Source organism: Hypanus sabinus, unplaced genomic scaffold, assembly GCF_030144855.1.
Source record: "Hypanus sabinus isolate sHypSab1 unplaced genomic scaffold, sHypSab1.hap1 scaffold_771, whole genome shotgun sequence".
Taxonomy (NCBI): Eukaryota; Metazoa; Chordata; class Chondrichthyes; order Myliobatiformes; family Dasyatidae; genus Hypanus; species Hypanus sabinus.
The window spans coordinates 31,629-103,157 of record NW_026781622.1 but is presented as its reverse complement, the minus strand read 5'-3'; the positions used below and the strand labels follow the sequence as shown (position 1 = coordinate 103,157).

The 71,529-nt window shown below is 47.1% G+C and overlaps 2 protein-coding genes and 2 long non-coding RNA genes across 4 annotated transcripts in view; 1 reads left to right on the top strand and 3 right to left on the bottom strand.

The window, feature by feature from the left end:
• The window catches only part of LOC132390107 (zinc-binding protein A33-like), a 15,782-nt gene extending 9,233 nt beyond the window's left edge, over nucleotides 1–6,549 (bottom strand). The window contains exons 1-5 of the mRNA XM_059962700.1: nucleotides 6,139–6,549; nucleotides 5,374–5,469; nucleotides 4,729–4,962; nucleotides 3,029–3,051; nucleotides 2,824–2,942 (exon numbers count right to left, since the gene is read on the bottom strand). Coding sequence (XP_059818683.1) covers nucleotides 2,824–2,942; nucleotides 3,029–3,051; nucleotides 4,729–4,962; nucleotides 5,374–5,469; nucleotides 6,139–6,549 — 883 coding nt within the window. The remainder of the gene's footprint in view (nucleotides 1–2,823; nucleotides 2,943–3,028; nucleotides 3,052–4,728; nucleotides 4,963–5,373; nucleotides 5,470–6,138) is intronic.
• A 19,960-nt stretch (nucleotides 6,550–26,509) lies between these two features.
• Nucleotides 26,510–29,073, bottom strand: LOC132390110 (uncharacterized). Its single transcript, XR_009510782.1, has 2 exons — nucleotides 28,888–29,073; nucleotides 26,510–26,642 (listed from the first exon to the last, which is right to left on the bottom strand). It is a non-coding gene; the product is annotated as an uncharacterized LOC132390110 (long non-coding RNA).
• Nucleotides 29,074–31,976: 2,903 nt separating this feature from the next.
• LOC132390106 (zinc-binding protein A33-like) lies at nucleotides 31,977–52,985 on the bottom strand. Its single transcript, XM_059962699.1, has 7 exons — nucleotides 52,575–52,985; nucleotides 51,789–51,884; nucleotides 51,140–51,373; nucleotides 49,845–49,867; nucleotides 49,639–49,757; nucleotides 36,687–36,931; nucleotides 31,977–31,988 (listed from the first exon to the last, which is right to left on the bottom strand). Exons 1-7 carry the CDS (start codon nucleotides 52,983–52,985, stop codon nucleotides 31,977–31,979), a joined length of 1,140 nt encoding a protein of 379 aa, XP_059818682.1.
• Nucleotides 52,986–55,315: 2,330 nt separating this feature from the next.
• LOC132390111 (uncharacterized) lies at nucleotides 55,316–56,656 on the top strand. The gene is made up of 2 exons (XR_009510783.1): nucleotides 55,316–55,756; nucleotides 56,477–56,656. It is a non-coding gene; the product is annotated as an uncharacterized LOC132390111 (long non-coding RNA).
• The last annotated feature ends 14,873 nt before the right edge of the window (nucleotides 56,657–71,529 follow it).

The following is a 71,529-nucleotide window of genomic DNA, read 5'->3' as shown; positions in this document are numbered from 1 at the left end:
CAATTTCTTCCCAACCACAGAGGTGAGGCTAACTGGTCACTAATTTCCTTTCTGCTGCCTTCCTCCTTACTTAAAGAGTTAAGTGACATTTGCCATATTCCAGTCCACTGGCACCATGCCAGGGTCCAGTGATTTTTGGAAGATCATTTGAAATGCCTCCATAAGTTCTACTGCGACCTCTTTCAGAACACTAGGGTGCAGTTCATCTGGTCCGGGTCGGGCTTTCAGCCTATTGAGCACCTTCTCCCGTGTAACAGCAACTGCACTCACTTCTCCTCCCTCGCACTCTTCAACACCGGGCACAGTGCTAGTGTCTTCCACGGTGAAGATTGGTGCAAAATATTTGGTTTATCTGCCATCTCTTTATCCCGCGTTATTATATATCCGGCCTCATTTTCTAGCGGTCCTATATCCACTCTCACCTCTGTTTCATTTTTCTACAATACTTGAAAAACAATTTGATATTGTTTGATAACTTGTTTTACAAAGACAGGTGTGTAAAACTGGCCTGAAGGATCTTTGGAGACCAGAGTCACCACAACCACAAACTGTACCAGTTGCTACCATCCGGTATACAGTACCGCAGCATAAAAGCCAGGAGCAACAGGCTCCGGGACAGCTTCTTCAACAAGGCCAGCAGGCTGCTTAACTCATGTGGACACAGCTGTATTTCTATGTTATATTGACCAGCATGTCATACATATAATTAATCATAAATTACTATAAATTGCTCATTGCACATTTAGATGGAGACATAACGTAAAGATTTTTAATCCTCATGTATATGAAGGATGTAAGTAATAAAGTCAATTAAATTCAAACCAATTTCTTGTTTATTTTTCCCCTCCCAATCATTCTTTTAGTTCCTCTCAGTAGATATTTAAAAGCTGCCCAATCCTCTGTCTTCCTACTATTTTTTGTTTAGTTGTATGCCCTCTCTTTTGCCTTTTCATTAACTTGTCTTCCCTTGTCAGCCACGGTTTTACAATTTTACCATTTGAGTATTTATTTAATTTTGGAATACATCTATCCCTCACCTCTCTCATTTTCCCAGAAACTGACACCATTTCTGCTCTGCTCTCATCCCTACCAGCATCTCCTTCCAATTTGCTTTGGCCAACACCCCTCTCAGACCACTGTAATTTCTTTTCCTCCTCTGAAATACTACAATGTCAGGCTTTACTGTCTCCTTATCAGATTTCAAGTTGAACTCAGTCATGTTGTGAGCTCTGCCTCCTAAGGTTTCTTTTAACTACTCACCTCTGGTTCAATACATAACACCCAATCCAGTAGAGCTGTTCCCCGAGTAGGCTCAACGACAAACTGATCTAGAAAGCCATCACATTGCATTCAACAAACTCACTCTCTTGAGATCCTTTACCAACCTGATTTTCCCAATTGACCTGCATGTTGAAATCTCCCATGATTATCATAACATTGTACTTTTCATCAGCCTTTTCTATTTCCAATTGTAATCTGTGGGCCTCAACCCACTGACTGTTGGGAGGCCTGTATATGACTGGTGTCAGTGTCATTTTTACTTTTGCAGTTACTTACCTCAACCCACAAGGATTCAACATCTTACAACCCTATGTCACATTCAGCTGCTGATTTACCAGCAGAGCCACATTGCCCCGTCACCCGACCTTTCTGTACCACCGGTACATTGTGTAACCTTGGACATTGAGATCACAACTACAACCATCCTTCAGCCACGATTCCGTGATGGCCACAACATCATACCTGACAATCGGAAATAGTGCAACAAGATTATCTACCTTATTTTTCATACTCCATGCATTGGGATATAACACTTTCTGTACTGTAGCTGCTACCCTTTTTAATTCTGCATCTCTAAAGCACTCATACTCACCTTGCTGGCTGCAATTTTGTCCTCATATCTGTCATGTCTGACAGCCTCACTGCATGCTATCTTTTGCATTTTACCCTTCATTCCAGTTCCCAACCCCCTCTAAATTAGTTTAAACCCTCCCCAACAGCTCCATCAAACCTCTCTGAGAATATTGTCTTCCTCAAGTCCAGGTGCAACCCATCCCTTTCGAGCAGGTCATTCCTCCTCCATAAGAGATCTCATTGATCCAAGAACCTGAAACCCTGACCCTTGCATCAGCTTCTCAGCCATCTTTAATCTGCCAAATTATCCTGTTTCTACCCTCACCAGCACGTGGCACAGGCAGCAATCCAGAAATTACAATCCCGGAGCTTTCTACCAAGCTCACCAAATTCTATTTTCAGGACCTCTTTGCTTCTACTTCCTATGTAATCGGTCGCAAAATACACAAGATATCTGGCTGTTTTACCTCCCTCTCTAAAATGCTACAGGTACGATCTGAGTAGTCCCTGACCCTGGCACCTGGGAGGCAACGTACCATTCAGGAGTCCCGTTCATGTCTGCTTCATGAAGATTGAGTTCCCGATCACTACCACTCCCCTATTCTGCCTCTGACAACAGTGAGAGATGTCGATCAAAAAGGGGTAAGACCTGCGTCAATCAGACACTGCACTCACAGGGCACAGAGTAATGGAACCAATGTAATTGGAACCAATATGAACCAAGATATCTGGCTGTTTTCTCTTCCTCTCGGAAATGCTGCGGACACGATCCGAGTCGTCCCACCATGGCACCCAGGAGGCAACATACCATTCGGGTGTCCCATTCACGTCCACAGATTCTCCTGTCTGCTCCCCTGATGATTGGAATAAACTTTCCCCTATCAGCCTATTATTACAGCCAATCGTTGCCTCAAATTATCTTAATTGTGTCTCATAAACAAAGAGAAAATGAAACTTTGTAAGTTTTACCTCGATTAATAGCATCAAGCGTTTCTCTCAACACTGTGTTCAACAAATAGAGGTGATCGAATTTTTCAACCGGTAGGGCCTCATCTGTCACTGACAATTCCTGGAGATCGTAACTGATTCTGTAAATATTAAACTGCTGGTGATAAACTGTAATTCTGAACTATTTTCAAATCCATTCAGGGTTTCAGTAAAAATCCTGTCCTACCTTCTGTTCCGACGAGCTTCCTCCTGAAATAAATAAAACACAAATCTGATTGCACTTGGACTTACTGTCCATATCCTGAATTTCATCCAAATCATTACAAGGTGTTAAAAATTTCCACTCCAACAGTCACTCACACACACGGACAATACAGAACCACGGGGAAAATTACAGGGAATATTTCTCAAAATTAGACCAACACTTACAGGAAGGACAGGACAGGCTGTGCATTACCATCTGGATAAGGCGTCAGAATGATAAAATGGAACAATGTAAGATAAGTGTTGAATTTCATTGCGTGAAGGTGGAAAAAGTACCTCATTATGGCGAACACGAGAGGACACAGGTGCTTGGAAGTAGTACGGAGGCGATGTCGGGTAAGTGTTTTGGAATGGGTGGAATGAGCTGTCGGCAACGAAGGTGGAGGCGGATGCGATACTGTCTTTCAAGAGACTCCCACAAATGTACATGGAGCTTAGAAAAAATAGAGAGCTATAGCTAACTCGAGGTAATTTGTAAAGTGAGTAGATGTTCGGCACAGCATTGTGGGCCAAAGAGACTGTATTGTGCTGTAGGTTTTCTTTGTTTCTATATTTCTATTTATGGGGAGACCTTCAGTCAAAGATAAAATGCCAGGTGGTTTTTAATAAATCCCACAAGAAATTTAGTGATGAGGATGTGAAACTCAGTGCCACAGGAGTGGTTAAAGTGGAACAGCAGAAATTGCATGTAATGGAGAGGCAGGATAAACACGTATTGCTGGTTGTGGTGAGCAGGTGGCAGGATGATTGTGCAGAAGGGAAATTGATTAGAGGAGATGGACCAAATGGCCTGCTTGTGACGGAGAATGAGACACAATCCCATGTAAATCATATCTGAAAATGTAGAGACAGTGAAAGTTTCCGTAATCTGATGGAAACCAGATATGGAGGATAAGTCTGATGTGTGGGTCACATTCTTTGTCCTCACTGATTGACAGAGAGAACCTCACATCCACCGCACCAGTCACACTCAGAGCCTATGACCGGAACTGGGTGTTAATGGGAGTTTTAGAGGTTATTTAACGTGGTAATTAAGGACACAATCAGCAGCTCTGTGTTATGATCACAGTATATCATTCCAGAGAAGATTGCATTCTGTCCTGGGATGTACAGAAGTTGTGGAAGTCCAGTTTTGGGACAACAACAACCCTGAATAGTTGCATCAATTGTCTGGTGAGAAACAGTTTACTGCCATTTGTAAATGCTGTGTGTAGGAGCAACACGTCTTTTTTCTATCTGCATTGTATTCTGTGTTACGTGTTTATTACAATAACCAGTCACGTGAGTAGGGACGTGGTAAAAGCGAAGGGAATAAGTTACGTATTCGTACTTTGCTCTGGGCTGTTTTGATCCTGGGACTGACAAATGCCATATTTTTTGTTGACCGATTAATTGCAGTTTAATGTACGATTAATTATGCGGAAAATTCATTGCTTAAATATTATACGTTGCTGATGAAGGATCGAATATCTATCTCCGACATTTTAGAATGTCATTAACGGAGTGATTGGAGGTTCGTCATGCAAGGAGAACACTCTGTGTGAGGACACCAGCAGCGGCAATTGATTTGGTAGAATTGGCCGCTGTGCTGTGTTTATTTCAAATTTTCCACTGTTCATTTAGTTCAAATTGACAGATATAAACTGAAACATATTCCCTCACCTTCAGAAATATCACACCGTCTTTACGATCCATCTGTTCCTTTAACTTAGTGATTTCCTCCTGAATAAACCTTATATTCTCTTGAATCTTAAGAAAATTTTGCTCCATTGTGTTAAGAATCCTCTTCTCTTCTTCCCTGAGATCCCTGAGTAAGCTCTGCTCTTTCTCAGTGATAATCTGGTGCAGGTCAGCAAACTGGGATGTGATGTGGGACTGAAGGCTGTGTGACTGTTCCTGTCGAATAAAAGGTGAAGATTAGTTTACTACATTGCTGTGTAGTATTTCCTTTTGATATGACGGTGACTGTTCGGTCTACTGGGGTCCATACTACCTCTGAGACATTCCTGTCAACCCCATTCCCTCACGTTTCCCTGAAACCTATACTCCCTCATTGACCCATTAACTCCCACTTGATTCACATACCCTCAACTTCAAAGGGTTAATTGTATTCAACTGTTCGTCCGGCATGTCCTTGGAATGTGTCTGAAACTGTCATGGCCACAGGGAGAGCATGCAAACTCCACACAGACAGCAGCAGAGGTCAGGATTGAACCCAGGTCAGTGGAGCTGCGATACTCGTCTATTCTGCACTAAATGGAGCAAAACTCGACAGTAATAACAGAAATTCCACTCAGGAAGACTCACCCGAACTCCGGAAATCTTCTCTTTCTGTTGCTGCTCCTTTTCCTGGAAGTCTGATTTCTTTTTTGTGAGAGAGTCTAAGGAAGATTTTAGCTGATCCTGGAAGTCAGAGAGTGAAGGAAATAGAAACAAAGATGCATCAAAAGAAACAGGTGATCAAACCCGATTATCACACAAAATGCCGGAGGAACTCAGTTAGTCAGACAGCATCTATTCAGGGGAAATAACCAGTCGGTGTTTCAGGATGAGACCCTTCATTAGGACTGGGAAGGAATGGGACAGAAGCCAGAAAGAAAAGGTTGGGGATGAGAACCAGCTGACAGGTGACGGGTGAGACAACGTGAGGGGGAACTTGATGAAGTGAGAAGCTGAGAGGGGACGGGTAGAAGAGATAAAGGGCTGGAGAAGAAGGAATCTGAGCGAGAGGACAATCGACCATGGAGGAAAAGGGGGGATTTGGGGGCTGTTTGGGGCCATGAATAGTGGTGATGCAGGGGTTGCTAGGAGTCAGGTGTCGAACTTGCCCCGTTTGCAGGTATCGGTGTCAGGAGATAAGTCAGTGGGGAGAAGCGAGTGGGTAACGGAATTACGTAGAGAGCGGAGAGTTGTTGTGGAGGAGGGTGGGACTGCGCTTTTGAAGGGAAAGATGTGCATCGTGGTAGAATCCCATTGGAGACGGCGAACGGTGGGGGATGATGTGTTGTTTATGGAGGCTCGTGTCATGGACAATAAACGATGGGGAGAGTATTAAATTCGAATTACTTTTACCTTGTAGATTTTAACAGCTTCTTTAATCGTCACGAAGCGGTGTTCTCTGTGTTTCTGCGCAACTGCACAGATCACACAGATCAGTGTCTTGTCCGTTTCACAAAACAGCTTCAGTTCTTCCTCATGTTCCTCGCAGTGAAGTTTACTTTCCTTCCCTTTCCGATTCAGGTTTAGATTTCGAGCTTTTTCAGCCAGATTTGCTAAGGCCCGATTCACCCTGAGGGTGCGGTCAGCAATCACCTCTCTACATTCCGGGCAGGAGTTTCTCTGCTCCCTTTCCCAACACTGTGTGATACAAGAGCGACAGAAGTTGTGTCCACACTCCAGAATAACCGGAACGGTGAAGAAATCCAGGCAGATGGAACAAAATACCTCCTCGGTCCAACTCTCGGCCTTTCTTTTCGAAGCCATGTTAACTCCCGGCACTTCCTGATTCAGAATGCTTTCACTTTCGGGGATCTGCTGAACCCCTGCGATTGTAGTACATCGATTGTCCACTACGAGAGCTGCAGATTCTGATGCTGGATGTGTTCAGTGGAAATTTTGGTTAATGTGGGATCAAAAAGACATTAAAAGTGCAACAGATAAGAAAAAGTGGACATGGTCTGTCTAAGCCTGGCTACGAGCGGAGGAGAGATGGCCATATGGCTTGCAAACCCATCTATTAACAACCTAGAGCGACAAAAACGTCAGCTGAATCTCAAAAGGCCCCATCCCTGCGGTCGGAAGGACCTTCCCCTGGAAGACGATTGAAGTCCTGCGCTGAAAGGAGAAGCCGTCTGCCCCCCTGGGGTGGTTCACTACTACAATAACCTTGAGGATTCCTCAACCAACCCGGCCACTCCCTGTCCTGTGTAGAGAATCCCTGTATATCCAATGGTGTCCCTATAGACTGGAATGTGTCAGTCGGCAGCATTCCTGTACGAAAGCAGTTCCGAAACTTTTTTTGTGCCAAAGACCAATACCAGTAACCGTGAACCCCAGGTTGGGAACCCCTGCTCTCCGGACATCTCGGTGTGATGGCAGGCCAAAAAGTTTAGAGTGTCTTTCCCCGAGCTGATGATCTTCCAGCAGCACTCGCTGTCCGATTTTCTTTGGATCCTGGGAACAGCCCGAAGATCAGTGAGCCTTCTGTCACGCAGCTGCTGTGGCACAGGCCCTTGCATCTCTCTCCACAGATTTTCGCCAGCCCACTGTCCACAAAGAGGTGAGTGACCGTTTCGTCTCCACTGCAGTAATCTCGGGGCAGCGCGCTGTGGGAGTGACTCCGGGCATGCAGCAAGGATCAGACTGGGAGGGGCCTTCTCGTCTCCACGGCAGTAATCTCGGGGCAGCACGCTGTGGGAGTGACTCCGGGCATGCAGCAAGGATCAGACTGGGAGGGGCCCTCTCGTCTCCACTGCAGTAATCTCGGGGCAGCGCGCTGTGGGAGTGATCTCCGGGCATGCAGCAAGGATCAGACTGGGAGGGACCCTCTCGTCTCCAGACAGGTGAGGTCTTGGTGCCTGTTGGTGAGATCTGGTGATGAGGCATTCTGCCAGATGGTCTGGGCTGTCTGCTCAGGGAACCTCTCCACTGTGTCCATCCAGTCCTTCTCCTGCAGTAACTGCAGGACATTCCGTGCTGACAACTGTCTGGTGTTCTTGTGGTCAAAGCTGCTGGTCTGAAAGAACTGCCACCAATTTCGTTAACACAAGGTTCACATGGAGAAGCCTCCTGATTGAGACAGACACAGTCTCACAGGGTATTTACAGGGTAGGGGCAGGAATGATGTTTCTCCTGGCTGGGTAGTTGAACCAGGGATCACAGACTCAAAATCCGAGATCACCTCAGCAGGACTGAGATGAGGAGAAATGTCCCCAACACAGTGCAGTGAATATTTGGAGTTTTCTCCACAAGTTTTCTAAATTAAACAGACATATCTAGGGGCTCGGCAAACTTCGGAACGTTGCAGGAAAGTGGCGCTGAGGCCAAAGATCAGACATGTTCTGAGTGAGGGGCAGAACAGCGCAACGGGCCGAATGGGAGCGCCTGATCCTGTTTCTTATTTTCTAAATCACGAGTTGACCTTTGCGCCTTGTTCTCCCTTGGCCTTCAGCCTGTCGGATTGCACAGGGGAGCGGTGAGAGCTCCGGAGATCCATCAGCAGCCGCTGCGGTTATCTCATGCCGTTGTTATTTTAACGCTGTTTCTCTGTTTTTGCACAGTGTGTTACCTTCAGCACTCTGGCTGATCTTTCACTGCCTGCTTCTGTTATGGTTACTATTCTATACTTTTTCCAGGTATGTCTGCAGGAAAATGCTTCTCAGAATCAGAATCAGACTTTAATCGCCAAGTCCCTGTGCACACACAAGGAATTTACTTCCGGCAGATGTTGTCTCTCTGCTCATAATAATAATGATGATAAATATAAATGAAAATATAGATTATACAAACAGGTAGTGCAATCCAAGTAATAGTTAGTCGACAGTTAACCGGCAGTTAACTGTTCAGCAAAGTGACCGCAGTAGGGAGAAAACTTCTCCTGTGTCTATTAGTCTTAGTCTGGAGGGATCTGAAGCGCCTACCAGACGGAAGCAGTTCAAACAGTCCGTGCGCAGGATGGAAGGAGTCCTTTATGATGTTCCCCGCCCTCTTCTTCAACCTTTAAGAGTACAGGTCCACAATAGAGGGCAGGGAGGCTCCAATGATGCGCTCGGCAGTCCTCACTGTGCGCTGCAGTCTGGTTCTATCCTGCTTGGTGGCGGCTCCAAACCACACAGTGATGGAGGTGCACAGGACAGACTCAATGACTGCAGTGTAGAACTGCAGCTGCATTTCCTGAGGCAGACCATATTTCCTCAAGAGCCGTAGGAAGTACATCCGCTGCTGTCCCAGGATGGAGCTGATGTACTGCTCCCACTTCAGATCCTGAGAGATGGTGGTTCCCAGGAACCTGAAGTTCTCCACGGTGGACACAGGGCTGCCGAGGACTGTGAGGGGGACATAACGGGGGGATATCTCCTGAAATCCACTATCATCTCCTTTGGCTTGAGCGTGTTCAGCTCCAGACTGTTCCGACCGCACCAGAGCGCCAGTTGGTCCACCTGCTGTCGATATGCAGACTCATTACTGTTCTGGATTAGTCCGATGACGGTGGTGTCGTCTGCAAACTTCAAAAGCTTCTCATAGGGGTTGGAAGAGGTGCAGTCATTGGTGTAGAGGGAGAGAAGACACACCCCTGGGGGGCGCCGGTGTTGGTGATTCGAGTATCCGAGGTGACCTGTCCCATCCTTACCTGCTGACTTCTGTTGGTCAGGAAGCTGTAAATCCAATCGCAGAGGTCAGGTGGCACAGTGAGGTGAGACAATTTGGAGCAGAGGGTATGAGGGACAATGGTGTTAAACGCCGAACTGAAATCAACAAACAGCATCCGAGCATAGGTCCCAGGACGATCCAGATGTTGCAGGATATAGTGCAATCCAGGTTGACTGCATCGTCTACTGACCTATTTGCCCGGTAGGCAAACTGCAGGGGATCCAGCAGGCTGCTGGTGAGGGTCTTCAGGTGGTTCAACACCAAGCGTTCAAAGGATTTCATGACCACAGATGTCAATGCGACAGGTCTGTAGTCGTTCAGTCCTGTGATGGTGGGATTCTTGGGGACCGGGATGATGGCAGAGCGCTTGAAGCAAGTCAGAACCTCACTCAGCTCCAGAGATCTGTTAAAGAGCTGAGTGAAGATGGGAGCCAGCTGATCAGCACAGGCTCGTAGACAGGAGGGGGAGACCCCATCTGGGCCTGGAGATTTTCGGGTCTTATGTCGCTGGAACAGTCGACATACTTCTCCTTCACTGATTCTAAGCTGTGATCTAGGGGGGCTGGGCAGAAATGGTGGGGAGGTGATTGCAGTAATTGGGGGATGAGTGCCATCGAGTGATGGTCGAGGGAAGGCAGGAAGAGAGTCCGAAGAGGGGGGAGGGACAGGTGTAAAATGGACCCTCTCAAATCTACAGTAAAAGGTATTAAGGTCGTCAGCCAAAGCTTTGTTAACCTCAGTAGGGGGGGAGGGGCAGTGCGTCTCCTGTAGCCAGTGACCTCCTGCAGGCCTCTCCACACCGACAATGAGTCGTTAGCTGAGAAATTATTCCTCAACTTTTCGGAGTAGAGCCGCATGGCCACTCTGATTTCTCTGGTCAGTGCATTTCTGGCCAGCCTGTACAGGGCCCTATACCCACTCCTGTGGGCGTCCTCCTTAGCTTAGCGAAGATATCTGAGTTTGGGGCTAAACCATGGCTTATTGTTGGCGAAGGTCCGGAAAGTTTTTGTGGGTACACATGCATCCGCACAAAAACTGATGGAGGGTGTCACAGTGTCTGTCAGTTCATGTATATCGTTTGAATCTGATGACTTCCCTGTACTTTAATCTGTACATTTTTACTTTGTATTTTACCTGTATTTTAATCTGTACTTTGATTCTGAGAACAAACTGTGACTGACATCTCCAGCTCCTAGCAGCAGCCCGTCCTCACACACACACAGCCAATCAGCGACCAGCTCTGGGAGAAGGATGCGCTCATTGGTTGAGGAGTGTCAGTGGGCGGGAGGCTGAGCACCCGGCCGGGCCGGAGTTTGGGACCGGAACCGAGTGAGGCCGGAGATCGGGAGCTGCGCCTCGGGTTTCGGCTGCACCACCGGCGGGTCGTGAATCCTTTCGAAGGCAGAGCTGGAGAGACCGGCGGAGATTCCGTGAGATGTTTCAGCTACACGGAGGCGCCCGGCCTTTCCCCGCCGAGGATCGGGGCCTGTTGTCTGGAGTTGTCTCCCAGACCCGTCCCTTCCTGCCGGGAGACGGGAGCTGCCCCGCAGCGGCTGCCGGTGGATCCCCGGAGCTCTCACCGCTCCCCTGTGCAATCCGAACGGCTGAAAACCAAGGGAGAACAAGGCGCAAAGGTAAACTCGTGCTTTTGAAAATAAGAAATAGGAGCGTGCAAGGCCATTCGACCCGTTGCTCCTATTCTACCCTTTCCTCAGAATACCCGATCTTTGACATCAGCGCCACTTTCCAACAACTTTCCCATCATCTCTGAGCCCCTAAATTTGACTTTAAATTTAAAAAAAAAACTTGTGGAGGAAAATTCCAAGTATGCACTACAGTCTGGGTGAGGAAATTTCGCCGGATCTCAGCCCTGCTGAGGTGACCTCTGATTTCGAGTCTGTAAACCCTTGTTCAACATCTCCACCGCCAACACCCCCCCCCCTCCCGCCGGGGAAAACATGATTCCTGCCCCTACCCTGTGAGTCTGTGTCTGTTTCAGTCAGACCACCTCTTATTTCTCTAGTTTTGAGACAGGCCCAAATAATGTAATCTCTCTGAGGACACTACCACAACCCAAAATCAACTTGGGAAACTTCTTCATTCCCTTTATCCGACAGACTGCCTCTGAGACGGGGACCAGACCTGAGCACAGTGTTCCATGCAGGCTCTCAACAGGACCCCATATACCTTCAGAGGAGATGTTTATTCGTGTATTAGATCATAAGGCCATATTCCCTATCACATCTGCTCAGCCATTTCATCATGGCCGATCCATTTCTCCTCTCTGCAGCAATCGCCTGTCTTCCCCCGTATCCTCGTCATGCCCTGACCAATCAAGAATCAATCCACCGCTGTCTTAACAATACATAATGAATTGGCCTCACAAGCTGCCTTAGGCAAAGATTTCCACAGATTCAATTCTCCCTGCTACAGGAATTCTCCTCATCTCTTTTTCAAAAGGACAGCCTTCTATTCTGAGGCTGTGTCCTTAGACATGCCCACCAGAGGAAACACCTTCTCCACATTCACTCCATCAAGCTCTCTCAGTATTCAATAGGTTTCAATTAGGTCACCCCTCATTCTTCTGAATTCCAGTGAATTCAGACCCAGAGCCATCGAACGATCTTCATATAACAAGCCATTTAATCCTGGAATCATTTTCATGAACCACATTTGAAATATTTCCAGTTTCAGCACACCCTTTCCAAGATAAGGGGCACAAAACTGCTCTCAATACTCCCAAGTGAGGTCTCACCAGTGCTTTATAAAGACTCAACTTACATCTTTGCATTTATAGTCTTGTCCTCTTCAAATGAATGGTGACATCGCAAATGCCTTCCTCACCACAGACTCCTGAAAGTTAACCTTCGGGGAATTAACCTTCGGGAAGTTAACCTGCACAAGGACTCCCAAATCCCTCTGCATCTCAGTTTTTGAAATTTCTCCCCATTTAGAAAATAGTCCATAAGACCATAAGAACCGTGAGACAGAAGAGTAGAATGAGGCCATCTGGCCCATCGAGTCTACTCCACCATCAATCATGGCTGATCCCTTGTTTTATATCTCCTCCTCAACCCCAGATCCCGGCCTTCTCCCCGTAATCTTTGATGGCATGTCCAAACAAGAAGCTGTCAATCTCTGCATTAAATACACCCAACGACCTGGCCTCCACAGCTTCATGTGGCCACAAATTCACCACCCTTTGGCTAAAGAAATTTATTTGCAACTCTGTTTTGAAAGGACTCCTCTCTATCCTGAGGCCCTGCCCTATTGTCCTGGACTCTCCCACCATGGGAAACATCCTTTCTATATCTACACTGCCTAGGCCTTTCACCAGGACCCCATATACTTTCAGAGGAGATCTTTATTCTTCTATTCAGACCTTCCTTCCCATTCAATGCTCTTCATTTAATATCGAACTCAAACAGTGAACAGACACAACACAGCCTCAGCCATGAATTTAAAGGGCAGGTGTTGCAACAGTTTGAGCTTCATACCGGGGGCCACGGAGCAAGCAGGGTGTCACAAAGGGAGGAATGTGGGAGTGTTGTATGTCTGAGCCCCGCTGTGTGTGTTTGTGTATCAGAATCAGGTTTAATATCACCGGCATATGTGGTGAAATCTGTTCCTTTGTGTCTGCAGTACATTGCAAAACAACAGATTACAATTAGAATGTGTAATATTACATTTAAAATGTAGTGCAAAACGAGTGGGAAAATACTGACGGGGTGTTCATGGGTTCTTTGTCCATTCGGAAATCTGACAGTGGGGAAGAAGCTGTTCCTGAACCAGTGAGTGTGTCTCCAGGGTACTGTACATTCTCCTTGATGGTAGCAATGAGACAAAGGCATGTCCTGGCTGATGGGGGTCCTTAATGATGGATGCCCTGTTTTTGTGGCATCATCATCTGAATGTGTCCTGGATGCTGTGGAGTCCAGTGCCCATGAAGGAGCTGGCTAAGTTTACAACTTTCTGCAGCATTTTCCGATCCTGTGCAGTGGCCTCTCCACACCAGGCAGAAATGCAACCAGTTAGAATGCTCTCCACAGCACATCTGTAGAAATTTGCAAGTGTCTTTAGTGACAGACCGATTCCCCTCAGTCTCCGAATGAAATATAGCCGATGTTGTGCCTTCATTGTAACTGCATCAATATGTTGGGCCCAGGATAGTTCCTCAGAGATGTTGACAGGCAGGAAATGGAAACTGCTCACCCTTTTCACTTCTGATCCCTCAATGAGGTCTGGTGTGCGTTCCCTCGACTTCCCCTTCCTGAATCCACAATCAATTCCTTTGTCTTCATCATGCTGAGTGCAAGGTTGTTGCTGTGACACCACTCAACTTGCTGATCTATCTCACTCCCGTACTCCTCCTCATCAGCGTCTGAAATTCCACCAACAATAGTTGTGTCATCAGCAAGTTTATAGATGAGCCTAGACACCCAGACGTGGGTGTAGAAAGAGTAGAGCAGTGGGCTGAGCCCGTATCATTGAGGTGTGCCCGTGTTGATTGTCACCAAGGAGGAGATGTTATTTCTGATCCACACAGACTGGTCTCCTGGTGAGGATCCAGTTGCAGAAGGAGGTACAGAGGCCCAGGTTTTGGAGCTTTTTGATTACAATTGATGGTCTGATTGTGTTGGACGCTCAGCTGATATCAGCCGCCTGACTTGTGTATTGCTTTTATAATCAAAGTATAGGCATGTCAACATGTATAATCCGGGGATTTGATTATATTGTAAATTCAGTAAACTCAAGAACAATTGTACGATAAATGAAAGATCGCCGCCAACAGGACAAACAAAACAACCATGTGCAAAAGACAACAAAATTCAAATACAAAAGAAATAAAACAAATAAATAACCCAGAAAGAAACATCCAGAACTTGAGATGAAGAGCTGTTGATTGTGTCCATTGGTTGTGGGAATAGCAAAGTCTAAGGATCTGGTCTCAATTTAGAAAATTTTTTGGTTTAGCGAATTTTTCATTCTCAAGTCCCATTCTCCTTAATTATTATTTTTTTAATCCCTTCCATGACTGACAAAGTCTTTAAGGATTGGGATGAACTAGGTATTAAATGTTTTTGGGACTTGTTTATCACAGGATCTCTTGCATCATCTGACCAATTGTCAAATAAATTTGCACTCCCAAAATCTCATTTTTACAGATACCTTCAAATTAGAGATTTTCTACATTTCCAATTAGCTACTTTTCCTATAGGTCCTGATAAAAATCTACTGGACTATCTTTTAAATTTAAAACATTTTCTTAATGGTTCTATTACCGGTATCTATAACTTGTTGATTGATTCTAGTCAGGACTTTTTAGATAAAATAAAAGCTTGGGAGGATGACCTAAATTGTCAGATTTCTGATGATAGATGGAATAAAATCCTTAAACGGGTTAATAAATCATCTTTCTGTGCTCGTCATTCTCTTCCACAATTTAAAGTGGTTCATAGAGCTTACGTTTCTAAACAGAAGCTCTCCAGTTTTTACCCGAATGTTTCTCCACTTCGTAATAAATGCAACTCTGCTGATGCCTCTTTAATTCATATGTTTTGGTTTTGCCCTACAATTGAAAAGTTTTGGCGGGAAGTATTTCATACCTTATCTCAACATTTTAGGGTCCAATTTGACCCAAATCCCCTTACTGCCTTGTTTGCTATTATTGCAAATGAAGATATAACTTTAAATACTCCTAACCTGCAGGTTTTAGTTTTTACCTCTCTTTTAACAAGAAGAGCAATCTTGCTTAAATGGAAGGAGTCTACCCAGCCTACACATCTTCAATGGCTACGTGATATTATGTCTTATTTAAATTTAGAAAAGATCCGCTGCTCAGTCTTAAATTCGAAATGATCTTTTTATGATACTTGGGGGCCTTTCCTAAAGTACATTTCCAATTTATAAAGTTTAACAGTGCACAGAATTTTATGTATATTTTTATCTTCTCTTCTTGTGAATACATTTTTTCTAATTATCGATATATATATATATACACACAAAATTTATTTTATGATGTATGACCTATCTTTAAATATTTGAATTCAGAGTGGTATACCTTTATGTGTTATGCTATAACATTTTGATCAATTTTATTACAATATATGAATGTACACAAGTTATGTTGAAATGTATCTATGTGTTGCACTCTGTAAATCTTATTTTTTCTTCTGAATAAAAATATTGTAAAAAGAAAGAAGGACCTGCTGGTTGAGTGTAATAACTGTTCCTGAACCTGGGGTTGAGGCTCCTGAGGCTCATGCACCTTCTTCCTGATGGCAGCATTGAGAAGAGAGCATGGCCTGGGTGGTGGGGGTCCTTGATGATGGATGCTGATTTCCTGCGACAGCACTCCACAGAGATGTGCTCAGTTATGAGGAGAGTTTTACCCGTGATGTGCTGGGCCATATCCACTATGATGTGCTGGGCCATTCTACTGAGGACAGACAGTTTCTGCTTTCTTGTAATTACACTTGTGTCCTGGGCTCGGGACAGATCCTCTGAAATGTTCACACTGTGGAATTTAAAGTTGCTGAACGTCCCCACCTTTGAGCCCCGATGAGGATTGCCTCATGGGTTCCTGTTTCCTCCCCCAAAGTCCAGAACCAGTTCATTGCTCTTGCTCTCATTGAATAAGAGGCTGCTCTTGGACCATAAGACCATGAGGGACAGAAGCAGAATTAGGCCATTTGGCCCATCAAAACTGCTCTGCCGCTTCATCATGGTAAATCCATTTTTCCTCCCAGCCCCATTTTCCTGCCATCACTGCGTATCCTTTCATGCCCTGACCGATCGAAAGTCCATCAACCTCTGCCTTAGCAAAAGGAAAAGCAGCATCCGTCATCAGGGCAAGATGAGGTGAGGCACCTCCCACTCCATACCCATCCATTTCTGTCCCTCCCCCCTCCCCACTCTCTTGCCTACAAAGCTCACTTTCACTGCTTACCACTTCTCTCTCTCTCTCCCTCCCCTTCCTCAACTTTCTCAACTCTCTCCTCTCTCACACACTGTCCTCCCCTCTTCCACACTCTCTCCCCACACTTCCCACTCTCTCCCAACTCTCTGCTTCACTCTTTCCTCCCCAGTATACCCCATTCTCCTACTCTTGAACCCTCTCTTCCCACGTTCCCTTTCTTTCACTCTCTTCCCTCCCTCTCCCCCTTCCCTGTTCCCCTTTCTCCACCCCTCTCCAGTCTCCCCCACTCTCCCACTCCCACCCTATCTCCCCCTCTACACCCCCCTCACAGAATGATTCTGTGCTCTGTTTACACTTGTTTAGTAGATTGTTCATATTGATTGTATCGGCATTGGCTTCGTTCAGTGACCCAGCTCCGCCTTTCTCCCAGACTGCATATCCTTCATCCATGCCTTTATAGTACACTGAGAGAGAAAGAGACAGAGAGAGGAAGAGAGAGAGACAGAGAGAGGAGAGGGAGAGAGACAAAGAGAGGGAGAGAAAGAGAGAGAGGGAGAGGGAGAGGGAGGGAGAGTGAGAGACAGAGAGAGAGAGAGGCAGAAAGAGGGAGAGGGAGAGATGGAGAAAGGGAAAGAGACAGACAGGCACAGAGAGAGAGTGGGTGAGAGAGAGAGACAGAGAGAGGGAGAGATGGAGAGAGACAGGCAGGGAGAGGAACAGAGGGAGAGAGACAGTCAGAGGGTGGGGAGAGAGGGAGAGACAGAGAGAGAGGCAGAATGAGGGAGAGAGACAGAGACAGAAAGAGAGTGAGAGAGAGACAGACAGAGAGAGGGATGAGAGAGAGGCAGAGAGAGAGAGGGAGAGAGACAGAGAGAGAGAGGGTGGGGAGAGTGAGCGAGAGAGGGAAAGAGAGACAGGGAGAGACAGACAGAGAGAAAGAGAGGGAGTGAGAGATTGAGATAGAGGGAGAGGGAGACAGACAGAGAAGGGAAGAGAGGGTGTGGAGAGTGAGAGACAGACAGACAGAGAGAGAGAAAGAGAGAGAGTGTGAGAGAGGGTGAGAGGAAGACAGAGAGGGGGAGAGGAGAGAGAGAGAGAGAGTGAGAGGGAGAGAGTGAGACAGAGAAAGAGAGAGGAGGGGGACGGATAGGGAGAGGGAGATGTAGAGGGTGAGAGTGAAATTCCTCTCCTGTCTGGTTCCATTTAGTCCTGTTTCTCCATCCTCCCGGTATCTCCTGCTTCTCAACTTCCCCCGCTCATTATCTGTTCTATCTCTCCTCCTTCTACACACTTACTTCTCCCCATATCTCATCATCCTTTAGTCTCCCTCCTCCCCACCCCCTCCATTTCACCAACACAATAGAGCTGGTTACTGACAACAGGAAGTCAGCCGGGGCGATGCAGACATTCCTGTTTACATCAACGGCAGAGGATAAGGGGGTTGAGAGCTCCAATCTCCTGAGAGTGAACACCACTGACAGCCTGTCCTTGTCCAGCCACAAGGACACTATCGCCAAGAAAGCTCAGCGGCCACTCTGCTTCTTCCAGAGGTTGCAGAAAATAAGCGCCTCCTGGACGACAATAATCTATTTTTAAAGAACACATCCTGTGTGGAAACTAGTCGTGTTGTCACGGCAACAGCACTGGCCACCACCGGAAACACTGCAGAGAGCTGTGAACAAGTTCAGTACATCATGGAAACTGTGGACACTGTTTACACATCTCTCTACCTCAATAAAACAGTCCACGTTATCAAAGACCCCACACACGTCGAACATTCTGACTTCCTGAGAGATGGGCCACTAACTTCACAATCTCCCTAATGCAGTGTTGTGATTAAATGGTCTGTATGATTCGTTAAGTTAATTAATTGTCCCCTCACATTTCGCGACCCCGAATTCCCAGTCTCGAGAAGATGAATTGATTTCTATGGACGGGCTGCGAATCAAAAGTTAGCACTGTACCTTGATTAATTGAAAGCAAGTGTCCCAATTTACGCTCACCTCTGCTCCCCTCTTCTCTCTCCCCCCCCCCGCCTGTCACTGTCTCTTTCTCTCTGTCTCTCTCGTCTCTCTCTTCCCCCTCTCTTTCACGTCCCTTTACCCCTCTCCTTCCCCCCTCTTACCTCCTCACTTACCCTCTCTCCCCCCTTCTCCGCACTCCTCCGCCGCCTGTTCTGTAGCACACTAAACGGAAACAAACAGGCCTCTCCTGGAAACCAGAAGCCTTTATCTTCTGAGAGAACATTGAATCTTTCCAACCGACGAGAAATTATAGAACATCTGTAATGCACTGAGTGTGTAAAACCGTCATCACAGTGCGGGGTGAGGGAGGGATGCTGGTCTGGACGGGTGGGTGGTGGAGATAGCAAGCTACAGGAAAGGGGGTATTGGGGAGAAAACGAGAGGCAAGCGAAAGGTTAGGCATAAACGGAGTAAGAGACAATAAGGGAAAGATGCAGGTTAGTGACTGTGTCGGGAAGAATGTTTGAAGGAAAGACTGGGAGGGTGCAAAAGAATACGGAAGAGGAAAAGAGGAGATAGAGAAGTTGAGGAATTGTACATGTATAGAGAGAGTGAGAGAGACGGAGAGAGAGGGAGAAAGAGGAACAGAGAGTGAGAGAGAGAGAGACAGAGGGAGATCAAGAGACAGATACAAAGGCAGAGGGAGCGGAAGAGAGAGGGGGAGGGAGGGAGACAGAGGGAGAAAGACAGAGAGAGGGAGCAAGAGACAGAGACAGGCAGAGGGAGAGAGAGAGAGGGAGCAAGGGAGAGCGGGAGATAGAGAGAGAGACAAAGAGAGAGGGAGCAAGAGACAGACAGGCAGAGGGAGAGGGCTAGAGAGAGGGAGAGAGAGAGAGAGAGGGAGGGCAAGAGAGACAGAGGGAGAGGAAAAGAGAGAGGGACAGAGAGAGATAGACAGAGAGAGAGGGTGGCGAGAGAGTGAGAGAAAGAGGGAGACAGAGAGAGGGAGGGAGAGAAGGAAAGCAAGAGACAGGCAGAGGGAGAGGAAAAGAGAGAGGCAGGCAGAGCGAGAGGGTGGGGAGGGAGAGACAGGAACAGTGAGAGAGAGACAGAGACTGAGAGAAAGAGACAGAGAGAGGCAGAGAGAGAGGGTGGGGAGAGAGGGAGATAGACAGAGCGGGGGAGAGAGACAGAGTGAGAGAGAGGGGGGAGAGAGGCAGAGAGAGAGGAAGTGAGAAAGAGAGAGGGAGGGAGAGAGAAGGGAGAGCAAGAGAGAGAGGGAGAGAGACAGGGAGGAAGAGAGAGGGGGAGAGAGACAGAGAGAGTGGGTGGGGAGAGAGGGAGAGAGAGAGGAACAGAGAGAGACAAGAGGCAGACAGAGGGTGCGGAGAGAGTGCGAGACAGAGAGAGGGAGAAAGACAGCGGGAGAGAGAGAGAGACAGGGAGGAAGAGAGACAGAAAGAGAGAGAGGGATAGAGAGTGAGAGAGAGACAGAGGGAGAGATGGAGAGGGAGAGAGACAGAGAGAAAGGGAGAAAGAGGGAGTGTGGGAAGAGAGTGAGTGAGGGGGAGAGAGAGTGGGGAGAGTGTGAGAGAGACAGGGAGAGAGAAAGAGAGAGTGAGAGAGATAGAGAAAGGGGGAGCGAGGCAGAGAGGAACAGACAGAGAGACAGAGAGGGTTGGAGAGGGAGAGATAGAGAGAGAGAGATAGAGAGAGAGAGAGAAGGAGAGACAGAGACAAGCAGAGAGCGAGTGTGGGGAGAGTTAGACAGAGGGAGATAGACAGAGGGTTAGAGAGACCGAGTGAGAGAGAGAGAGAGAGACAGAAAGAGAGAGGCAGGGAGGGAGAGACAGAGGCAGAGAGCGAGAGTGTGGGGAGAGAGTTAGACAGAGAGGGAGATAGACAGAGGGGTAGAGAGACCGAGTGAGAGAGAGAGATAGAAAGAGAGAGGCAGAGAGAGAGGGAGAGAAAGACAGAGAGGGAGGAAGAGAGAGAGAGGGGAGAGAGGGAGAGCAAGAGAGAGAGAGAGAGAACAGAGAGGGAGAGAGAGAGGGGGAGAGAGAGAGAGTGGGTGGGGAGAGAGGGAGGAATAGAGAGAGACAAGAGACAGAGAGGGAGGGTGTGGGGAGAGAGTGAGACAGAGAAAGGGGCGGAGAGGGAGAGAGAGACAGAGAGAGAGGGCGTGCAGAGTGAGAGAGGGAGAGAGAGAGAGAGAGAGAGAGAGAGAGAGAGGAAGATAGACAGAAAGAAAGAGTGATACCGAGTGAGAGAGACGGAGAGAGAGGGGGAGAGAGAGAGAGAGAGAGAGAGAGAGACAGAGGGAGAGATGGAGAGGGGGAGAGACAAAGAGAGAGGGAGTGTGGGAAGGGAGTGAGAGAGTGAGAGGGAGAGAGAGTGGGTGGGGAGATTGTGTGTGAGAGAGAGAGAGGGAGATAGACTGAGGGGGAGAGAGACAGAGAGAGAGTGAGAGTGAGAGAGACACAGAGGGAGAGAAGGAGAGGCAGGCGGAGAGAGAGAGAGAGTGTGGGGAGAGAGTGAGAGACAGAGAGGGAGATAGACCGAGAGTGAGAGAGAGATAGAAAGAGAGAGGCAGAGAGTATCAGTGAGAGAGAAAGACAGAGAGGGAGGGAGGGAGAGGGGGGAGAGAGAGAGGGAGAGCAAGAGAGAGAGGGAGAGAGATAGTGGAACAGAGAGAGAGAGAGAAACAGACAGAGAGAGAGGGTGGGAGAGAGTGAGGGAGAAAGACAGCGGGAGAGAGAGAAAGAGAGGGAGAGATGGAGAGGGAGAGAGAGGGAGGGTGGGAAGTGAGAGAGTGAGAGGGAGAGAGAGGGTGGGGAGAGTGTGAGAGAGACAGAGAGAGGGAGCTAGACAGAAGGGGGAGAGAGGCAGAGAGAAACAGAAAGTGAGAGAGAGAGGCAGAGAGGGAGGGAGGCAGAGAGGGAGAGAGAGAGGGTGGGAGAGGGAGTGGAAGAGAGAGAGGAATTGAGAGTGAGAGAGGAACAGTGAGAGAGACAGAGAGGGAGAGCAAGAGAGAGAGTGCGGGAGAGAGGCAGACAGAGAGGAACAGAGAGTGAGAGAGAGACAGAAGAGAGGAGAGTGAGAGAGAGGGAGAGAGACAGAGAAACAGAGAGTGAGAGAGAAACAGAGTGAGAGAGACTGAGGGACAGCAAGAGCGGGGGAGAGAGAGAACAGAGTGAGAGAGGGAGAGCAAGAGAGAGGGAGAGAGAGAGGAACAGAGAGAGGGAGAGACAGAGAGGGAGAGATGGAAAGAGAAAGAGAGGGAGAGTGAGAGACAGACAGACAGAGGGAGAGGAAAAGAGAGAGAGAGGGAGAGCGACAGACAGAGAGAGAGGGTGGGCAGAGACTGAGAGAAATGGAGGGAGAGACAGAGTGACAGAAAGAGAGAGGGAGAGAGAGGAACAGAGTGAGAGAGACAGTGACTGAGAAAAAAAGTGGGAAACAGAGAGAGTGAGACCGAGAGAGGGGGCGGAGAGACAGAGGGTAAGGAGTGAGAGAGAGAGAGGGAGTGAGAGAGAGAGCAGGAGAGAGACAGAGAGAGAGTAAGAGAGTGAGAAAGAGAGAGGTGCAGAGAGTGAGAGGGTGAGACAGAGAGAGAGGGACAGAGGGAGAGAGACAGAAAGAGAGAGAGGGAGAGAGGAACAGAGAGTGAGACAGAGGGAGAGATGGAGAGAGAGGGAGAGCGAGAGACAGAGAGAGAGAGGAGAGTCAGAGAGACAGGCAGAGAGAGAGGGTGGGGAGAGAGTGAGAGAGAGAGGAAGACAGAGAGATGGTGGGGAGAGAGGGAGAGACAGAGAGAGAGAGAGAGAGAGACAGAAAGAGAAAGAGAGGGAGAGAACAGAAAGTGAGAGGGGGAGAGATGGAGAGACAGAGAGGGAGAGAGACAGAAAGGTAGAGAGAATGAGATGGGGAGTGAGTGAGTGAGAGACAGAGACAGAGAGGGGAGAGAGAGGGTGTGGAGAGAGTGAGAGAGAGCGACAGCGAGTAGAGAGAGTGTGAGAGAGAGGGAGGGCGACAGAAAGAGAGAGAGAGAAAGAGTGAGAGAGAGAGAGATGGAGACGTATAGGGAGATGGAAAGGGTGAGAGTGAAATTCCTCTCCTGTCTGGTTCCATTCAGTCCTGTTTCTCCAACTTCCCAGTAACTGCTGCCTCTCAACTTCCCCCGAGCTCTTTACCTGTTCTATCTTTGACAGTAAATCAGCTGAGGGTTTGACAGTGAATCAGAGTCACCGGAAGTTGATTAAATCCGTGTCCTGCGGAAGCGACAGCAGATAAAGCCTTTCGGCTGGATGAGGAGGGCGCGGGAGGAATATGTTTCATATGAGTGATGTAGGATTCAGGAAGGTAGGGAGTAAGCAGAGGGTGAGGGGTCAGTGTGAGAGTGGTGTAAGGCGGAGGGAGTGGGGAGTAATGGAGGAGAATAAGGGGAGGGATAGTAGAGTTTGGGATGAGAGAGGAGAGAGAGAGGAAGGTGAGAGTGAGAAAAGTAAGAGAGAAGGACGAGTTTCGGGGAAAGCGCGGAAATAGATCCTTCAGTCCGTCTGGACAGTTCCACCCGTGTTCACAGAGCCAGTGCTGTTTTCACACGGTTGGAATTTACTCCAGTAAACCTTCTCCACCCGCGTGTCGTGTCGGAGCTGGAGAGCTTTGTGACCTGGTATCAACACTCCCCACCCCCTCCATTTCACCCACACAATAGAGCTGGTTACTGACAACAGGAAGTCAGCCGGGGCGATGCAGACATTCCTGTTTACATCAACGGCAGAGGATAAGGGGGTTGAGAGCTCCAATCTCCTGAGAGTGAACACCACTGACAGCCTGTCCTTGTCCAGCCACAAGGACACTATCGCCAAGAAAGCTCAGCGGCCTCTCTGCTTCTTCCAGAGGCTGAAGAAAATCGGCGCCTCCTGGACGACCATCATCTGTTTTTACAGAACACATCCTGTGCGGAAACTAGTCGTGTTGTCACGGCAACAGCACTGGCCACCACCGGAAACATTGCAGAGAGCTGTGAACAAGTTCAGTACCTCATGGATGTATGATTCGTTAAGTTAATTAATTGGCCCTCACATTTCGCGACCCCGCACTCCCAGTCACGAGGTGAAGAATTAATCTTTATGGGCGGCTTGCGAATCAAAGGTTATCACTGTACTTTGATTCATTGAAAGCAACTGTCCTCTCCTCACCTCTCCTCTTCTCTCTCCCCCCTCTCTCATTCTTTGTGCCTATCCTCTCTCTCTTTCTCTCGCTCTCTCTCCCTCTCTCTCTTCCTTTTCTCTCTACCCCTCTCCTTTCCCCTCTTTTTCCCCCTCTCTTACGTCCTCACTTACCCTCTCTCTCCCCCCTTCTCCACACTCCTCCACCGCCTGTTCTGTAGCACACTAAACGGAAACATACAGGCCTCTCCTGGAAACCACAAGCCTTTATCTTCTGAGAGAACATTGAATCTTTCCAACCGATGAGAAATTATACAACATGTGTAATCCACTGAGTTTGTAAAACCGTCATCACAGTGCGGGGTGGGGGAGTGGTGCTGGTCTGGACGGGTGGGTGGCGGAGACAGCCAGCTACAGGAAAGGGGGAATTGGGGAGAAAGATCGGCAAGCGAAAGGTTAGGCAAAAACGGAGTAAGAGACAATAAGGGAAAGATGCAGGTTAGTGACTGTGTAGGGAAGAATGTTTGGAGGAAAGAGTGGGAGGGTGTAAAAGAGTACGGATGAGGATAAGAGGAGACAGAGAAATTGAGGAATTGTATATGTATATATATATACATAGAGAGAGAGAGAGAGAGAGAGAGAGAGAGAGAGAGAGAGAGAGAGAGAGAGGGGGGAGAGGGAGAGAGGGAGGGAGGGAGGGAGAAAGGGAGAGAAAGAGGACAGGACTGTGGAGCAGAGTAGAGTATCGGGACACAGGTAAACATCATCTTTGAACTGTCCCACGCTCACCTTGAAATCACCTGGTAATTGAGATATTCACCTGGTGAACAAACAATGTTGGTTCTCTTCTCTCAGATCTCTACTCAGCGTCAGTCTGCCTCTGGTCTCCCCTCAGCCCCCATCGCTACAGAGCAAACAACTGAAGCCTCTCCAACCTTTCATTCCCTCTGATCCATGAGACAACCCCTCCATTTCTAGAACATTAACTCTCACCCGATCCTCCCTCCGCCGTAACAGGGTCAGAGTTCCTCCTGTTGTCAACCAACGACCAGCGGTTCTGTGCTGGCGATAGAGTCACCCGGATGGTGAGATGTGTCCAGGTGCCAGGGACAGGGATGACTCCGATCAGGCCCCTGGCATTCTAAAGGGGGAGGGCGAGCAACCAGACTTGTTGGTAAATATTGGCACCAATGACAGTTAAAAATGTCAGCAGGCCCTAAAAAAGATATTTTGTGAGTTAGGTAAGGGGTTTGGGAACCGATGTGCTACCGCCGAGGATGAGGTAGTTGGTTTGTAGACAGAGACAGTATGTTGTGAGACTGCTGGCAATGAAAGGCTGCTGATAGGGCAACCTGGCATTCGACAGGATGAGTTGCGATGGAAAAGACACACAGAATCTAAAAGGCTGAACACAGGACTGACGGTATGACATTTGAATGCGCGCATTGTGCAAACTGACGTGGAGGAAGAGCTGCGGACTGGCATACATGAGGTTGTGGGCATCACTGACAGCGTGGCCCTGTTGGTAAACATAACAAAATCAAACCATCAGAAAGAGCTGGCATAGGGTCGGAAGGTGCTGAGTCGCTGTGGGGAGAGCTGAGGAACTGCAAGTGCAAAGAAATCCTGGTGGAAGGTATGTGCAGACCCCCAAACAGTAGTAAGGACGTAGTCTACAAACTACAACGGGAAACAGAAAATGCAAGTCAGCAGGTCAACGTTACAATAGTCATGTGGGATTTCAGTACACAAATAGATTGGGAAAGCCCGGTTGCTGCTGGATGCCCCGGGGGAGAATTTCTAGAATGCCTGCGAGGTGGCTTCAGAGAGCAGCTCGTGGTTAAACCCACTATCGCCAAATCATTTCGGTTCCTCGCGGCCCAGTAGAACATGCATTGCGGCCTGGTGGCTGGGGACCACTGCACTAAGGGATCTGCTATTCTGGTTAGGGTGTGATGCAATGAACCGGGATTGAATTTGCAATTTGAGAAGGGGAAGCACAACGGAGATGCAGTGTTGCAGTGGAATGAAGGAAACTGCAGAGGCCTGAGAGAGGAGCTGGCCAAAAGTGATTGGAAAAGACCTTTGGCACCGATAACGTCAAAGCAAGAATGGGTGGAATTTCGGGAAGCAATTCAGAAAGCGCAGGATATACACATCCCAAAGAGACAGAAGTGTTCAAAAGGCAGAAAGTCCATAAGACCATGAGGTGCTGGAGCAGGTTAGGACATTCGGCCCATCCACTCTGTTTCAATATATCAGCATATCATCCTGGTTGATCCAATTTCGCAACAGACCCAATCTCCTGTCTTCTCCCCGTATCCTTTAACACCCTGAACAATCAGTAATATATGACCATCTGTAGTAAATGTACAGAGAGACTCGGCCTCCACCACTGCCTGTGGCAAAGAATCCCATAGATTCTCCACTCTGGCTAAAGAAACTCCTCCTCATTTCCGTTCTAACAGGATGCCCTCATGTCTCATCCGGTCTTAGACCCACCAATCACAGGAAAAACCCTGCCCACATCCACTCTATCAAGGCTCCTCCTTCAACGAGTTCACCCCTTATTTTTCTGAATTCTGGCCCAGAGACATCAATGGTGATATGACAACCTGTTCAATACTGGAACCATTTTCGTGCCCCACCTCTGAACCCCCTCGAGATTCAGCACATGCTTTCTAAGACAAGCAGCTCAAACCTGCTCAAAATACTACAAGTGAGGCCTCACCAGAGCTTTTTAATGTTTCAACATTTCGTCCCTACTTTTACCTTTTAGTCCTCATGAAATGAATGCTCTGTATACCATCTGCCGTTTCCAATCCTAATCTGTCTAGCTCCTTCTGTGGCCTCTCTACGTCCTCAGAACTACCTTTCCCTCCATCTCTGTTCATGTCCTCTGCAGATTTTGCAGCAAAACCATCAAATACATCATCCAAGTCATTGCCATATAGCAGAGAAGAATGGGTCCCATCACAGACCCCTGTGGAATGCCATTGGACATCTGCAGCCAGACAGAAAACGCTCCATTTATTCACACATTCTGCCTCCTGTCAATCAGCCACTGCTTTATCTGTGCTGGGCTCTTTCTGTAATACCATGGGCTCGTAGCGTGTTAAACAGCCTCATGTCTGCCACCTTTTTAAAGGCCTGAAATTCAAAACACACAACATCAACCGATTGTCTTTTGTCGATCCCGCTTGTTATTTCTTCAATGAATTTCAACAGATTTGTCAGGAAACTATGCTGACTACGGCCCTTTTTATCATTTGCCCAAAGAGCACTGAGACATCATCCTTAACAATCGAATCCAACATTTCCCAAACACTGAGGTCAGACCAACTGGCCTTCAGTTTCCTTCCCTCTGCCTCTCTCGCTTCCTGAAGAGTGGAGTGACACTGTTGTACTCCCCTTTCTCCGGAATCCCTCTTCCACAACACACTTGCCCTTACTCGTCACTTATTCCCTATTCTTCCTCATCTCTCTTCATCTCCCCACTCGGACTTCTACCTCTTTCAATCCACACTCTCCCTTCTCTCTCTCTCTCTCTTTCCCCCTACAATCCCTTTTCTCTTTTACTACCCCGTCTCTTCATATCCACTCCCCGTCTCTCTCCCGGTCCCCACACTCCCTTCTATTGCCCTCTCTCCCTCTCTCTCACAGGCCCCACTCCCCCTTCTTTCCTCTCCCCACTCCCCCGTCTTTCTCCCCAATCTCACTTCGTTCTCTGCATTACAGGGGCAAATCTAGCTGCAACAAGACCACCCAGACCGCCCCACCCAGCCAGATTATGCCCACACCAACCCACCCTCTGCACCTTCCTTACCTGAAACTGCCTGAGGGCAGAACTCAGAGATTTCCTGAGACAGGAAATGCCCCACCTCAGCCACCAAGGCGCCTCACCACAGGGGTGACAGACCTTCTCCCCCCCCCCCCCATAGGATGAAGGCCAGGGCCCCCGGAGCATTTGCTCTCTTGCCCCCTCCCGCCCGGGGGACCTGAGGCTACATATACCTGTCATAGTACACTGGGGAATGGGAAACACGCAGAGGTGGATGGCATTTAGAGAACCATGGTCTGATCAGTGACAGTCAGCATGGCTTTCTGAAGGGCAGATCGTGTCTAACAAGCCTGATGGAGATTTTTTAAGAGGTGACCAGGCATATAGATGAGGGTAGTGCAGTGGATGTGATCTACATGGATTTTAGTAATGCATTTGACATGGTTCCACACGGTAGGCTTATTCATAAAATCAGAAGGTCTGGGACCCAGGAATGTTTGACCAGGTGGATTCAGTATTGGCTTGCTGGCAGAAAGAGAGTTGTGGTGGAGGGTGTACACTCGGATTGGAGGGTTGTGACTAGTGGTGTCCCACAAGTTTCAATTCTGGGATCCCTAATTTTTGTGATTTTTATTAACGACCGGGATGTGGGAGTAGAAGGATGGGTTGGCAAGTTTGCAGAAGACACAAAGGTTGGTGATGTTGCAGATAGAGAAGAGGATTGTCAAAGATTGCAGAAAAACATTGATAGGATGCAGAAGTGGGCTGAGAAGAGGCAGATAGAGTTCAACCTGGAGAAGTGTGAGGTGGTACACTTTGGAAGTACAAACTCCAAGGCAGAGTACAAAGTAAATGGCAGGATACTTGGAAGTGTGGAGGAGCAGAGGGATCTGGGGCTACATGTAGACAAAGTAGTTGAGAAAGCTTATGGGGTGTTAACGTTTATAAGTCGAGGGATAGAGTTTAAGAGTCGCGATGTAATGATGCAGCTCTGTAAAACTCTGGTTGGGCCACACTTGGAGTACTCTGTCCAGTTCTGGTCACCTCACTATAAGAATGTTGTGGAAGGGTACAGAGGAGATTTACCAGAATGCTGTGTGGTTTAGAGAGTATGGATTATGATCAGAGATTAAGGGAGCTAAGGCTTTACTCTCTGGAGAGAAGGCTGATGAGAGGAGAAATGATAGAGGTATAGTTCATATTAAGGGGAATAGATAGAGTGGAGAGCCAGCGCCTCTTCCCCAGGGCGCCACTCTCAATACAAGAGGACATGACTTTAAGGTAAGGGGAGGGAAGTTCAAGGGGGAAGATTTTATACTCAGAGAGTGGTTGGTGCGTGGAATGCACTGCCCGAGACAGTGGTGGAGGCAGATACACTGGTGAAGTTTAAGTGCCAACTAGACAGGTATATGGAGGAATTTAAGCTTAGGGAGGCAGAGTTTAAGGGTCGGCACAACATTGTGGGCCGAAGGGCCTGTACTGTGTTGTATTGTTCTGTGTTCTCTCTATTTCTCGCTGGAATCTCTCTTTTAGTTTAATTGTTTATTGAAGGCACGACACAGTACAGAAAACGTAATGCATTACATTTTCCTCCATTTTGCATTCATACCTTACCCCTAAACAACACCACAACGTCATCAGTGGGGCCTTCTGGGAGTTGTAGTCATTGTCCTCGCTCGCTCCCTGACAAAGCATGTTTCGTCAGCCACCACAGACGTCACCGAAACAGACCCACCGAGGCGCGAAGGGGAATCACACCCGTCCTTGTGGGCGCCGAGGCCGGCGACAACGACAGAAGCGACTCGCTGATCTCCGCCATGGCGATGGAGCGGAAGAGGGGGGGCTGGTCATGGGCCGATTTCCTCCAGCCTATCGCAGCTCAGACCTAACACTGACGCCTGCTGTCATTGGCTGCAGTGCCTGTCGCTCAAATGGGAACTCGGAAGGTGATTAGTTTATGTGAACGTCAGTCATCCTTCCTGTCTTTATGAGTTTGGATTTGGATTTATAACGGGACAGGAAGCAAATTGGGAGAAATGTGAGTTTTTATGTGATGGTGCATCAGTCTCCGAGTTACATTATTAACAATAAAAGGGCAAAGGCCGTGGTGAGGAAGGAGGTGATTTACTGGAGGTTATATGGAGATAATATTGGAAGGGATATCAAACTTGGAATTGTTTGGGATATGGTTTAGAAAATGGGGGGATTTGTGGGGATCATAATATTCCAGTGTTGATTATTGAGGGCAAAATGATTGTTACTGAAACAGGGAAGGTTGTGTTACTGGCTGGGTCATTTGATGAGATTCATAATCAGGATAATTTAAGTGAAGAAGTTAAACAATGTAGGGATATGTTTTTTCAGTGAATACCCTGATGTGTTGGAAGTCTGCTGCAGCAATGATAGTATCACAGATGGAGAGATTTCTTTGTATGAATTGAAGAAGTCTATTAATAATGCAGGTCAGGTGTCTCCAGGAAAGAGTGATATTTGAAATTGTAATTGTATATAATTTGCATTTGTAAAATATTAAATATTTGAATTGTGCATCCACTTTCCTCATGGAAAATGGAAATAGTAGTGCCTGAAAACCTGGTAGATCCCCATTTGATCCTTCTAGTTAAGGGCCTATATCGTGAAAGTCTCATTTATGTAAACTTATGGAATGTATGGTAATCAAGCGCTTGAGTTATATTTTGGAAAGAGTGGTGATAAAGTGTTTTATTAGAGTGGATTTTGGAAGTGTGAAATGACATTAGATTCAGTTTTAGGTTTGGAAGATGATATTCGGAAAGCACAATTAAATAAAGATGTTGTAATAGCAGTATTGAGACTGAAAAGGGAAATGATATGGAAGAAAGGACTTTTGATTAAATTAGGAGTAAGGGGGTCATTGTATTTTTTTCTGAGTTTTTTTTTGTATGGACTGTCCAAGTAACGGTCGGCATGTTTGTGTCTATGAGATAGAGAATGGAATCCCACAAGGCAGTATTTGTAGCCCTTCATTATTTAATATTATGATTAATGATATTTTCTGTGAGATGGGAAAATGGGATTCCCTGGGTAAATCACAATATACAGATGACTTAGCTTTATGGATTTGAGGTATTAACTGCAATTTACAATTAATAGATCAAACAGTGGGCAGATTGATGAGGATTGTAAGCTTTCAGTCGTTAAAACACATTACGTGGTTTACAAACAGCATTAATAGACTTGCACTTGATTTTAACTTATGGGATTAATGTCTCGAGGAAGTGTCAGTGGTAAGATTTCTCAGTATGTGGATGAATAATAAGCTGATGGGGAAGCACCTGTCAGTAAAATAATTGATAAATATAAAGGAGCTTTAAATCTCCTCAGACATCTATGTGGGTATTCTTGGGTGCAACATGAAAATCTTTGTTGACCAATTATAATTGTTTAATTTGATCTGTTCATGATTATGTCTGTGTGGCTTGTGGATCACCTTCATCTTCAAATTAAAAGTGTTTGTATGTGATACAATTACAGACTTTTAATTGTGTTCTGGTGCGGTAATGTTGTCTCCTGCTTTGGCTTTACTGATTGCAATGGGACAATTGCCCTCAAAGTAACAGAGGTTCAAGTTGATGTCAACATACTGGATTAATTTGCGGGTCAAGGAAATGATCATCCTGTTAAAGTTGTGCTAGAGGACGGTTGGGAACATCACTAGAAGAGTGTTTTTTGTTTTGGGTGGCTGGGTTCTTACCATGCTGCGAATATGGGTGTATTTGATGACACAGTATGTCCCACTGTAGCGTTCTCTGTAACCCCACATTGTTTTTTCCATTGACTTCAGGTGATTTTACTTTTTACACGATCGGATTCGGTTCTGCCTGAGAGTCTGTTGGTCATCAGTATATTAATGAAAGTTATTATCATACAGTAACCATTTTTACAGATGAATCAAAAGATAATTTAATTGGGGATGTTGGTGTGGCTGTTTTTGTGTGCCTGAATAGCAGGTAATGATAAAGAAATGACTTATAGCCATTTATCAGCATAGAAAGCAGAATTCTTTGCCAACAGTTTAGGCTTACAGTGGATGGAGGAAATTGGTCCTTATAATTTGCTCAGAATACATTTCAGTTTTGATGAGTCTTAAACAGGTCATTCTGGCAGTAGGTCAGATTGACTGTTGGAAACTTGACAAACGGTATTTCATATATAAAGTTTGATTTATATGTCTGCACATTATGGGGCCTGCATATCACACTGTTGAGGGAAATGATGATGTTGACTGTTTAGCACCAAAAGCTGTTAAATGTTAAGCTGTGGATATAGACCTTCCACTTAGCAAATTAGAAGCTAAAGGGTTGGTAGTGTTAAGAATTAGGGGCTTATGGCAAGACGTAGGATAATGGACGTAAAGACAGACACCTTTCCAGAATACATAAACCTGTTGGGTTTATAGAAGAAGGGCTTAAAACAAGGGAAGGAATGATATTCACATGACAGAAATATCCACACTATGCTTAATTATGCCTTGTAACTAATTGGAAAACTTCATTCTGTGTCGTGTACATTTTGTCATTATGAAACCGTCGAAACACATACTATTTCAATGTGAAGCGTACAAGGCTGAAGAAAAATCAAATGCAGTCTTCAGTACAATCTTTGCGAGGGTAGATAGTTTTCAAATAAAAGCTATTAAATTATGGGACTGACTTTAAATCAATTCACAGTTTGAGCTGGAAAAGGCACGTAATAATTGTGTTAAACGTAAGGAAATAACATAAAGGGTAGCAAAGGTGAGTGGGCTGTTGGATTACTGAGATGCTCTTTTTATTTATTTATTAAATTTTTAGAAAATTACAAAGAATAAATGTAATGAAAAATTAGTAAGAAAAAGAAAAATAATATTAGTCCTCCTCCCCATCCCCACCTTAACCCTTATCTAAAGAAAGAAATAAAGAAGAAAAAGATTGCCTCGATATTGGAGGATACCCACATGCTCCATGGAGTTCAAAATAATTTTAATATTTATTCTTACTTTCCCCAATTACATTATAATTTTATCTTCAAAGGACCTATATATTTAATCCTATCTTTTGTAGGTATGGGAGCCAAATTTTGAAAAATATATCATATTCATTTCTTAGATTATATGTAATTTTTTCAAGTGGAATACAACTATATATTTCATTATTCCAATAATCCATAGTTAAATATAACTCAGATTTCCAAGTAATTGCGATAACTTTTTTAGCTACTGCCAATCAATATTTATAATTTTTTTCTGATACATATTCAATTTAATTTTCGGTATTGTCCCTTCAATATCTCCTAATAAAAATAATATTGGACTATTTGGGAGTTGAACTCCAGTACTTTGTTCCAATAAAAGTCAGATATATCGAAAATGGTTGAATTTTAAAACAAGACCAAGTAGAATGTAAAAAAGTACCAATTTCTTGATTACATCGAAAGCATTGGTCAGACATATTTGAATTTAATCTATTTATTTTCTGTGGTGTTATATATAATTGATGTAAAAATTATATTGTATTAATCTAATTTGAACATTTATTGAATTTATCATACTATCAGAACATAATCTTGACCAACTTTTTCCAACAATTTTAACATTCAAATCAGTTTCCCATTTTTGTCTTGATTTATGAATTCCAGATTCAGTCTGTTTTTGAATCAAATTGTACATACAAGATGTAATTTTTTAAATTTTTCCTTTTTGAATTAATATTTCTATTTCACTAAGTTTTGGCATCAACATTGTTTGACCCAGCTTTTCTCGTAATTGTCCTTTAATTGAAAATAAGAGAAAAGAGTGTTGTTTGATATTTTATATTTATTTTTTCATTGCTCAAACGACATCAATACAATTACATATATATTTAATCCCCTTTTGGAACCAATTATGTAAAAGTTTATTATCCATTGTAAAAGGAATAAGCCTATTTTGAATTAAAGTTTATTTTTGCTAATAAAGATTTCTTTATCTTATCGTCCATATTTACCTTATTCCATAAATCATTCAAGTGTCTTAATATAGGAGATTCTTTTTTTTTCCCGTATCAATTTGGATTCCCATTTATATGTAAAATCTTCTGGTATGTTTTCTCCTATCTTATCTAATTTTATTCTAATCCATGCCGGGTTTTTTTTTCATCAAAAAAAGATGCAATAAATCTAAGTTGAATTGCTTTATCATAATTGTTAAAATTTGGAAGTTGTAACCCTCCTAAATCAAATTTACATCTCAATTTTTCCAATGATATTCTTGACATCTTTCCTTTCCAAAGAAATGTCCTTACATATTTATTTAGTTCTTGAAAAAACTTCTGCGGTAATTGTATTGGTAAAGTTTGGAATATATATTGCAATCTATGGAATATATTCATTTTTACAGCATTAACTCTACCTATTAATGTTATTGGTAACATCATCCATTTATCAAGATCCTCTTTTATTTTTTTTTAATCATGGCAAATAATTTTGTTTATATAAATTTTTTACATCATTGTCAACTCTGATACCTAAATATTTTATCCCATTTATTGACCATCGAAATTGAGTTACTAATCGACATTGATTATAATTTCCTTTTGTAAGGGGTAAAATTTCACTTTTATTCCAATTTAATTTATACCCTGATACTTTCCCGTATTCTTCCAATTTAAAAGATAATCTTTGCAAAGATTGTAATAGGTTTGTAAAATAAATCAAAACATCATCAGCAAATAAATTAATTTTATATTCTTCTTGATTAACTCTAAAACCGCCAATATCTGAATCTGTTCTAATTAATTCAGCTAATGGTTCTTTTGCCAATACAAATAAAGCAGGTGATAACGGGCAGCCTTGTCCAGTTGACCTCGTTAAGCAAAATGGTGTTGAAATCTGAGCATTTGTAACTACTTCAGCTTGAGGATTAGTATTTAAGGTTTTAATCCATTGTATAAAAGATTTTCCTCGCTCATATTTTTCCAATACCTTAAACAAAAAAATCCCATTCCAATCTATCAAATGCTTTTTCTGCATCCAAAGCAAATGCCACACTCATTTCCTCTCTTTTTTGTGCCAGATGAATTATACTAAGTAACCAGGTTAGATTATCCATTGATTGTAATAAAATCTGTTTGATCCATATGCATTAATTTTGGTAAATATTTAGATATTCTATTAGATAAAATTTTTGCTATTATCTTATAATCTGTATTCAACAAAGAAATAGGCCTATATGATGTTGGTTTTAGAGGATCTCTTTTTTTGGCAATACAGTTATGATCGCTGTTAAAAAAGATTGTGGGAGTTTATGCATTCTTTCCACTTGGTATATTAATTCCATAGAGGGAGGAATTAATATATCTTTAATTTTTTTTATAAAATTCAGGAGGAAAACCATCTTCTTCTGGGGATTTGTTACTCTCAAGTGATCCTACAGCTTCTTCAACCTCTTTTAATGTAAAGGGCATATCTAATCCTTTCTGTTCTTCCAAATTAAATTTCGGAAGGGTTATTTGTGATAAAAATTTATCCATCTCAGCAACCTTATTTTGTGATTCTGATTGATATAGTTCAGTATATAAAAAAAAAATAAAGTTTCATGAATTTCCAAAGGTTTATCAGCAACCTTATTTACACTTGTTCTAATTGCATTTATTGTTTTAAAAGCCTGTTCTGTTTTCAACTGCCAAGCAAGAATTTTATGTGATCTTTCACCTAATTCGTAATATTTCTGTTTAGTTCTCATAATTACTTTTTCTGTACGATATGTACGATATTATATTGTAGTTTTTTATTAACAAGTTGTCTTTGTTTTTGTTCTGTCATATATCTTTGAGATTCTTTTTCTAACTTTATATCTTTTCCCAATTTTCCTTCTTAATTTTAGATGTATAACTTATAATCTGACCCCTTAAATATGCTTTCATCGCTTCCTATAATACAATTTTACCCTCAACTGAATGTAAATTCGTATCCAAAAAAAATTGAATCTGTTTTTTCATAAAATCACAAAAATCTTGATGTTTTAATAAAATTGTATTAAATCTCCATCTAAGCTTTATGTCTATTTGAATAAAATGAATAATCTCTTTCTCTTGGATTAATTTTCCTCCATATATCAATCAGGTTTAAATCTTTCATTAATGATGAAGTTAGTTTTATTTCTTTTAATTTTGTAACAACTGTAGTTGACCTTTCCAAAACTGGATCTAAACAAAAATTAAAATCTCTGCCTATTAATATTTTATCATTTGCGTCAGCCAAGTTCAAAAAATCTTCTTGTATGAATTTTGCATCATTTTCATTTGGTGCATAAATGTTCATAAAATTCCATAATTCTGAAAAAATTTGACAATGTATAATCTCGTATCTCCCCACAGAATCAATTATTACATTTTGTATTTTAATTGGTAAAGATTTATTAACCGAAATTGCAACTCCTCTCGATTTTGAATTAAATGAAGTTGCTATAACATTTCCAACCCAATCTCTATTTAATTTCTTATGCCTGTGAACTTACTGAACACATCCTTGCCAGAAAAAAAACTTATCCCAATCCACTCTTCCTAGATCCTTTTTCATTTCCACAAAATTGGCCGTTCTCCAATTTTACCAGAACATTAAGCTGCCAGTTCTGCCCCTCACTAATAGCAGTCATGTCGTTATCCCACGTGTCAACCCAAGCCCTAAACTCATCTGTTTTACCGACAATACTCCGTGCATTGAAATAGATGTACCTGAGAATATGTATATCATCCGCTTTTTTTTTTCATTTCCGTTTATACATGCAGTCCTCTCATGTTCCTTATCCTCCTGCACCTCACTATCTGCTCTAACACTCTGGTTCCCCTCCCTCTGCAAATCTAGATTAAATTCCCCGGAGCAGCACTGGCAAATCTACCCGCAAGAATGTTATTCCCTCCCCCCCGCCCAGTTCAGGGGCAAACCGTCCCGTCGGAACAGGCCCCACCTTCCCGGGAACAAAGCCCAATTGTCCAGAAACATGAAGCCCTCCCTCCTGCACCATCCCCTTAGCCACGTATTTAGCTGCACTCTCCGCACATTTATATTTACAGGGACTTTACTCCTGACGCCGGTCCCGGGACCCGACCCGTTTACAGACCCGGAGCGGAACCGGAGCAGATTCTCAGCCACTGGTTTCCACCCCAGGTCGCGAAGAAAGGATAAAGTTTCCCCGTGAATTTATTCCCAGTGAAGGTGTGGAGATGGGACTTGGTCTCCGCGTTGTAAAATGAAACTGTCCCGGACTCGTAACTGAGATAAACTCCCACCCTCCCGGGGATGGGACCGGCAGCGAGACGGGACCCGGGGGAGGGGCGACCGGACACGTCACAATCCCGCTGTAACACGTCATAACTCCGCCTGATGACCCAGAACCCGGTCTCCGGACTCAGACTGACCCCTCCCTTCCTCTCCACAGACTCTGCGGCGACTCCCAGATACCAGACCCGAATCCCCGTCACCTCCACCTCCCAGTAATGTCTCCCCGATGTGAATCCCTCCGATCCCAGCACACAAGCCCGGACTGTGAATCTCTTCCCGGTGTCAGGGAGATTCCTCCGGGTCCCGGTCCGTCTCACACTCTTCCGATCCTCAGACACCTCGAGCTCCGGATTCGCCGTTTCCACATCCAGGGTGACAGAGACTGGGGGGAGAAGCAGAGAATTAGAGAGTCCCCGGGGATCGGGGGGAGACTCGGACAGCGGGGCCCCGGGGATCGGGGGGAGACTCGGACAGCGGGGCCCCGGGGATCGGGGGGAGACTCGGGCAGCGCGGCCCCGGGGATCGGGGGGAGACTCGGGCAGCGCGGCCCCGGGGATCGGGGGGGAGACTCGGACAGCGCGACCCCGGGGATCGGGGGGAGACTCGGACAGCGCGGCCCCGGGGATCTGGGGGAGACTCGGACAGCGGGGTCCCGGGGATCGGGGGGAGACTCGGACAGCGGGGCCACGGGGATCGGGGGGAGACTCGGACAGCGCGTCCCCGGGGATCGGGGGGAGACTCGGACAGCGCGGCCCCGGGGATCGGGGGGAGACTCGGACAGCGCGGCCCCGGGGACCGGGGGGAGACTCGGGCAGCGCGGCCCCGTGATGGGGGGGAGACTCGGACAGCGCGGCCCCGGGGACCGGGGGGAGACTCGGGCAGCGCGGCCCCGTGATGGGGGGGAGACTCGGACAGCGCGGCCCCGGGGATCGGGGGAGAGACTCGGACAGCGCGGCCCCGGGGATCGGGGGGAGACTCGGGCAGCGGGGCCCCGGGGATCGGGGGGGAGACTCGGACGGCGCGGCCTCGGGGATCGGGGGGAGACTCGGACGGCGCGGCCCCGGGGATCGGGGGGAGACTCGGACAGCGCGGCCCCGGGGATCGGGGGGAGACTCGGACAGCGCGGCCCCGGGGATCGGGGGGAGACTCGGACGGCGCGGCCCCGGGGATCGGGGGGAGACTCGGACAGCGCGGCCCCGGGGACCGGGGGGAGACTCGGGCAGCGCGTCCCCGGGGATCGGGGGGAGACTCGGACAGCGCGTCCCCGGGGATCGGGGGGAGACTCGGACAGCGCGGCCCCGGGGATCGGGGGGGAGACTCGGACGGCGCGGCCCCGGGGATCGGGGGGAGACTCGGACGGCGCGGCCCCGGGGATCGGGGGGAGACTCGGACAGCGCGGCCCCGGGGATCGGGGGGAGACTCGGTCAGCGCGGCCCCGGGGATCGGGGGGAGACTCGGACAGCGCGGCCCCGGGGATCGGGGGGAGACTCGGACAGCGCGGCCCCGGGGATCGGGGGGAGACTCGGACAGCGCGGCCCAGGGGATCGGGGGGGGGGGGAGACTCGGACAGCGCGGCCCCGGGGATCGGGGGGAGACTCGGACAGCGCGGCCCCGGGGATCGGGGGGGGGGGGAGACTCGGACAGCGCGGCCCCGGGGATCGGGGGAGACTCGGACAGCGCGGCCCCGGGGATCGGGGGGAGACTCGGACAGCGGGGACCCGGGGATCGGGGGGAGACTCGGACAGCGCGGCCCCGGGGATCGGGGGGAGACTCGGACGGCGCGGCCCCGGGGATCGGGGGGAGACTCGGACAGCGCGGTCCCGGGGATCGGGGGGACACTCGGACAGCGGGGCCCCGGGGATCGGGGGGAGACTCGGACAGCGCGGCCCCGGGGATCGGGGGGAGACTCGGACAGCGGGGACCCGGGGATCGGGGGGAGACTCGGACGGCGCGGCCCCGGGGATCGGGGGGAGACTCGGACAGCGCGGCCCCGGGGATCGGGGGGAGACTCGGACAGCGCGGTCCCGGGGATCGGGGGGAGACTCGGACAGTGGGACCCGGGGATCGGGGGGAGACTCGGGCACCGCGGCCCCGGGGATCGGGGGGAGACTCGGACAGCGCGGCCCCGGGGACCGGGGGGAGACTCGGGCAGCGCGTCCCCGGGGATCGGGGGGAGACTCGGACAGCGCGGTCCCGGGGATCGGGGGGAGACTCGGACAGCGCGGCCCCGGGGATCGGGGGGAGACTCGGACAGCGCGGCCCAGGGGATCGGGGGGAGACTCGGGCAGCGGGGTCCCGGGGATCGGGGGGAGACTCGGGCAGCGGGGCCCCGGGGATCGGGGGGAGACTCGGACAGCGCGGCCCCGGGGATCGGGGGGGAGACTCGGACAGCGCGGCCCCGGGGATCGGGGGGAGACTCGGACAGCGCGGTCCCGGGGATCGGGGGGAGACTCGGACAGCGCGGCCCCGGGGATCGGGGGGAGACTCGGGCTGCGCGGCCCCGGGGATCGGGGGGAGACTCGGACAGCGCGGCCCAGGGGATCGGGGGGGGGGGAGACTCGGACAGCGCGGCCCCGGGGATCGGGGGGGGGGGGAGACTCGGACAGCGCGGCCCCGGGGATCGGGGGAGACTCGGACAGCGCGGTCCCGGGGATCGGGGGGGAGACTCGGACAGCGCGATCCCGGGGATCGGGGGGAGACTCGGGCTGCGCGGCCCCGGGGATCGGGGGGAGACTCGGACAGCGGGGCCCCGGGGATCGGGGGGAGACTCGGACAGCGCGGCCCAGGGGATCGGGGGGGGGGGGAGTCTCGGACAGCGCGGACCCGGGGACCGGGGGGAGACTCGGGCAGCGGGGTCCCGGGGATCGGGGGGAGAGTCGGACAGCGCGGCCCCAGGGATCGGGGGGGAGACTCGGACAGCGCGGCCCCGGGGATCGGGGGGAGACTCGGACAGCGCGGTCCCGGGGATCGGGGGGAGACTCGGACAGCGCGATCCCGGGGATCGGGGGGAGACTCGGACGGCGCGGCCCAGGGGATCGGGGGGGGGGGGGGGGGGAGACTCGGACAGCGCGGTCCCGGGGATCGGGGGGAGACTCGGACAGCGCGGTCCCGGGGATCGGGGGGAGACTCGGACAGCGCGGCCCAGGGGATCGGGGGAAGACTTGGACAGCGGGGCCCCGAGGATAATAAATCAGCCATTCTTCTAAACTCCGGTGAGTACAGGCCCAGAACCATCAAACACTTCTCATATGTTAACTCTTTCAGTCCTGGAATTATTCTTGTGAATCATCTGCACCCCCTCCAATGCCAGCACATGATTTCCGATAGAAGGGACCCAAAACTGCTCACAGTACTCCAAGTGTGGTCTGACCAACGCCTTATAAAACCTCAGAATTACATCCTTGCTCTTGTATTCTAATCCTCTCGAAATGAAAGCAAACATTGAGTTTGCCAATCTTCCCACTGACACAAACAGCAAGTTAACCTTCAGGGAATCCTGCACAAGGTCACCCATGTCCGTTTGCACCTCTGATTTTTGAATTTCGTCCTGTTTACAGAATTGTCTATGCCTTTATTCCTTCGACCAAAGTCGTACCTGCCTAAGTTTGTACCTGTCAAACTCTACCTGTACTACAAGATCCCTATTCCGTATACTGGTGCATTCAAATAAGACCATAAGACACAGCAGCAGAAGCCGGCCATTCGGCCCTTCGAATCTGCTCCGCCATTTTATCATAAGCTGATCCATTCTCCCATTTAGTGCTCCCCCACCTTCTCACCATGACCTTTGATGCCCTGGCTACTCACATACCTATCAATCTCTGCCTTAAATACACCCAATGACCTGGACTCCACTGCCGCAACAAATTCACAGATTCACCACCCTCTAGCTAAAAAAATTTCTTTGCATCTCCGTTCTGAGTGGGCGCCCTTCAATCCTTAAGTCATGCTCTCTCGTACTAGACTCCCCCACCATGGGAAACAACTTTGCCACATCCACTCTGTCCATGCCTTTTAAAATTCGACATGTTTCCGTGAGGTTCCTCCTCATTCTTCTAAACTGCACGGAGTTCAGTCCAAGAGTGATCAAATGTTCCTCAGATGTTAACCCTCTCATTCCCAGAATCATTCTGGTGAATCTGCTCTGAACCCTCTCCAATGTCAGAACATTCTTTCTTAAATAAGGAGCCCAAAACTGCACACAGTATTCCAAGTGAGGTCTTACCACTGCCTTACAGAGCCTCAACATCACATCCCTGCTCTTATATTTTATTCCTCTAGAAATGAATGTCAACCTTCTTCACCACCGACTCAACCTGGAGACTAACCTTAAGGGTATCCTGCACGAGCACCCTCAAGTCCCGTTGCATCTCAGAACTTTGAATTCTCTCTCCACTTAAATAATAATCTGCCAACACTTTTCAACATTGTATTTCATTTGCCACTTCTTTGACCATTCTCCAAATCTATCCAAGTCTCTCTGCAGACTCTCTGTTTCCTCAGGTGGGGGAGTTTCCACCTACCTTTGTATCATCAGCAAACTTAGCCACAAAGCCATCTTTTCCATAATCCAAATCGTTGATATACAACGTAAAAAGAAGTGGCCCCAACACGGACCCCTCTGGAACACCACTTTTAACTGGCAGGCAACCAGAATGGGATCCTTTATTCCCACTCTCTGTTTCCTCCCAATCAGCCAACGCTCTATCGACAGATGTAACTTTCCCGTAATTCCATGGGCTCTTATCTTGTTTAGCAACCTCATTTGTGGCACCTTGTCAAAGGCCTTCTGAAAATCCAAATACACAACATCCACTGCATCTCCCTTGTCCAGCCTAATCTCCTCAAATAATTTCAATGGGTTTGTCAGGCAGGATTTTCCTTTAAGGCAACCATGCTGAGTTTGGCCTATCTTGTCATATGCGTCCAGGTACTCCGTAACCTCATCCTTGACAATTGACTCCCACCGATGTCAAGCTAACAGGTCTATAATTTACTTTTTGCTTCCTTGCCCCTTTCTTAAATACCAGAGTGGCATTTACAATCTTCCACTCCTCCGGAACCATGTCAGAATCTATTGACTTTTGAAAGATCATTGCTAATGCCTCTGCGATCTCCACAGCTACTTCCTTCAAAACACAAGGGTGAATTCCATCTGGTCCTGGAGATTTATCTACCCTGAGACTATTCAGCTTCCTGAGTACTTTCTCTGTCGTAATTGTGACTGCGCACACTTCTCTTCCCTGACACCTTTGAGTGGCCGGTATACTGCTGATATCTTCCTCAGTGAGGACTGATGAAAATACTCGTTCAGTTCCTCAGCCATCTCCTTATCTCCCGTTACAATTTCTCCAGCATCATTTTCTATCAGTCCTATATCCACTCTCACCGGTTTTTTATTCTTTATATACTTGAAAAAGCTTTTGGTATCTTCTTTGATATTATTTGCTAGCTTTCTTTCATAGTTCATCTTTTCCCTCTTAATGGCCTTCTTAGTTTCCTTTTGTAAGCTTTTAAAAACGTCCCAATCCCCTGTCTTCCCACTATTTTTTTGTTTCCTTGAATGCCCTCTCCTTTGCTTTTACTTTGGCTTTCACTTCTCTTGTCAGCCATGGTTGCATCTTTTTCCATTTGAAAATTACTTCTTTTTTGGAATGTATTTGTCTTGCACCTTCCTCACTTCTCACATAAACTCTGCTGTCCTTCCGCTAGTGTCCCTTTCCAGTCAAATTTGGCCAGTTCCTCTCTCATGCCACTGTAATTTCCTTTACTCCACTGCAATACTGACACATCGGATTTCTGCTTCTCTTTCTCAAATTTCACAGTGAACTCAATCATGTTACGATCACTGCCACCTAACAGTTCCTTTACCTCAATCTCTCTAATCACCTCTGGGTCATTACACAATATCCAATCCAGTATCTCTGATCCCCTAGTGGGCTCAACAACAAGCTGTTCTGAAAAGTCATCTCGTAGACATTCTTCAAATTCTCTGTCTTGAGATCCAGTGTCGATCTGATTTTCCCAATCCACTCGCATGTTAAAATCCCCACAATTATCATAACACTGCCCTTCTGGCAAGCCTTTTCTATTTCCTGTTGTAATCTGTAGTCCACATCACTGCAGCTGTTAGGAGGCCTGTAGATAACTGCCATCAGGGTCATTTTACCCCTGCGATTTCTTAGCTCAACCCATAAAGATTCTGCACCTTCCGATCCTATGTCACCTCTTTCCCATCCCCCTGCCAAATTAGTTTAAACCCTCCGTAACAGCTCTATTAAACATTTCTGCTATGATATTGATCCCCTTCGGGTTCAGGTGTAACCCGTCCTTTTTGAACAGTTAATACTTCCCCCTGAAGAGATCCCAATGATCCAAGAATCTGAAGCTCTGCCCCCTGCACCAGTCTCTCAGCCACACATTCATCAGCCTGATCCTACTATTCTTGCCCTCGCTAGCACGTGGCACAGGTAGCAATCCTGAGATTACTACCCTGGAGGTCCTGCTTCTCAGCTTCATTCCTAACTCCCGGAAATCTCTCTTCAGGACCTCCTCCCTTTTCCTCTCTGTGTCATTGGTACCAACATGTACCAAGACAGCTGGCTGCTCACCCTCTCCCTTCAGAATATTCTGGACCCGATCCGAGACATCCCGTACCCTGGCACCTGGGAGGCAGCCCACCATGTGGGTATCTCTGCCAGGCGCACAGAATCTCCTGTCTGTTCCCCTGACTATGGAATCCCCTATGACTACCGCATTCCTCTTCTCCCTCCTTCCCTCCTGCACAACAGCGCCAGGCTCAGTGCCAGAGACCCGGTCACCGTGGCCGTCCCCTGTCAGGTCATCAACCTCAACAGCATCCAAAACGATATACTTGTTGCTGAGGGGGGCAGACACAGTGGTGCTCTCCACTACCCTGGCATTTCCCTTCCCTCTCCTGACAGTCACCCAGTTTTCTGACCCCTGTAGCCTAGGGATGACTACCTCCCTGTAGCTCCTGTCTATCACCTCTTCGTTTTCTCTAATAAGCAGTAGGTCATCAAGCTGCTGCTCCAGATCCCTAACACGGTCTCCGAGAAGCTGAATCTCGGTTCACCTGGTGTAGATGTGGCTATCAGGGAGGCTGGAGGTCTCCCAGGATTCCCACATCTGACACCCTGAACAAAGCACTGACCCTGCAGACATGCTACCTAATTCTACAGGAATGAAAGAAAGAAAGATAGGTCTACTCACCCACTTACTTCGCTAAGCACACGGACTTTTTAAACGGTTAACTAATGTGCCCTGCTGTTCCCCCGTCCTTCGGGCCGATTTGCCAAGGGGAGAAAAAGAGTCGGTGCCTCGCTCTCGCCTCTTCCCGTTACCGCCTAAGCCCGTTGAGCCAAAGCCCTACACTCTGCTGCCACCCACTCCGCTGCCCGCTGTATAGGGTGGTCATCTTTTTAAACTCTCCGCGCTGTCCTGCGCAGTCTCACCGTTCTAGTACGCAATGGTTTAAAAAAATCTGCCTTCCTTCAGAATTTAGCTCCCACGCCGCCCTTCTTGTCCCAATCTAAAAAAACTCCTTCAGTCGTGTATTCATCAGCCTATTCCACACTGTCCACATGAAATTCAGCAAGGCCTTTGATGTCGATGATAGACCACACTTGGAGCATTGTCTGTATTTCCGGTTCCCGAATATGGGGAGGATGTCATTACACTGGACAGGAGGTTTCAGGAGGATGTTACCAGGACTGGGGGCCTGGGTTAAAAGCAAAGAGTGAGTAAGCTTGGGCTATTCAGCTGTAGTGTAGGATGTTCAGGTATGACCCCTTATGGAGGGAAATAATTCTAAGGAGCTTAAATAACGTTTCCATTTCCAAGAAATAGGAGTACAGAACCAGAGGCCTCGGATTGAAAGTGAGACGGGAAATTTTTCTGAGTGGTCTATCGGGTAACATTCTCACAGAGAGGGAGGTCGGTAAACGGAATTTGCCCTCCAACGCTGTAGAAACAGGTAAAAATAAAAATATTTTAAAATAAATTTGGGCAGGTACACAGATGGGAAATGGTTAGAGGGATGGGGGAGGGCAATCACACACAAATGGGCCATGCTCAAGAAGACATCTTAGTCTTGCAGATTGATGAATTGGGCCGTGGGTTCAACATCCATCAAACCCTCCCAGATCATCCTCCTGAGGAATCTCACCCCGGAGTCTGTCTGTGAAGTGTTGATGTGACGTCACGTCAGAGGGCAGCTCAGTGCCACAGAACAGACAGACTGGGTAAGGACGGCAGATTTCAATCCTAAATGGGAATTTGTGCCTATTTCTGTGGCCGTGTGTCACACTCTGATAGTGTGTGTGTGTGTGTGTGTGTGTGTGTGTGTGTGTGTGTGTGTGTGTGTGTGTGTTGATTGTGGTAAATATCCGTGTGGTGTGTATACACATTGAAGGAGAGTGTGCACATTGAAGAATTTGTATGTTTCAGTGTGTCATCACATGTCTGGTGTGTGTTGACAATGAGTCACGTGATTGAGTTGTTTAAATGAATAAATGACTGTATCTGAAGAGATTGGTTTCCAGGTTACTGAGGGAAATAACAACGTACATTGCTGAGGCTCTGACTACAATCTGCCTGTCCTTCCTGTGTGTGTGTGTGAGGGAGCTTTGCCAGGCCGGTTATGCTGTGTGTGCTTCTCCCGAGATGAAATCTTGACCCATGTCAATGCTTGTTGGTGTGTCCGAGCTCATTCTCACAATGCTTCAATGTAGTGGTCTGATCACCATGAGACATAGGAGCAGAATTAGGCCATTTTCCTATCGAGTCTGCTCCGCCATTCAATCATGTCTGATCCTTTTTTTCCCTCCTCAGCCCTACGACCTGGTCTTCTCCCCATAACCTTTTATGCTGTGTCCAATCTAGAACCTATCATGCTCTGCCTAAAAACACACAAAACAAGTTCCACAAATTCACCAGCTGCTGGCACAAATTTCTCCACATGTTTTAAATAGACACCCCTCTGTGCCCTCTTGTCCTAAACTCCACCACCATGGGAAACATCCTTTCCACATCTACTCTGTCTAGGACTTTCAACATTCGAAAGGTTTCAATGAGATTCCCCCTCATCTTTCTAAATTCCAGCGAGTACAGACACAGAGCTATCAAACTTTCCTCGTATGATAACCCTTTCATTCCTGGAGTCATCCTTATGAAATGAACCTTCTGCAATGCCAGCACATCTTTTCTTAGATGAGGAGCCCAAAACTGTTCACAATACTCAAGGTGAGGCCTCACCAGTGCCTTATAAATCCTCAGCATCACATCCCTGCTCATGAATTGAATGCTATCTAAACCCCTTGGACTGAATGCTAACATTGGATTTGCCTTTCTCACCACTGACTCTACCTGCAAGTTAACATTTAGGGAGTTCTGCAGAATGACTGCTAAGTCCAATTTCGTCTCAGATTTTTTGATTTTTTGAAAACAATCTGCACATTATTTCTACGACCAAAGTGCAGGACCATGTATTTTCCAACATTGTATATCATTTGCCACATTCTTTCCCATTCTCCTCATCCAAGACCTTGTCCAGCCTAACTGTTTCCTCAACACTCCGCCAATCTTCGTATCATCTGCAAAGCCTGGAAACAAAGCCATCTACTCTAGGACAAGAGGGTATGACTTCATGATTGAAGGACGTCCTTTTAGAACTGAGATGCGGAGAAATTACTTTAGTCAGTGTGTGGAAAATCTGTGGAATTTGTTGCGACATGCGGCTATGGAGGCCAAGGCATATTTAAGGCAGAGATGTACCGGTTCTCATTTAGCCAGGGCATCAAATGGTATGGGGTGAAAGCAGGGGAGTGTGGATGTCTGGAGGAATTGGGTCTGCCCATGACTGAATGTTGGAGCAGACTCAATGGGCCGAATGGCCTATTTCTGCTCCTACATCTTATTGTCTACTCTATCGGCTAAATCTTGATATACAGCATAAAATAAAGGTGTCCTAACACTGACCCCTGTGGAACACGACTCACTGGCAGCCAACCAGAAAAGGATCCCTTTACTCTCATTCGCTGTTTCCTACCAATCAGCCAATGTTCTAACCATGCCTGTAACTTTTCTGTAATACCATGGCCTCTTAACCTGGTTACCACCTTCATGTGTGGCACTTTGTCAAAGGCCTTCCGAGATTCCAAATATACAACATTCACTGCATCCCCTTTATCGATCCTGCTTGTAATCTCCTCAAAGAATCCCAACAGGTTTGTCAGGCAGGATATTCCCTAACGAAGCCATGCTGACTTGTCCTATCTTGTCCAGTGTCACCAAGTATTCCATAACCTCATACTTAACAACTGACTCCAATTTCTTCCCAACCACAGAGGTGAGGCAAACTGGTCAATAATTTCCTTTCTGCTGCCTTCCTCCTTACTTAAAGAGTCAAGTGACATTTGCCATTTTCCAGTCCTCTGGCACCATGCCAGGGTCCAGTGATTTTTGGAAGATCATTTGAAATGCCTCCATAAGTTCTACTGCTACCTCTGCACTAGGGTGCAGTTCATCTGGTCTGGGTGACTTATGTACCTTTAGGTCTTTCAGCTTTTTGAGCAGCTTCTCCCTTGTAACAGTAACTTCACTCACTTCTCTTCCCTCGCACTCTTCAACACCGGGCACAGTGCTAGTGTCTTCCACGGTGAATACTGGTGCAAAATATTTGGTTTATCTGCCATCTCTTTATCCTCTGTTATTATGCATCCAGCCTCATTTTCTAGCGGTCATATATCCACTCTTATCTCTGTTTTATTTTTTTATAATACTTGAAAAACAATTTGATATTGTTTGCTAACTTGTTTTACAAAGACATGTGTGTAAAAAGGGCCTGAAGGATGATTGGAGATCATTGCACATTTAGATGGAGAAATAACGTAAAGATTTTTAATCCTCATGTATATGAAGGATGTAAGTAATAAAGTCAATTCAATTCAAATCAATTTCTTCTTTATTTTTTCCCCACCCAATCATCCTTTTAGTTCCTCTCTGTAGATATTTAAAAGCTTCCCAATCCTCTCTCTGCCTACTAATTTTTGTTTAGTTGTATGCCCTCTCTTTTGCCTTTACATTAACTTGTCAGCCATGGTTGTACTATTTTGCATTTTGAGTATTTATTTATTTTTGGAATACATCTATCCTCATTTCCCCAGAAACTGACACCATTTCTGCTCTGCTCTCATCCCTGCCAGCATCTCCTTCCTATTTGCTTTGGCCAACTCCTCTCTCAAACCACTGTAATTTCTTTCACTTCTCTGAAATACTACAATGTCAGACTTTACTTTCTCCTTATCAGATTTCAAGTTGAACTCAGTCATGTTGTGAGCTCTGCCTCCTAAGGTTTCTTTTCACTACTCACCTCTGGTTCAATACATAACACCCAATCCAGTAGAGCTGTTCCCCGAGTAGGCTCAACGACAAACTGCTCTAGAAAGCCATCACATTGCATTCAACAAACTCACTCTCTTGAGATCCTTTACCAACCTGATTTTCCCAATTGACCTGCATGTTGAAATCTCCCATGATTATCATAACATTGTCCTTTTCATCAGCCTTTTCTATTTCCAGTTGTAATCTGTGGGCCTCATCCCACTGACTGTTGGGAGGCCTGTATATGACTGGTGTCAGTGTCATTTTTACTTTTGTCGTTCCTTACCTCGACCCACAAGGATTCAACATCTCGCTGCTGATTTACCAGCAGAGCCACACCACCCCATCAGCCTTCCTTCCTATACCACCGATACATTGTGTAATCTTGAACATTCAGCTCCCAACTACAACCATCCTTCAGCCACGATTCCGTGATGGCCACAACATCATACCTGACAATCTGAAATAGTGCAACAAGATCATCCACCTTATTTCTCATACTCCATGCATTGAGATATAACACTTAGTGTACTGTATCTGCTACCCTTTTTAATTCTGCATCACTGATACACTGATACTCGCCCTACTGGCTGCAATTTTCTCCTCTCATCTGTCCGCCCTATCTGACAGTCTGACTGCGTGCTATCTTTGCATTTTTACCATCAGTCCTATCTCTTCACTCCAGTTCTAAACCCCACCAAATTAGTTTAAACCCTCCCCAACAGCTCTATGAAACCTCTCTCACCGAGAATATTGTTCTCCCTCGGGTCCAGGTGCGACCCATCCCTTTTGAGCAGGTCATTCCTCCACCAGAACAGATCCCGATGATGCAAGAACCTGAAGCCCTGTCCCCAGCACCATCTTCTCAGCCATGTTTATCTGTCAAATTATCCTGTTTCTACCCTCATCAGCACGTGGCACAGGCAGCAATCCAGAAATTACAGCCCTGGAGGTACTGCTTCTGAGTTTTCTACCAAGCGAGCCAGATTCTTTTCAGGACCCTTTTGTTTTTACTTCCTATGTAATTGGTCCCAAAATGCAACAAGATAGCTGACTCTTCACCCTCCCTCTCCAAAATCCTGCAGACACGATCGGAGACATCCCTGACCTTGGCACCTAGGGGGCAAGATACCAATCGGGGGCCCCATACAGATTCATAGATACTCCTGTCTGTCTCCTGACGATTGAGTCCCCTGTCACTACTGCTCCCCTATTCTCTCCCTTAACAACAATGAGAGTTGTGGATCCAGCAGGGTGTAGACCTGTGTCAGTCAGAGTCTGCACTCACTGTGCACGAAGGACTTGCGTATTTTCCTGACAATCCCAGTAACCACACTGATACCCGCTTTTATTCCCTACAATATCATCAAGTCAGTATTAAATTCCCAGCTCCTGTGGTCGGATTCAAATTCATGTCTTGGTGTGTTAGTTCAGTGTGTCTGGGATCAGGACACAATGGTTCATCTGCCAGTCCCGTGTATTGGTTGTATTGTGACCCTGTGCTGGTGTGTCCAGGGGTCTGACATCTCCAGCTCACCATGTGACAGTGATGCCTCCCAGTCGGGGGGGTTGATGTGGAATAAACTTCAGTTCCCCTTCAGCCCATTATTACAGACAATCTTTGCTTCAGCTTATAAATTAATTGTGTTTCATGAACAAGGAAAAATGAATCTTTGTAAGTTTTACCTCGGTTAATGGCATCAAGTGTTTCACTCAGCACTGTGTTCAACAAATAGAAGCGATCGAATTTTTCAACCGGTAGGGCCTCATCTGTCACTGACAATTCCTGGACATTGTCACTGATTCTGTAAATATTAAAATGCTGGTGATAAAGTGGGATTTTGAACTATTTTACAAATCCATTCAGGGTTTCAGTACAGAGCCTGTCCTACCTCCTGTTCCGATGAGCTTCCTTCTGAAATAGATAAAAACACAAATCTGATTAGACTTGGACTTACTGTCCACATCCTGAATTTCATCCAAATCATTACAAGGTGTTGAAAATTCCCACTCCCACAGTCACAAATACACACCAGCAATACAGAACCACGGGGAAAATTACAGGGAAAGTTGCTGAAAATTAGACCATTACTGAGAGGATGAAACTTACAGGAAAGACAGGACAGGCTGTGCATTACCATCTGGATAAGACGTCAGAATGATAAAATGGAACAATTTAAGATTAGTGATGGATTTGATTGTGTGCAGTTGGTAAAAAGTATCTCATTCATGGCTAACACGAGAGGACAGTTTTAAAATGCTTGCAAGTAGTACAGACGAGATGTCAGGGGTAAGTTTTTTGGAATGGGCGGAATGAGCGGAGAATGGGACACAATCCGATGTAAAACCAATCCGAAAAAGTAGAGCAGTAAAAGTTTATCTAATCTGATGGAAACCAGATATGGAGGATAAGTCTGATGTGTGGGTCATATTCTTTGTTCTCTGATTGACAGAGAGACCCTCACACCCACCGCACCAGGCATAGTCACAGCCTGTGACTGGAACTGGGTGTTAATGGGAGTTTTGGAGGATATTTAATGCGGTAATTAAGGACACTATCAGCAGCTCTGTGTTATGATCAGAGTAAATCATTTCAGCAAAGATTGCATTCTGTCCTGGGATGTACAGAAGTTCTGGAAGACCAGTTTTGGCCAACAGCAACCCTGAATAGTTGCACCAATTGTCTGGTGAGAAACAGTTTACTGCCATTTGTAAATGCTGTGTGCAGGAGCAACACGTCTGTTTTCTGTCTGCATTGTATTCTGTGTTATGTGTTTATTACGATAACCAGTCACGTGAGTGGGGACGTGGTAAAAGTGAAGGGAATAAGTTACGTATTCGAACTTTGTTCTGGGCTGTTTTGATCCTGGGACTGGCAGATGCCATATCTTTTGTTGACCAATTAATTGCAGTTTAATTTACAATTTAATTATGTTGAAATTATGCTGAAATTAATTATGCTTAATATTGTATATTGCTAATAAAGGATCGAATATCAATCTCCGATATTTAGAATGTCATTAGCGGACTGACTGGAGGTTCCTCATGAAAGGAGAACACTCTGTGTAAGGTCACCCGCAGTGGCAATTGATTTGGTAGAATTGGCCGCTGTGCTGTGTTTATTTCAAATGTACCACTGTTCATTTAGTTCAATTTGACAGAATTAAATTGAAATATCATCCCTCACCTTGAGAAACATCACACTGTCTTTTTGATCCATCTGTTCCTTTAACTTAGTGATTTCCTCCTGAATAATCCTTATATTCTCTTGAAGAGCCAGAAGATTTTTCTCCATTGGTTTGAGAATCCTCTTCTCTTCTTCCCTGAGATCCCTGAGTAAGCTCTGCTCTTTCTCAGTGATAATCTGTCGCAGTTCAGCAAACTGGGATGTGATGTGGGTCTGATTGCTGTGTGACTGTTTCTGTCGAATGAAAGGCGAAGATTAGTTTACTACATTGCTGTGTTGTATTTCCTTATGACATAAAATTGACCATTCGGTCCATTGGGGTCCATACTACTTCTGAGACATTCCCGTCAAATCCTTTCCCTGACATTTTCCTGAAATTATTCTCCCTCAGTGACCCATTAACTCCCAGCAGATTCACATACACCCTCCCCACCTTCACAGGGTTAATTGTAATTAACCATTCATCCAGCATGTCCTTGGAATGTGTCTGAAACGGTCATGGTTACAGGGGGAGCATGCAAACTCCACACAGACAGCAGCAGAGGTCAGGATCGAACCCAGGTCACTGGACCTGCGATACCCGGCTATTCTGCATTAAATGGAGCAAAACTCGACAGTAATATCAGAAATTCCGCTCAGGAAGCCTCACCCGAACTCCGGAAATCTTCTCTTTCTGTTGCTGCTCCTTTTCCTGGAAGTCTGATTTCTTTTTTGTGAGAGAGTCTAAGGAAGATTTTAGCTGATCCTGGAAGTCAGAGTGTGAAGGAAATAGAAACAAAGATGCATCAAAAGAAACAGGTGATCAAACCCGATTATCGCACAAAATGCCGGAGGAACTCAGTGAGTCATGCAGCATCTATTCAGGGGAAATAAACAGTCGGTGTTTCGGGATGAGAACCTTCATTAGGACTGGGAAGGAATGGGACAGAAGCCAGAATGAAAAGATTGGGGACGAGAACCAGCTGACAGGTGACGGGTGAGACAACGTGAGGGGGAACGTGGGGGAGGGTGATGAAGTGAGAAGCTGGGAGGGGACAGGTGGAAGAGGTAAAGGACTGGAGAAGAAGGAATCTAATCCGAGAGGACAATCGACCATGGAAGAAACGGGAGGGACTGGGCTGTTTGCGGCCCTGAATGGTGACGAGGGAGGAGGTTAGAGGTCGGGTGTAGCACTTGTCCCGCTTGCAGGTGTCGGTGCCAGGAGGGAGATCAGTGGGGAGGAGCGAGTGGATCAGGGCGATACAGTACGGGGAGCGATCCGTATAAAGAGCGGAGAGTTGCGGGGTGCGGAGTTGGGCTGTGGGACGGAGAGATGCTAGAATCCCGTTGGAGATGGCGGAAGTTGCAGAGAATGATGTTCTGGTTATGGAGCATCGTGTGATGGTATGTAGGAGAAAGGAAATATGTTAAGTATTAAACTGACGTTAGTTTCTACCTTGTAGATTTTAACAGCTTCTTTAATCGGCCGGAAGCGGTGCTCTCGGTGTTCCTCCGCCACTGCACAGATCACACAGATCAGTGTCTTGTCCGTTTCGCAAAACAGCTTCAGTTCTTCCTCATGTTCCTCGCAGTGACGTTCACTTTCCTTCCCTTTCCGATTCAGGTTTAGATTTCGAGCTTTTTCAGCCAGATTTGCTAAGGCCCGATTCACCCTGAGGGTGCGGTCAGCAAACACCTCTCTACATTCCGGGCAGGAGTTTCTCTGCTCCCTTTCCCAATACCGTGTGATACAAGAGCGACAGAAGTTGTGTCCACACTCCAGTATAACCGGATCGGTGAAGAAATCCAGGCAGATGGGACAAATTGCCTCCTCGGTCCAACTTTCGACCGGTCCTTTCGAAGCCATGTTAACTCCCAGCACTTCCTGATTCAGAATACTTTCACTTCCGGGAGCTGCAGATCCCCTGCAGTACCGCGATTGTCCACTACGCGCGCTGTAGACCCGGGGAATGACCCCTGCAGTACCGGGATTGTCCACTACGCGCGCTGCAGTCTCAGGGAATGAACATTCTGCTGTTGGATGTGTTCATGGCTATTTGAATGTTAGTGTGGGATCAAAAATAAATTAAACAGAGAAAAGGTAAGGAAACGCCTAATGGACTGTCTAAGCCCGGCGACAAGCGTAGGTGAGTTGGCCATATGCCCAGCAACCCCATCTCGTAAACACGTAGAGCAACAAAAAACGTTAGCTGACTGTCCAAAGGCCCCATCGCTCCGATCGGAAGGACCTTTCCGGATCGAGATCCTTCATCTGAACTGTCTCAACCCGAAATGTCGATTGTCCATTTCCCTCCACAAATGCTGCCCGACCCGCTGAGCTCCTCCAGCAGCTCGTTTTTTTGTATCTTTCTCCAGGTCTAAGAGAGTCAGAGTGGAGTGTAAAACGGTGGATAAGTAAACAGTGAAAACATGCCATTAAACTGGGGATGTGGAGAAAATATTGTGCTGTGAGGAGAGAGTTTCAGTGGTGATGACCGACCTGTGGTTGCAGGAAAAAGCACAGGACTGGACATTTTACGTCACAGGGTGGAAAATGTTAATTTTTCGGCAAGGTCCTGATTTCAACAGCCCTTCGTGAGAAAACCTTAATGACTTGACCCATGTCTGTCCCGTTTCCAATAGAAGGCCTGGTCTCCTTCACTCTGAATACAGATCAGATGTTGATACTTTTTTTTGCATCAAAATAAGATTTAAATAAAATATTCAGAATGATAAAACGTGCCAATATCTTTACCCAATGAATTTACCTTCGTTGTCTATGGGGTATTCTGTTGTCTGTTGTCGCTCATGTGCCCCCTGGGGTGGTGTACAATAATTGAGAGGCTTCCTCAGCCAACACGGCCTCTCCCAGTCGAGCAGTAGAGGGACACGATAGTTCCACTGGTGTCCCTGTAGTCTGGAATGTGCCGGTCTGCAGCATTCCTGTACGACAGAGGTTCCCAAACATTTTTATGCCAAAGACCAATACCAGAAACCCTGGACCCCAGGTTGGTAACACCTGCTCTCCGGACATCTCGATGTGATGGCAGGCCAACAAGTTTCGGGGGTCTTTCCCCGAGTTGATGATCTTCCAGCAGCACTCGCTGTCCGTTTTCTTGCGCGTCCTGGGAACAGCCCGAGGATCAGTGAGCCTTCTGTCACGCAGCTGCTGTGACAAAGGCCCATGAATCTTTCGCCAGCCCACAGTCCGCAAAGAGGTGAGTGACCGTCTCGTCTCCACTGCAGTAATCTCGGGGCAGCGTGCTGTGGGAGTGATCTCCGGGCATGCAGTGAGGACCAGACTGGGAGGGGCCCTCTCGCCGGCAGTTGGTAAGACCTGGTGATGAGGCATTCTGCCATATGGTCTGGACTGTCTGCTCCGGGAACCACTCCACTGTGTCCATCCAGTCCTTCTCCTGCAGTAACTGCAGTACATTCCGTGCTGACCACTGTCTGGTGTTCTTGTGGTCAAAGCTGCTGGTCTGAAAGAACTGTCACCAGTTTCATGAACACAAGGTTCACATGGAGAAGCTTCCTGATTGAGACAGACACAGTGTCACAGTGTATTTACAGGGTAGGGGCAGGAATGATGTTTCCCCTGGTTGGGCAGTGGAACCAGGGATCACAGACTCAAAATCTGAGGTCACCTCAGCAGGACTGAGATGAGGAGAAATTTCCCCAACACAGTGTGTGAATATTTGGAATTTTCTCCACAAGACTTCTAAATTAAACGGACATATTTAGGGGCTCGGCGATGTTGGGAACGTTGCAGGAAAGTGGCGCTGGGGTCAAAGATCAGCCATGTTCTGAGTGAGGGGAAGAATAGTGCAATGGGCCGAATGGCCACGCCTTCTCCTGTTTCTTATTTTCTAAATCACGAGTTTACCTTTCCCCTTGGTCTTCAGTCTGTCGGATTGCACAGGGGGGCGGTGAGAGCTACGGAGATCCATCAGCAGCCGCTGCGGTTATTTCATACTCTTGTTATTTATCGCTGTTTCTCTGTATTTGGTTCCCTTCAGCACTCTGGCTGATCTTTCACTGCCTGCTTCTGTTATGGTTACTATTCTATATTTTTTCCAAGTATGTCCGCAGGAAAACGTTTCTCGGGATTGTATGTGGTGACTTATCTGTACTCTTATATTAAAATTTATTTTGAAATTTGAGTTTCGGGGATTTTCCTTTAATTCTGTGAACAAACTGTGACTGACATCTCCAGCTCCCAGTAGCAGCCCGCTCTCTCACACACAGCCAATCAGCGATCACCGCTGGGAGAGGGATGCTCCCATTGGCTGAGGGGTGTCAGTGGGCGGGACGCTGTTTGGACCGGGACCGAGTGGGCCGGAGACCGGGAGCTGCGCCTCGGGTTTCGGCTGCACCACCGGCGGGTCGTGAATCCTTTCGAAGGCAGAGCTGAAGCGACCGGCGGAGATTCCGTGAGATGTTTCAGCTACACGGAGGGCGCCCGGCCTTTCCCCGCCGAGGATCGGGGCCTGTTGTCTGGAGTTGTCTCCCAGACCCGTCCCTTCCTGCTGGGAGACGGGAGCTGCCCCGCAGCGGCTGCCGGTGGATCTCCGGAGCTCTCACCGCTCCCCTGTGCAATCCGAACGGCTGAAAACCAAGGGAGAACAAGGGGCAAAGGTAAACTCGTGCTTTAGAAAATAACAAACAGGAGCATGTCTGGCCATTCGGCCCGTTGCGCCTATTCCACCCTTTCCTCAGAATAGTCCTTTTTAAATCTTTTTATTGATTTTAAACAAACATAAATGAAACATGAATACAAAGAGTTTGAGTTCAGGTATAAATACAAATCGATGATATTAACCTCCCAAGCTCATAGTGGTTACAAAAAGTGGAGAAAATTAAAAAACCTCCCCCCCCCAAAAAAAAAAAGAAAAAATCCTAACCGACATGGGCCATTGCATTATATCGATTATACACAGTAGCGTCAATAACTCCGCACCTCCACCCAAATAATTAAGGGCAATAAAAGTCAGGTTCAGGAAAAGTCAGTTTAGTTTATATGAAAATGTTGAATAAATGGTCTCCAAGTTTCTTCATATTTAACTGAAGGGTCAAAGACAACACTTGTAATTTTTTTCTAAACTTGAACAAGAAATAGTTTGAGAAAACCACTGAAATATAGTTGGAGGATTAATTTCTTTCCAATTCAATAGGATAGAACTTCTAGCCATTAATGTAACAAATGCAATCATCTGCCGGGCTGGGGGGGAGGTGATAAACGACTATTATCCACCATTGGTAAACCGAAAATTGCAGTAATAGGATGTGGTTGCAAATTTGATATTCAGAACTGTTGAAATAATACCAAAAATATCTTTCCAATAATTTTGCAAACAGGGGCAAGACCAGAACATGTGGGTCAATAAAGCGACTTCAGAATGACATCTGTGACAGGCTGGATTAACATAAGAATAAAATCGAGCGAGTTTATCCTTGGACATGTGAGCCCTATGAACAACCTGAAATTGTATTAGGCATGTTTAGCACAAATAAAAGAAGAATTGATTAATTGTAAAATGTTCTCCCACTGCCCTGTGGGTATAAGACTATGAAGTTCTTTTTCCCATTCCTTCTTAATTGTTTCTGATACTCCTGGCTGTATTTTCATGATCATATTATAAATAATAGCTACTAAACCCTTCTGACAAGGATTCAGAGCCAGAATTTTTTTCTGTAATGTCCATTGGACATAATTTCAGAAAAGACTAACATTCAAGAAATTGCTAACTTGCAAGTATCTAAAAAAAAAAAATGAGTTTTAGGCTGGATAGCTGTTCAAAGGACATAAAACTGTTATCTAAAAATAGATCACGAAAACATGTTATACGTTTTGTTTTCCATAACACAAAGGCTTAGTCCATAAAAGAGGGCTGGACAAAAAGTTAGATATAATAGGGGTTGATAAGATAAACTTATTCAAGCTGAAGAATTTACGAAATTGAAACCATATTCTTAGTGTATGTTTAACTACAGGATTAGTTATTTGTTTATTTGGTTTAGATAAAGCAAAAGGAGGCAAAGATCCTAAAATAGAAAACAATGAGAAGTCTTGTACAGATTTACACTCCAAATTTACCCATTGTGGGCAAGGTACTACAACCAATTCTCGTGTCCAAAATATTAAATATTGAATATTAACTGTCTAATAGTAAAATCTCAGGTTTGGCAAAGCAAAACCACCTTCCTTCTTAGGCTTCTGTAAATATATTTTACTTAATCTAGGATTTTTATTCTGCCAGACATACGAGGGTATTTTGGAGTCAATAATATCAAAAGAAGATTTAGGAATAAAAATTGTTAATGCTTGGAATAAATATAAAAATTTGGGTAATACTATTATCTTGATAGTATTAATTCAACCAACCAATTACGGAGATAATGGGGACCACCTGGTAACGAGTTGCTTGATTTGTTCAATTAAAGGTAAAAAATTAACTTTAAATAAACCCTTATGTTTCTTGGTAATTTTAATACCCAAATAAGTAAAATGATCTGTGACAACTTAAAACAGTAAGTGTTTATAAATTGGAACTTGCATATTTAATGGAAATAATTCACACTTATTAAAATTCAGTTTGTAGCCAGAAAAGCTACTAAACTGAGCAAGCAAGGATGAAACAGCAGGAATAGATCTCTCAGGGTCAGACATGTATAGTAGCAAATGATTAGCATATAATAATATCTTATAAGTCCCTTACCCACGGGTAATACCAAAAATATTAGGTGATTCACGAATGGCAACGGCTAAAGGTTCCAAAGCAATGTCAAATAATAGAGCACTTAAAGGGCAGCCTTGCCTCGTACCACGGGACAACTGAAAAAAAGGAGATCTTTGATTATTGGTAAGAAGTGAAGCCAAAGGTTTATAATACATTAATTTAATCCATGATATAAATTTCAAGCTAAAATTAAAATTCTGCAATGTATTAACTAAATATAGCCATTCAAATCTATCAAACGCTTTTTCAGCACCTAAAGAAATGACATTCTAGTATTTTAGATGAAGAAGTATAAATTATTTTAATTTATTTTCTAATGTTAAAAGATGTATAACAGATTTTAATAATTCCGGTCTGATCTTCAGAGATAATTTGAGATAATACATTTTCTCATGTAGTGGCCAAAATTTTGGTAAAAATCTTAGAATCCGTATTCAGCAAGGATATTGGCCAATAGGTTGCAAATTCAGAGGGGTCTTTATCTTTTTTAACAATTGGATTAATGGAGGCATCATAAAAAGATTGTGGTTATTTACCTACAGTTAACGCATCTTTAAAAATTTTACAAAGCCAAGGAGCGAGTATAGAAGAAAAGGATTTAAAAATATTCAGCAGTATAACCGTCTGGACGAGGGGCTTTACCTGAATTCATTGAAAACGGGAGTGGGTTCCCCTTTCCAGACCCTGCCCGGGGACTTGTGCCACTCCTCAGGGTTATATATGGAACCTCTCGGACACGGACAGGGAGTGGGTTCCCCTTTCACAGGCAGACGCTCGATGGTGACCGGGAGCCACCAGAGGGGCTGATGTAATACAGGCCCTGGCACGGTGGGTCACTGAGGTAAGGGAACCCATTTGAATGACAGCCCGACTGCATGCGGATTTTGAGAATTTATCTGATAACTGCAGAGAAAAGGAGAATCCCTTGCGTACTTTATAGCTCGTTTTAAGGATACGTGAGAGTCCAATGCCGGCAAATCCCTGGACAGATCAGTGTGTCCAGCTGGCAGTGCAGACTTTTTTAAACTGTCTCAGGCCCAAGCCTGCCCACTCCATTAAGTAAACTAATATCAATTCGCTGTGTCAGACCTGGCCCCGGGTGACATAAATTCTGATGAATAGGGAGCGCAATTGACTCTTTAAAGGGACTGTGGAAAAGCGAGAGTGTGCACAGAGAACTGGTAGTGAGGAGATGGAGTTCGGGTCCCGACGAAGAACCCAGAACGGGTGGCAGGATCGTGCGGATGGTGCAGATGAAGAGGACACTTGGCTAAGGACAGAAAAGGAGTTTGTAGAAAGAGGGGACATTAGGCTGGAGACTGTCGCACTGGAATCACAGACAAGAATAATAAGGGGCAGGAAGTGATTCTGGGTGACAGTGATACTCGATAGTGTACCACATTTACTATCCACAATTCCTTCGATCCCGGATAGGGCAGGCCAGAGGGGACAGATCACAGTGATACTCGACAGAGTACCACATTTATTCTCCACAATCCCTTTGGTCCCGGATAGGGCAGGCCAGAGGGGACGGATCACAGTGATACTCGACAGAGTACCACATTTACTCTCCACAATCCCTTTGGTCCAGGATAGGACAGGCCAGAGGGGACGGTGATACAGGCGGCTCTGATCAGGCTCACCATACAGGCAGGCTCTTTTCTCACTGCTGTAATCAGGTAGAAGGTACAGGAGCCTCAGGACTCGCCCCACCAGGGTCAGGAACAGTTACTACCCCTCAACCATCAGGCTGTGGAACAACACAGGATAACTGCACTCACTTGATGTCCATAGAGTTGCTCCCACAACAAATGATCGTACTGGGACTGTCTCAAAATGAGTGAAACAAGAGGTGGTTTACCTGAGACAGATTGTATTCCTGTCTCAGAATTAGAGAAATATAATCTCACAAGATATTTAAAGTGGATGTGCTGGAATGATGTTTCCCAGAAGGTGTGGAACCAGCACTCACAAACTCAGAATACGAGGAGAACTGAGCAGGACTGAGGTTAGGAGAAATGTCCTCACCCAGAGTGCAGTGAATCATTGCAATTATCTCCACAAGGTTTCGAAATTGAATAGACATATCCTGGGGCTCAGCGGTGATGGAAAGTTGCAGGAAAGTGGTGCTGAGGTCAAAAGTCAAGCATGTTCTGAGTTGAAGGACAGTGGTAGCGCAAGGGGCCAAATGGCCACGCCTTCTCGATTTCTTGTTTTCTGAAACACTCGGTTACCTTTGTGCCTCACTGTTTCTTGTCCTGTCAGATTGAACAGGGAGAGCTGAGAGCACCGGACATCTATCGGCAGCCGCTGCGGTTATTTCATGTTCTCATTGTTTATTTGCATTGGCGAAGTTTGTTGTCTTCTGCACTCTGGTTGATCTTTCAGTGATCCAGATATAGTTACCATTCTGTAGCTTTGCTCTGCATGTTTGCAGGAGTTGTTTGTGGCGACTTATATGTACTCTGTTAGTTTTTGGAATCATCACTTGGGGAATCTGAGGTGGAGGAGTATTTGGGGCTTATTTTAAATTATACATAGATATTATCCAAATAATGTTTATTTGACAAGGGTTAATTCTGATATTGAGACTAACTGTTCTTTTTGTGGTTGATATCCAGAGGATTTATTTCATCTGTTTTGGGATTGTGAATATGATAAAACATTTTGGTTTGATGTTTGTCAATTTATAGATTAATTTATTAATGTGGATTTTACTTTTTGTTTTGAAAATGTCTTATTGGGTTTACTAGTAATACCAAATCTCACAGGGATCATTTCTCTATCATAAATCTTTTGTTAATTTACAGCAAATTTTGTATCCATAAATGCAAACACAGCAATAAGAAACCTTCATTTAGATTTTTACCTCAGACTTCAAACTATACGTTTATACTCTGAACACTTCCCGTAACCAGAAACCTGTAAAGACTGTACAAATCTGTCAATATTTTGTGTTATCTCTGTAAACGTTCTTGTTTTGTGACTCCTCTTAGATACAGTCCCTTCTGTCCAACAGTATTTAGAGCGGATTTCCTTGTTTATTTGTATATTTAAAGTTAATGGTTATATATTCGTTGCTGCTTTTATGTGATTCCCTGGCTTTGTTAGCATATGTTTAGTGTTTCTGTCTTTGTTTGTGTTCAATAAAAATTTAAAATATTAAAAAGTAATTATAAAATTTACTTTGAACTTTGAGCCTCGGGGAACTTGCTTTGAGTCTGAGAACAAACGGTGACTGACATCTCCGGTTCCCGGTAACAGCCCGCCCTCGGACACACTCACAGCCAATCAGAGACCACCGCTGGGAGACTCTGGCCTCCATTGGCTGAGGAGTGTCAGTGGGCGGACCGAAGTTTGGAACCGGGAACGAGTGGACCCGGTCAGAGACCCGAGATTGGGAGCAGCTCCCCGGGTAAAGGCTGCAACAGCGGCCGGAGTTTTGAATCCTTCCGATGGCGGAGGTGAAGATTCGGGCGGAGATTCCGTGAGATGTTTCAGCCACACAGGGGGAGCCCGGTCTTTCCCCGCCGTGGATCGGGGCCTGTTGTCCGGAGTTTCCTCCCGGTCCTGTCTCCTGCTGCTGGGATCCGGGAGCTGGCCCGCAGCGGCTGCCGATGGAGCTCCGGTGTGTGAGCGCTCCCCTGTGCAAAAGGACAGGCTGAAGGTCAAGGGAGAACCAGGCGCAAAGGTAAACTCGGACTTTAGAAAAAGGAAACAGGAGCAGGCCACTCGGCCCGTTGCGCCTATTCCACCTTTTCCTCAGAGTAGTCCTTTCTTTTTAAATCTTTTTATTGATTTTAAACAGACATAAATGAAACATGAATACATGAGCTTGAGAGTACATAATAGGTTAAGGTATAAATATAAATACATGATATTAACCTCCCAAACTCATAGTGGTTACAAAAAATGGATAAAATAAGGAACCCTCCCCCCCCCAAAAAAAAGGAAAAAATCCTAACCGACATGGGCCATTGCATTATATCAATTATACACAGTAGCGTCAATAACTCCGCACCTCCATCCAAATAATTAAGGATATTAAAAGTAAGGTTTAGGAAAAGTCAGTTTAGCTTATATGAAAATGTTGAATAAATGGTCTCCAAGTTTCTTCATATTTAACTGAAGGGTCAAAGACAACACTTGTAATTTTTTCTAAACTCAAACAAGAAATAGTTTGAGAAAACCACTGAAATATAGTTGGAGGACTAATTTATTTCCAATTCAGTAGGATAGATCTTCTCGCCATTAATGTAACAAATGCAATTATCCGCCAAGCTGGGGGGGGGGGGATAAACGACTATTATCCACCATTGGTAAACCTAAAATTGCAGTAATAGGATGCGGTTGCAATTTGATATTCAGAACTGTTGAAATAATACCAAAAATATCTTTCCAGTAATTTTGAAAATAGGGGCAAGACCAGAACATGTGGGTCAATGAAGTGACTTCAGACTGACATCTGTCACTGGTTGGATTAACATAAGAATAAAATTGAGCGAGTTTATCCTTGGACATGTGACCCCTATGAACAACCTTAAATTGTATTAGGCATGTTTAGCACAAATAGAAGAAGAGTTGACTAATTGTAAAATTTTCTCCCACTGCACTGTGGGTATAAGAGAGTGAAGTTCTTTTTCCCATTCCTTCTTAATTATTTCTGATACTCCTGGCTGTATTTTCATGATCATATGATAAATGATGGCTACTTAACCCTTCTGGCAAGGATTCAGAGCCAGAATTTTTTCTATAATATCCATTGGACATAATTGCAGAAAATACTCACATTCAAGAAATTTCTAACTTGCTGGTATCTGAAAAAAAAAAAGAGTTTTAGTCTGGATAGCTGTTCAAAGGACATAAAACTGTTATCTAAAAATAGATCACGAAAACATGTTGTAGCTTTTGTTTTCCATAACACAAAGGCTTAGTCCATAAAAGAGGGCTGGAAAAAGAATTTAGATATAATAGGGCTTGATTATTCAAGCCAAAGAATTTATGAAACTGAAACCATATTCTTAATATATGTTTAGCTATAGGATTAGCTATTTGTTTATTTGGTTTAGATAAAGCAAAAGGAAGCGAAGATCCTAAAATAGAAAACAATGAGAAGTCTTGTACAGATTTACACTCCAAATTTACCCATTGTGGGCAAGGTACTACGACCAATTCTTGTGTCCAAAATATTAAATATTGAATATTAACTGCCCAATTGTAAAATCTCAGGTTTAGCAAAGCAAAACCACCTTCCTTCTTAGGCTTTGTAAATATTTTTTACTTAATCTAGGATTTATATTCTGCCATACATACGAGGATATTTTGGAGTCAATAATATCAAAAAAAGATTTAGGAATAAAAATTGGTAATGCTTGGAATAAATATAAAAATTTGGGTAATAATATCATCTTGATAGTATTAATTTGACCAATGACAGAGATAATGGGGACCACCTGGTAACAAGTTGCTTGATTTGATCAATTAAAGGTAAAAAATTAACTTTAAATAAACCCTTATGTTTCTTGGTAATTTTAATACCCAAATAAGTAAAATGATCTGTGACAACTTAAAACAGTAAGTGTTTATAAATTGGAACTTGCATAATTAATGGAAATAATTCACACTTATTAAAATTCAGTTTGTAGCCAGAATAGCTACTAAACTGAGCAAGCAAGGATGAAACAGCAGGAATAGATCTCTCAGGGTCAGATATGTATAGTAACAAATCATCAGCATATAATAATAAATTATAAGTCCCTTACCCACGGGTAATACCAAAAATATTAGGTGATTCACGAATGGCAACGGCTAAAGGTTCCAAAGCAATGTCAAATAATAGAGGACTTAAAGGGCAACCTTGCCTGGTCCCACGGGACAACTGAAAAAAAGGAGGTCTTTGATTATCGGTAAGAAACAAAGCCAAAGGTTTATAATACATTAATTTAATCCATGATATAAATTTCAAGCTAAAATTAAAATTCTGCAATGTATAAAACGAATATAGCCATTCAACTCTATCAAACGCTTTTTCAGCATCTAAAAAAATGACATTCTGGTATTTTAGATGAAGAACTATAAATTATATTAATAAATTTTCTAATGTTAAAAGATGAATAACAGTTTTTAATAAATCTGGTCTGATCTTCCGAGATAATTTGAGGTAATGCATTTTCTAATCTGGTGGCAAGAATTTTAGGAAAAATCTTAGAATCCGTATTCAGCAAGGATATTGGCCGATAGGATTCACATTCAGTGGGGTCTTTATCTTTTTGAAGAATTGGAGAAATGGAGGCATCATAAAAAGTTTGTGGTTATTTACCTACAGTTAACGCATCTTTAAAATTTTTACAAAGCCAAGGACCAAGTACAGAAGAAAAGGATTTTAAAAATTCGGCAGTATAACCGTCCGGACCAGGGGCATTACCTGAATTCATTGAAAAAGGGAGTGGGTTCCCCTTTCCAGACCCTGACCGGGGACTTGCCTGCACTCCTCAGGGTTACATATAGAACCACTCGGGCAGGGACAGGGAGTTAGTTCTCCCTTCCAGACCCCGCCCGGGGACTTGTACCACTCCTCAGGGTTATATACGGAACCTCTCGGACGGGGACAGGGAGTGGGTTCCCCTTTCCAGACCCTGCCCGGGGACTTGTTCCACTCCTCAGGGTTATATATGGAACCTCTCGGACAGGGACAGGGAGTGGGTTCCCCTTTGCAGACCCTGCACGGGGACTTGTGTTACTGCTCAGGGTTATATATAGAACCTCTCGGACAGGGACAGGGAGTGGGTTCCCCTTTCCAGACCCTGCCCGGGGACTTGTGCCACTCCTCAGGGTTATGTATGGAACCTCTCGGACAGGGACAGGGAGTGGGTTCCCCTTTCCAGACCCTGCCCGGGGACTTGTGCCACTCCTCAGGGTTATGTATGGAACCTCTCGGACAGGGACAGGGAGTGGGTTCCCCTTTCCAGACCCTGCCCGGGGACTTGTAACACTCCTCAGGGTGAGATATGGAACCTCTCAGACAGGGACAGGGAGTGGGTTCCCCTTTCCAGACCCTGCCAGGGGACTTGCCTGCACTCCTCAGGGTTATATATGGAACCTCTCGGACAGGGACAGGGAGTGGGTTCCCCTTTCCAGACCCTGCCCGGGGACTTGTAACACTCCTCAGGGTGAGATATGGAGCCTCTCAGACAGGGACAGGGAGTGGGTTCCCCTTTCCAGACCCTGCCCGGGGACTTGTAACACTCCTCAGGGTGAGATATGGAGCCTCTCGGACAGGGACAGGGAGTGGGTTCCCCTTTCCAGACCCTGCCCGGGGACTTGTGCCACTCCTCAGGGTTATATATGGAACCTCTCGGGCAGGGACAGGGAGTGGGTTCTCCTTTCCAGACCCTGCCCGGAGACTGTGCCACTCCTCAGGGTTATATAAGGAACCTCTCGGACAGGGACAGGGAGTGGGTTCCCCTTTCCAGACCCTGCCCGGGGACTTGCCTGCACTCCTCAGGGTTATATATGGAACCTCTCGGGCAGGGACAGGGAGTGGGTTGCCCTTTCCAGACCCTGCCCGGGGACTTGTGCCACTCCTCAGGGTTATATATGGAACCTCTCAGACAGGGACAGGGAGTGGGTTCCCCTTTCCAGACCCTGCCCGGGGACTTGTAACACTCCTCAGGGTGAGATATGGAGCCTCTCAGACAGGGACAGGGAGTGGGTTCCCCTTTCCAGACCCTGCCCGGGGACTTGCGACCACTCCTCAGGGTTATATATGGAACCTCTCGGGCAGGGACAGGGAGTGGGTTCCCCTTTCCAGACCCTGCCCGGAGACTTGTGCCCTTCCTCAGGGTTATATATGGAACCTCTCGGACAGGGACAGGGAGTGGGTTCCCCTTTCCAGACCCTGCCCGGGGACTTGTAACACTCCTCAGGGTGAGATATGGAAACTCTCGGGCAGTGACAGGGAATGGGTTCCCCTTTCCAGACCCTGCCCGGGGACTTGTGCCACTCCTCAGGGTTATATATGGAACCTCTCGGACAGGGACAGGGAGTGGGTTCCCCTTTCCAGACCCTGCCCGGGGACCTCTGCCACTCCTCAGGGTTATATATGGAACCTCTCGGACAGGGACAGGAAGTGGGTTCCCCTTTCCAGACCCTGCCCGGGGACTTGTGCCACTCCTCAGGGTTATATATGGAACCTCTCGGGCAGGGACAGGGAGTGGGTTCCCCTTTCCAGACCCTGCCCGGAGACTTGTGCCCTTCCTCAGGGTTATATATGGAACCTCTCGGACAGGGACAGGGAGTGGGTTCCCCTTTCCAGACCCTGCCCGGGGACTTGTGCCACTCCTCAGGGTTGTATATGGAAACTCTCGGGCAGTGACAGGGAATGGGTTCCCCTTTCCAGACCCTGCCCGGGGACTTGTGCCACTCCTCAGGGTTATATATGGAACCTCTCGGACAGGGACAGGGAGTGGGTTCCCCTTTCCAGACCCTGCCCGGGGACCTCTGCCACTCCTCAGGGTTATATATGGAACCTCTCGGACAGGGACAGGAAGTGGGTTCCCCTTTCCAGACCCTGCCCGGGGACTTGTGCCACTCCTCAGGGTTATATATGGAACCTCTCGGACAGGGACAGGGAGTGGGTTCCCCTTTCCAGACCCTGCCCGGGGACTTGTGCCACGACTCAGGGTTATATATGGAACTTCTCGGACAGGGACACGGAGTGGATTCCCCTTTCCAGACCCTGCCCGGGGACTTGTGCCACTCCTCAGGGTTATATATGGAACCTCTCGGACAGGGACACGGAGTGGGTTCCCCTTTCCAGATCCTGCCCGGAGACTTGTGCCACTCCTCAGGGTTATATACGGAACCTCTCGGACAGGGACAGTGAGTGGGTTCCCCTTTCCAGACCCTGCCCATGGTCGTGCCACTCCTCAGGGTTATACATAGAACCTCTCAGGCAGGGACAGGGAGTGGGTTCCCCTTTCCAGACCCTGCCCGGGGACTTGCCTGCACTCCTCAGGGTTGTATATGGAAACTCTCGGGCAGGGACAGGGAGTGGGTTCCCCTTTCCGGACCCTGCCCGGGGACTTGTGCCACTCCTCAGGGTTGTATATGGAACCTCTCGGACAGGGACAGGGAGCGGGTTCCCCTTTCCAGACCCTGCCCGGGGACTTGTGCCACTCCTCAGGGTTATGTATGGAACCTCTCGGACAGGGACAGGGAGTGGGTTCCCCTTTCCAGACCCTGCCCGGGGACTTGTGCCACTCCTCAGGGTTATGTATGGAACCTCTCGGACAGGGACAGGGAGTGGGTTCCCCTTTCCAGACCCTGCCCGGGGACTTGTAACACTCCTCAGGGTGAGATATGGAACCTCTCAGACAGGGACAGGGAGTGGGTTCCCCTTTCCAGACCCTGCCAGGGGACTTGCCTGCACTCCTCAGGGTTATATATGGAAACTCTAGGGCAGGGACAGGGAGTGGGTTCTCCTTTCCAGACCCTGCCGGGAGACTGTGCCACTCCTCAGGGTTATATAAGGAACCTCTCGGACAGGGACAGGGAGTGGGTTCCCCTTTCCAGACCCTGCCCGGGGACTTGTGCCACTCCTCAGGGTTATATCTGGAAACTCTCGGACGGGGACAGGGAGTGGGTTCTCCTTTCCAGATACTGCCCGGGGACTTGTGCCACTCCTCAGGGTTATATATGGAACCTCTCGGACAGGGACAGGGAGTGGGTTCCCCTTTCCAGACCCTGTCAGGGGACTTGTGCCACTCCTCAGGGTTGTATATGGAAACTCTCGGGCAGTGACAGGGAATGGGTTCCCCTTTCCAGACCCTGCCCGGGGACTTGTGCCACTCCTCAGGGTTATATATGGAACCTCTCGGACAGGGACAGGGAGTGGGTTCCCCTTTCCAGACCCTGCCCGGGGACCTCTGCCACTCCTCAGGGTTATATATGGAACCTCTCGGACAGGGACAGGAAGTGGGTTCCCCTTTCCAGACCCTGCCCGGGGACTTGTGCCACTCCTCAGGGTTATATATGGAACCTCTCGGACAGGGACAGGGAGTGGGTTCCCCTTTCCAGACCCTGCCCGGGGACTTGTGCCACGACTCAGGGTTATATATGGAACTTCTCGGACAGGGACACGGAGTGGATTCCCCTTTCCAGACCCTGCCCGGGGACTTGTGCCACTCCTCAGGGTTATATATGGAACCTCTCGGACAGGGACACGGAGTGGGTTCCCCTTTCCAGATCCTGCCCGGAGACTTGTGCCACTCCTCAGGGTTATATACGGAACCTCTCGGACAGGGACAGTGAGTGGGTTCCCCTTTCCAGACCCTGCCCATGGTCGTGCCACTCCTCAGGGTTATACATAGAACCTCTCAGGCAGGGACAGGGAGTGGGTTCCCCTTTCCAGACCCTGCCCGGGGACTTGCCTGCACTCCTCAGGGTTGTATATGGAAACTCTCGGGCAGGGACAGGGAGTGGGTTCCCCTTTCCGGACCCTGCCCGGGGACTTGTGCCACTCCTCAGGGTTGTATATGGAACCTCTCGGACAGGGACAGGGAGCGGGTTCCCCTTTCCAGACCCTGCCCGGGGACTTGTGCCACTCCTCAGGGTTATGTATGGAACCTCTCGGACAGGGACAGGGAGTGGGTTCCCCTTTCCAGACCCTGCCCGGGGACTTGTGCCACTCCTCAGGGTTATGTATGGAACCTCTCGGACAGGGACAGGGAGTGGGTTCCCCTTTCCAGACCCTGCCCGGGGACTTGTAACACTCCTCAGGGTGAGATATGGAACCTCTCAGACAGGGACAGGGAGTGGGTTCCCCTTTCCAGACCCTGCCAGGGGACTTGCCTGCACTCCTCAGGGTTATATATGGAAACTCTAGGGCAGGGACAGGGAGTGGGTTCTCCTTTCCAGACCCTGCCGGGAGACTGTGCCACTCCTCAGGGTTATATAAGGAACCTCTCGGACAGGGACAGGGAGTGGGTTCCCCTTTCCAGACCCTGCCCGGGGACTTGTGCCACTCCTCAGGGTTATATCTGGAAACTCTCGGACGGGGACAGGGAGTGGGTTCTCCTTTCCAGATACTGCCCGGGGACTTGTGCCACTCCTCAGGGTTATATATGGAACCTCTCGGACAGGGACAGGGAGTGGGTTCCCCTTTCCAGACCCTGCCCGGGGACTTGTAACACTCCTCAGGGTGAGATATGGAGCCTCTCGGACAGGGACAGGGAGTGGGTTCCCCTTTCCAGACCCTGCCCGGGGACTTGTGCCACTCCTCAGGGTTATATATGGAACCTCTCGGGCAGGGACAGGGAGTGGGTTCTCCTTTCCAGACCCTGCCCGGAGACTGTGCCACTCCTCAGGGTTATATAAGGAACCTCTCGGACAGGGACAGGGAGTGGGTTCCCCTTTCCAGACCCTGCCCGGGGACTTGCCTGCACTCCTCAGGGTTATATATGGAACCTCTCGGGCAGGGACAGGGAGTGGGTTGCCCTTTCCAGACCCTGCCCGGGGACTTGTGCCACTCCTCAGGGTTATATATGGAACCTCTCAGACAGGGACAGGGAGTGGGTTCCCCTTTCCAGACCCTGCCCGGGGACTTGTAACACTCCTCAGGGTGAGATGGAGTCTCTCAGACAGGGACAGGGAGTGGGTTGCCCTTTCCAGACCCTGCCCGGGGACTTGTGCCACTCCTCAGGGTTATATATGGAACCTCTCGGGCAGGGACAGGGAGTGGGTTCCCCTTTCCAGACCCTGCCCGGAGACTTGTGCCCTTCCTCAGGGTTATATATGGAACCTCTCGGACAGGGACAGGGAGTGGGTTCCCCTTTCCAGACCCTGCCCGGGGACTTGTAACACTCCTCAGGGTGAGATATGGAAACTCTCGGACAGGGACAGGGAGTGGGTTCCCCTTTCCTGACCCTGTCAGGGGACTTGTGCCACTCCTCAGGGTTGTATATGGAAACTCTCGGGCAGTGACAGGGAATGGGTTCCCCTTTCCAGACCCTGACCGGGGACTTGTGCCACTCCTCAGGGTTATATATGGAACCTCTCGGACAGGGACAGGGAGTGGGTTCCCCTTTCCAGACCCTGCCCGGGGACCTCTGCCACTCCTCAGGGTTATATATGGAACCTCTCGGACAGGGACAGGAAGTGGGTTCCCCTTTCCAGACCCTGCCCGGGGACTTGTGCCACTCCTCAGGGTTATATATGGAACCTCTCGGACAGGGACAGGAAGTGGGTTCCCCTTTCCAGACCCTGCCCGGGGACTTGTGCCACGACTCAGGGTTATATATGGAACTTCTCGGACAGGGACACGGAGTGGATTCCCCTTTCCAGACCCTGCCCGGGGACTTGTGCCACTCCTCAGGGTTATATATGGAACCTCTCGGACAGGGACACGGAGTGGGTTCCCCTTTCCAGATCCTGCCCGGAGACTTGTGCCACTCCTCAGGGTTATATACGGAACCTCTCGGACAGGGACAGTGAGTGGGTTCCCCTTTCCAGACCCTGCCCGTGGTCGTGCCACTCCTCAGGGTTATACATAGAACCTCTCAGGCAGGGACAGGGAGTGGGTTCCCCTTTCCAGACCCTGCCCGGGGACTTGTGCCACTCCTCAGGGTTATATATGGAACCTCTCGGACAGGGACAGGGAGTGGGTTCCCCTTTCCAGACCCTGCCCGGGGACTTACCTGCACTCCTCAGGGTTGTATATGGAAACTCTCGGGCAGGGACAGGGAGTGGGTTCCCCTTTCCGGACCCTGCCCGGGGACTTGTGCCACTCCTCAGGGTTGTATATGGAACCTCTCGGACAGGGACAGGGAGCGGGTTCCCCTTTCCAGACCCTGCCCGGGGACTTGTGTTACTGCTCAGGGTTATATATAGAACCTCTCGGTCAGGGACATGGAGTGGGTTCCCCTTTCCAGACCCTGCCCGGGGACTTGTGCCACTCCTCAGGGTATATCTGGAACCTCTCGGACAGGGACAGGGAGTGGGTTCCCCTTTCCAGACCCTGCCCGGGGACTTGTGCCACTCCTCAGGGTTATATATGGAACCTCTCGGACGGGGACAGAGAGTGGGTTCCCCTTTCCAGACCCTGCCCGGGGACTTGTGCCACTCCACAGGGTTATATATGGAACCTCTCGGACAGGGACAGGGAGTGGGTTCCCCTTTCCAGACCCTGCCCGGGATCCTCTGCCACTCCTCAGGGTTATATATGGAACCTCTCGGGCAGGGACAGGGAGTGGGTTCCCCTTTCCTGACCCTGTCAGGGGACTTGTGCCACTCCTCAGGGTTGTATATGGAAACTCTCGGGCAGGGACAGGGAGTGGGTTCCCCTTTCCCAGGCAGACGCCCGAAGGCCACCAGTGGGGCTGATGTAATACAAGCCCTGGCACGGTGGGTCGCTGAGGTAAGGGAACCCATTTGAATGACAGCACGACTGGAAGCGGATTTTGGTGAATTTACCCGATAACTACAGAAAAAAGGAGAATCCCTTGCGTACTTTATAGCTCGTTTTAAGGATACGTGAGATTCCAATGCCGGCAAACCCCTGGACAGATCAGTGTGTCCTGCTGGCAGTGCAGACTTTTCTAAACCTTCTCAGACCCAAGCCTGCCCACTCCTGTAAGTTAACTAATCTCAATTCGCCATGTCAGACCTGGCCCC

Coding starts and splice junctions, on each gene's coding strand:
- LOC132390106 (XM_059962699.1), bottom strand. CDS start 52,985: ATGGCTTCGAAAGGACCGGTCGAAAGTTGGACCGAGGAGGCAATTTGT. Junction 51,374..51,788: donor AGAAGATTTCCGGAGTTCGG/GTGAGGCTTCCT, acceptor TTCATTCGACAG/AAACAGTCACACAGCAATCA. Junction 49,758..49,844: donor GAAGCTCATCGGAACAGGAG/GTAGGACAGGCT, acceptor TAATATTTACAG/AATCAGTGACAATGTCCAGG.